Source organism: Trachypithecus francoisi, unplaced genomic scaffold (assembly GCF_009764315.1).
Source record: "Trachypithecus francoisi isolate TF-2019V2 unplaced genomic scaffold, Tfra_2.0 Lachesis_group8, whole genome shotgun sequence".
NCBI lineage: Eukaryota > Metazoa > Chordata > Mammalia > Primates > Cercopithecidae > Trachypithecus > Trachypithecus francoisi.
The window spans coordinates 14,797,276-14,869,364 of NW_022681473.1; the positions used below are offsets into that span (position 1 = coordinate 14,797,276).

Below are 72,089 nucleotides of genomic sequence, written 5' to 3' on the forward strand. Positions count from 1 at the left end.
ATTTATAGCCAGTCAAAAGTGTGAGTGATCTGGGGTGACCTGAAGTGCCTCTGGCATCTGAAGTGAGGGCAGTGTTGTGGAGGATTGAGCCCTTAACTTGTGTTATCTGTGCTAACTCCAGATTGGATCTGCACTAACTCCAGGATTGAAGTACACCGGTTAGTGACAGAATATATGGCATCTTCAAGAAAAAATTAAGGACTGAAATTCTTTTCAGGTCTCTGCCCTACAGCTTTAAGTGTGTTTTTCATCCTGTGGTTCAAAATGGTTGCTCTTGCTCCAGCTATTAGATCAATGTTCCAAAATAAATTTTAAAATGAGTAACTTCTCCCTTTTGAAAATAATTTTTGAACCCAGAATTTAATAGGCTTTCTGAAGTCAGAGTGTTTGGAATTGGATTGTCATTAAGCTGTAAAAGTGTAAGAACACTTTTTAAGTTTACACCAGTAACTGCAAACTTTACAGAGATAAACTTTTGATTAGCTGACTTTCAGAACCACAGTCACTGCAATAAAGCTCTCATTTTTTGTCTGGATTTTAGAGTGGGGACTGTAACTGATGAGGTGTCCTTAGGAGATGTATTTTTCATTAATTGGGTTAGTGCACATTAGTGATTCTGTGTCCACATTCTCCATTCTGTTTAATTGTTCTATATACTTCTTGTGCCAATACACAATAATGTTTTTGCTTTGTAGAAAGTTTTGATATATGGTTGTATATGTCTTTCAGCCTTCTTTACTTTTTCAAAGTTATCTTGAGTATTTTTTCTTTATATTTTCATATAAATTTTAGAATCAATTTGTAAAATACATGTTAAGATTTGGATTGCACTGCATTGGTAGATTAATATTGGGAGAAAGGACTTTTTCTTTTTAAACTCACAATATTAGGTCTTTTGATCCATGAATATGGTATATCCTTCCATCTACCATAGCCTCTTTATTTTCTGTCAGTAATGTTTTGTAGCTTTTTTGTGCAGAAATCTTGTACAACTACATTTTTGAGATTTATTTATATATATTCGGTCATTTTGATGCCAGTGTGAGGTGCTGTTTATTTATTTTATTTTCTATTTGTTGTTGGTATATAGAAATATAATTATATTAGTATATTGATCCTGTAACCACTGGCCTTGTGAAATTCACGTATTAATATTAATATTTTGTCTTTAAATTATCTCAGAATGTAAACACTATGTTGACCTAAAAAAATAACTTGAAAAGTTTTCTTCTTTTTCTATTTTTTGCCAGGCCTTGGTAATTTTGGTATTATTTTTAAATGAAATGACTATGTTTCATCATTGAAAATATATGTGCCTTGGGGTATCTTTTTATCTTAGAGAGAAGGTTTAAAAAATTTTTATACTTAGGCCGGGTGCAGTGGCTGACGCCTGTAATCCCAGCACTTTGGGAGGCCAAGGCGGGTGGATCACGAGGTCAGGAGATCGAAACCATCCTGGCTAACACAGTGAAACCCGGTCTCTACTAAAAATACAAAAAAATTGGCCAGGCGTGGTGGCGGGCACCTATAGTCCCAGTTACTCAGGAGGCTAAAGCAGGAGAATGGCGTGAACCCCGGAGGCAGAGCTTGCAGTGAGCTGAGATCGCACCACTGCACTCCAGCCTGGGAGACAGAACAAGACTCCATCCCCCAAAAATAAATAAATAAATAAATAAATAAATCTATACTTAGATCTAAGTTTTCTATATAAATAGAAGACTGTTAAATTTTTTCTTGATTCTTGTGTTAGTTTTAGTAAGTTTTCTTCTAGGAATATAAATTTTATATACATTAAAAAATTAGTGGCTTTAATTCATAACAGTCTCAGATTAAATTTTTAATAATACTTTTTTCATTCCAGATATTGGTAATTTGTGCCTTTTCTATTTATTGATAAGTTTTGTTAGGGATTAATAAACTTAATTAGTATTTTAAAAATATCAAGTTTTGGCTTTGGTTTTTAGAAGTTATATGATTTTTATTATTTCATTAATATACAATTTAACTTTTCTTATTTTCTTCTATTACCTTTAGTTTAATTTTCTCTTCTTTTTTATCTTCTTGATCTGGATGCTGAAACAATTGATTTTCAGTCTTTATTTTTTTCTAGGAATTTCTCCCTAAGCATAACTTTAGATAATTTAACGGTGTTTTCATTTTGGACACTTATGAGTATTCAGTGAAAATTTTTAACTTATTTTTAATTGATTGACTAAATAATACATATTTATTGTGTACAACATAATTTTTTGAAATATATATACATTCTAGAATGGCTAAAGCTAGCTAATTAACATATGCATTACCTCAAAAAGTTATCATTTTGAGGGTGAGAACATTTAGACTATCCTTTTAACATTTTTCAAGAACAGAGTATCTTGTTTTTAAACATATGGATCATGTTGTACAGTAGGTTTTATGAATCTATTCCTCCTTTCTAACAGAAATTTTGTATCCTTTGATACAAAGCATGGCCATGCACAGAGGCAAAATCACTCTGGAGTCTGAAGTGTTGATGACATGAATGCCTTGGGTGTAGATGCCCCACTGCTGCCTTGATAACTCTGTGTGGGGCACACATGCTTGTGAAGCAGCTGAGAAGCTGGGGGCCAAAGTCCATGCATGTGCAGAGATACAGTAGCTCTAGGGTCCAGAGAGTAGGTTTACTCAAAGCTACAGTGGCTCTGGACTCTGGGCCTCAGGCTGGTCAATATTGTAGTGGACTTGGTGCATGCGGTGTGTATGCACACACAGCAACTGGGGCTCTAAGGTGTGGGGTGTGGCTAACCTATAACAGTAGTGGCTCCCGTGTTTGAGGGATGTGCAAAGTTGGAAAGAATGGTGGCTTTGGCCATGGGGCAACAAAACAGTTGCCCCTTCTGGAAGCATTGGTGCAGCAGTGTTTCATTTTCTGGGGGCTCCATGGTGGGGATGGCTGTTGATTATCTTGCTAGTGAAAGATGGCAGTGTTCTCTGTACAGCAGGTTGCTGGGAGCAATGGTGGCACTCATAACATGGTTGATAATGCTGGAACCTGCTTTTCTTTGTTCCTAGACATCTCTAGACATCTCAGGTATATACACATCTCCAACAGTCTTTTCTATGTGGTCATTCCTCTCCCACCTTTTTTTGTTTCACTATGTCGCTACAGGTTTTTAAATGGTCCCTTGAGTCCTACTAAGGCTATTATCATTCATGGATAATTATTGGTTGATTTTTTGTGTATAAGGGGAAGAGGATTATATCTCTTATTCTGCCATCTTGTTTATGTGTCACTCTGTTTATTTTGTTTGTCAAGGTTTCTTTGGTGGAGGATGCTGAAACAGAAATTGACAAGGAAGAAGTCTAGTTATGAAGAAAACATTCTGGCTTCTTTTAGATTCTGTTAACTTTCTTGAAACTTGGGTCCTTTACCACATATATTTCATTTTGTTTGGAATTGATCTTTTCCATACTGGTTCTTTGTCATTTTTAAACTTGGCTGAAATCTTAATTTTCCAGAGAAAACATTCTGACCAAAAAATATAAAGTAGATTTATTTTTTATCTCATTTTTATGTATAGTTATATGCTTATTCCATATGTACATATGTATTTATATATGGATATATGCATATTTATGCATGTTTCTTGGGGAGTTTATTTGCTTACTGTCTATCTTCTCCATTAAATTTAAACACCATGGGCATAAGAATGATGTTTATTTTGCATGGGTCTGTGTTCTTAAGTCTCATCACTATGGCTAAAATCCACTTGCAATAAATAAACAGTTGATGAATTAATATTTCTTCTCAATGGTTCAAACATTTAAGGCGAATGAAAAGAAACACTAATCCCTGAAGTCCACATCCCTTATTTAATGATAAAATTGTGTCTCTGTCTCTTAGTATTTGTCAAATCACAGTCTTGAAGGACATGCTGTGGCTTAATTTGTACATTACCCAAGAGAATAACTGAAAGTAGCATAAATACACTCATGATCTCCCACATCAAGCAGAGCTGGATCCCCACAGATTCTTTAATCACCTGATTTCCAGGTATGTGAGATAAAGTGTTTTGTATACCTCATAGAGTATGTGTCCCCTGAGAGCTCTGTGACCATATAATTACCTCCTGGTTCCCACTTTTCAACTGATCAAGTACCTATATGATTCCATTTGGCTTCATGTTAGAAGGAGCAGCCCCAGAACCACAGTCACTGTGACCATTTATTTATTCATCTGATTGTCAACAGTCATCTAGTAGTAACTATGACCTTCTCCAAAACTGATACATAGCAAAGAGCCTGCAACAATGTTTATTAAAAAACCCCAGTAATAATTATGTTAATTGAGGTTATGATTATCACCTCTTACTAAGTATAAGAAATTATAGGTTTCCTATTCTTTTCTTACCATAGCAGCAGTTTTCAGGCTGGATGTTGTTGGGGCTATCTTTTATTATTTTCTTTCTTATAGATTCAGCCATTGATATACAAATGAATTAAGAGTCTTATGTACAAAGAAGGAGTAGTAAATACAGGAGTAGAGCTCTTGTTAGCTGATTCTAAAGCCAATAGCATTTTTCTTTTAATTTCCCCCTGCCTCTAAAGAGCTTTAAGCCTTTTGGCCAAACACTATAGAGGAGTCTTCAAAAAGTTGTTTTCCTTCTTTAAAGAACTTAATTTCTGATGTGACATTCACTTATATATGAAAGTGCTGGACCCGAATTTTGCATTTCTCAGGGAGAAAGGTAAGTCTCTGGATCAAATCTATTGTCTGCACAAAGTTGCAGGGGCAGAGGTAGCTAGAAAAATGCATCAAGGTACCCATTTCTCCTTTGGTTTAATCAGAGATTTGTCTCTAATATTTTGAATATTTCTTTTATCTGTTTCACACATCCAGAGGCTATATATGTTGAATATTCCTCATCTAAGATATTTGGGAACAGATGTGTTTTGGATTTTGGATTTTTTTGAATTTTGGAGTATTTGCATGTTTATAATGAGATATATTGGGGATAAAACCCAAATTTAAACCCAAAATTCATTTATGTTTTATATACACATTATATCCATAGCCTAAGTAATTTTATGTAATATTTTAAATAATTTTGGTGCATGAAACAAAGTTTGTGCTACATACTTATGTGTGGAATTTCCCATTTGTAGCATCATGTTGGTGCTCAAATAGTTTTGGATTTGGAAGCATTTTAGACTTTGAATTTTTGGATTAGGGATTCTCAACTTGTATTTCTAAGCACTAATGAGTTTCTATTAGAATATGTATACTTACCATGTGACATAAAGAAAAAGCACAAGAAGGCCTCAAGTCCCTGCTTTACAAAGAATAAGGTTATATTACTTTGAACAAATTGTTTAAACTATTTATTTCTCAATTTTCTTTTTCAGGAAATATGATAATATTAGTTCTCCTAATTCTAGAGTTGTTGAGATAATGAAATGGAATGTCAACATAAAATTTTAGGGGGACGGAGCAAGATGGCCGAATAGGAACAGCTGCAGTCTCCAACTCCCAGCGCGAGTGACACAGAAGACCGGTGATTTCTGCATTTTCAACTGAGGTACTGGGGTCATCTCACTAGGGAGTGCCGGACAATTGGTGCTGGTCAGCTGCTGCAGCCCGACCAGCGACAGCTGAAGCAGGGCGAGGCATCGCCTCACCTGGGAAGCGCAAGGGGGAAGGGAATCCCTTTTCCTAGCCAGGGGAACTGAGACACACAACACCTGGAAAATCGGATAACTCCCACCCCAATATTGGGCTTTAAGCAAACGGGCACACCAGGAGAATATATCCCACACCTGGCCGGGAGGTTCCCACGCCCACGGAGCCTCCCTCATTGCTAACACAGCAGTCGGCGATCTAACCGCAAGGCAGCAGCAAGGCTGGGGGAGGGGCGCCCGCCATTGCTGAGGCTTAAGTAGGTAAACAAAGCCGCTGGGAAGCTCGAACTGGGTGGAGCTCACAGCAGCTCAAGGAAACCTGCCTGTCTCTGTAGACTCCACCTCTGGGGACAGGGCACAGCTAAAACAACAACAACAACAACAACAACAACAAGGCAGCAGAACCTCTGCAGACGCAAACATCTCTGTCTGACGGCTTTGAAGAGAGCAGTGGATCTCCCAACACGGAGGTTGAGATCTGAGAACGGACAGACTGCCTGCTCAAGTGGGTCCCTGACCCCTGAGTAGCCTAACTGGGAGACATCCCCCACTAGCGGCAGTCTGACACCCCACACCTCACAGGGTGGAGTACACCCCTGAGAGGAAGCTTCCAAAATAAGAATCAGACAGGTACACTCGCTGTTCAGCAATATTCTATCTTCTGCAACCTCTGCTGCTGATACCCAGGCAAACAGGGTCTGGAGTGGACCTCAAGCAATCTCCAACAGACCTACAGCTGAGGGTCCTGACTGTCAGAAGGAAAACTATCAAACAGGAAGGACACCTATACCAAAACCCCATCAGCACGTCACCATCATCAAAGACCAGAGACAGATAAAACCACAAAGATGGGGAAAAAGCAGGGTAGAAAAGCTGGAAATTCAAAAACTAAGAGCGCATCTCCCCCTACAAAGGAGTGCAGCCCATCACCAGCAACGGATCAAAGCTGGTCAGAGAATGACTTTGACGAGATGAGGGAAGAAGGCTTCAGTCCATCAAACTTCTCAGAGCTAAAGGAGGAATTACGTACCCAGCGCAAAGAAACTAAAAATCTTGAAAAAAGAGTGGAAGAATTGACAGCTAGACTAATTAATGCAGAGAAGGTCATAAACGAAATGACAGAGATGAAAACCATGACACGAGAAATACGTGACAAATGCACAAGCTTCAGTAACCGACTCGATCATCTGGAAGAAAGAGTATCAGCGATTGAGGATCAAATGAATGAAATGAAGCGAGAAGAGAAACCAAAAGAAAAAAGAAGAAAAAGAAATGAACAAAGCCTGCAAGAAGTATGGGATTATGTAAAAAGACCAAATCTACGTCTGATTGGGGTGCCTGAAAGTGAGGGGGAAAATGGAACCAAGTTGGAAAACACTCTTCAGGATATCATCCAGGAGAACTTCCCCAACCTAGTAGGGCAGGCCAACATTCAAATTCAGGAAATACAGAGAACGCCACAAAGATACTCCTCCAGAAGAGCAACTCCAAGACACATAATTGCCAGATTCACCAAAGTTGAAATGAAGGAAAAAATCTTAAGGGCAGCCAGAGAGAAAGGTCGGGTTACACACAAAGGGAAGCCCATCAGACTAACAGCAGATCTCTCAGCAGAAACTCTCCAAGCCAGAAGAGAGTGGGGGCCAATATTCAACGTTCTTAAAGAAAAGAATTTTAAACCAGAATTTCATATCCAGCCAAACTAAGTTTCATAAGTGAAGGAGAAATAAAATCCTTTACAGATAAGCAAATGCTTAGAGATTTTGTCACCACCAGGCCTGCCTTACAAGAGACCCTGAAGGAAGCCCTAAACATGGAAAGGAACAACCGGTACCAGCCATTGCAAAAACATGCCAAAATGTAAAGACCATCGAGGCTAGGAAGAAACTGCATCAACTAACGAGCAAAATAACCAGTTAATATCATAATGGCAGGATCAAGTTCACACATAACAATATTAACCTTAAATGTAAATGGACTAAATGCTCCAATTAAAAGACACAGACTGGCAAACTGGATAAAGAGTCAAGACCCATCAGTCTGCTGTATTCAGGAGACCCATCTCACATGCAGAGACATACATAGGCTCAAAATAAAGGGATGGAGGAAGATCTACCAAGCAAATGGAGAACAAAAAAAAGCAGGGCTTGCAATCCTAGTCTCTGATAAAACAGACTTTAAACCATCAAAGATCAAAAGAGACAAAGAAGGCCATTACATAATGGTAAAGGGATCAATTCAACAGGAAGAGCTAACTATCCTAAATATATATGCACCCAATACAGGAGCAGCCAGATTCATAAAGCAAGTCCTTAGAGACTTACAAAGAGACTTAGACTCCCATACAATAATAATGGGAGACTTCAACACTCCACTGTCAACATTAGACAGATCAACCAGACAGAAAGTTAACAAGGATATCCAGGAATTGAACTCATCTCTGCACCAAGCAGACCTAATAGACATCTATAGAACTCTCCACCCCAAATCAACAGAATATACATTCTTCTCAGCACCACATCGCACTTATTCCAAAATTGACCACATAATTGGAAGTAAAGCACTCCTTAGCAAATGTAAAAGAACAGAAATTATAACAAACTGTCTCTCAGACCACAGTGCAATCAAACTAGAACTCAGGACTAAGAAACTCAATCAAAACCACTCAACTACATGGAAACTGAACAACCTGCTCCTGAATGACTACTGGGTACATAACGAAATGAAGGCAGAAATAAAGATGTTCTTTGAAACCAATGAGAACAAAGATACAACATACCAGAATCTCTGGGACACATTTAAAGCAGTGTGTAGAGGGAAATGTATAGCACTCAATGCCCACAAGAGAAAGCTGGAAAGATCTAAAATTGACACTCTAACATCACAATTAAAAGAACTGGAGAAGCAAGAGCAAACACATTCAAAAGCTAGCAGAAGGCAAGAAATAACTAAGATCAGAGTAGAACTGTAGGAGATAGAGACACAAAAAACCCTCCAAAAAATCAGTGAATCCAGGAGTTGGTTTTTTGAAAAAATCAACAAAATTGACAGACCACTAGCAAGACTAATAAAGAAGAAAAGAGAGAAGAATCAAATAGATGCAATAAAAATGATAAAGGGGATATCACCACGGACCCCACAGAAATACAAACTACCATCAGAGAATACTATAAACACCTCTACGCAAATCAACTAGAAAATCTAGAAGAAATGGATAATTTCCTGGACACTTACACTCTTCCAAGACTAAACCAGGAAGAAGTTGAATCCCTGAATAGACCAATAGCAGGCTCTGAAATTGAGGCAATAATTAATAGCCTACCAACCAAAAAAAGTCCAGGACCAGATGGATTCACAGCTGAATTCTACCAGAGCTACAAGGAGGAGCTGGTACCATTCCTTCTGAAACTATTCCAATCAATTGAAAAAGAGGGAATCCTCCCTAACTCATTTTATGAGGCCAACATCATCCTGATACCAAAACCTGGCAGAGACACAACAAAAAAGAGAATTTTAGACCATATCCCTGATGAACATCGATGCAAAAATCCTCAACAAAATACTGGCAAACCGGATCCAGCAGCACATCAAAAAGCTTATCCACCATGATCAAGTGGGCTTCATCCCTGGGATGCAAGGCTGGTTCAACATTCACAAATCAATAAACATAATCCAGCATATAAACAGAACCAAAGACAAGAACCACATGATTATCTCAATAGATGCAGAAAACGCTTTTGATAAAATTCAACAGCCCTTCATGCTAAAAACACTCAATAAATTCGGTATTGATGGAACGTACCTCAAAATAATAAGAGCTATTTATGACAAACCCACAGCTAATATCATACTGAATGGGCAAAAACTGGAAAAATTCCCTTTGAAAACTGGAACAAGACAGGGATGCCCTCTCTCACCACTCCTATTCAACATAGTGTTGGAAGTTCTGGCCAGGGCAATCAGGCAAGGGAAAGAAATAAAGGGTATCCAGTTAGGAAAAGCAGAAGTCAAATTGTCCCTGTTTGCAGATGACATGATTGTATATTTAGAAAACCCCATCGTCTCAGCCCAAAATCTCCTTAAGCTGATAAGCAACTTCAGCAAAGTCTCAGGATACAAAATTAATGTGCAAAAATCACAAGCATTCTTATACACCAGTAACAGACAAACAGAGAGCCAAATCATGAATGAACTTCCATTCACAATTGCTTCAAAGAGAATAAAATACCTAGGAATCCAACTTACAAGGGATGTAAAGGACCTCTTCAAGGAGAACTACAAACCACTGCTCAGTGAAATAAAAGAGGACACAAACAAATGGAAGAACATTCCATGCTCATGGATAGGAAGAATCAATATCGTGAAAATGGCCATACTGCCCAAGGTTATTTATAGATTCAATGCCATCCCCATCAAGCTACCAATGAGTGTCTTCACAGAACTGGAAAAAACGGCTTTAAAGTTCATATGGAACCAAAAAAGAGCCCACATTGCCAAGACAATCCTAAGTCATAAGAACAAAGCTGGATGCATCACGCTACCTGACTTCAAACTATGCTACAAGGCTACAGTAACCAAAACAGCATGGTACTGGTACCAAAACAGAGATATAGACCAATGGAACAGAACAGAGTCCTCAGAAATAATACCACACATCTACAGCCATCTGATCTTTGACTAACCTGAGAGAAACAAGAAATGGGGAAAGGATTCCCTATTTAATAAATGGTGCTGGGAAAATTGGCTAGCCATAAGTAGAAAGCTGAAACTGGATCCTTTCCTTACTCCTTATACGAAAATTAATTCAAGATGGATTAGAGACTTAAATGTTAGACCTAATACCATAAAAACCCTAGAAGAAAACCTAGGTAGTACCATTCAGGACATAGGCATGGGCAAGGACTTCATGTCTAAAACACCAAAAGCAACGGCAACAAAAGCCAAAAACGACAAATGGGATCTAATAAAACTAAAGAGCTTCTGCACAGCAAAAGAAACTACCATCAGAGTGAACAGGCAACTTACAGAATAGGAGAAAATTTTTGCAATCTACTCATCTGACAAAAGGCTAATATCCAGAATCTACAAAGAACTCAAACAAATTTACAAGAAAAAACAACAACCCCATCAAAAAGTGGGCAAAGCATATAAACAGACATTTCTCCAAAGAAGACATTCATACAGCCTACAGACACATGAAAAAATGCTCATCATCACTGGCCATCAGAGAGATGCAAATCAAAACCACAATGAGATACCATCTCACACCAGTTAGAATGGCAATCATTAAAAAGTCAGGAAACAACAGGTGCTGGAGAGGATGTGGAGAAATAGGAACACTTTTACACTGTTGGTGGGATTATAAACTAATTCAACCATTATGGAAAACAGTATGGCGATTCTTCAAGGATCTAGAACTAGATGTACCATATGACCCAGCCATCCCACTACTGGGTATATACCCAAAGGATTATAAATCATGCTGCTATAAAGACACATGCACACGCATGTTTATTGCGGCACTATTCACAATAGCAAAGACTTGGAATCAACCCAAATGTCCATCTGTGACAGACTGGATTAAGAAAATGTGGCACATATACACCATGGAATAGTATGCAGCCATAAAAAAGGATGAGTTTGAGTCCTTTGTAGGGACATGGATGCAGCTGGAAACCATCATTCTTAGCAAACTATCACAAGAAGAGAAAACCAAACACCGCATGTTCTCACTCATAGGTGGGAACTGAACAATGACATCACTTGGACTCAGGAAGGGAAACATCACACGTGGGGCCTATCATGGGGAGGGGGGAGGAGGGAGGGATTGCATTGGGAGTTATACCTGATATAAATGACGAATTGATGGGTGCTGACGAGTTGATGGGTGCAGCACACCAACATGGCACAAGTATACATATGTAACAAACCTGCACGTTATGCACATATACCCTAGAATTTAAAGTATAATAAAAAAAAAACAAAAAACAAAAAACAAAAAAAAGAAACAAAAACAAAAAGAAAATGTATCCAGGTGTATTGGTGCATGCCTGTGGCCCCAGCTACTTGGGAGGGTGAGGCAGGAGGATCATTTAGAGCCAAGAGGTGGAGACTGTAGTGAGCCATGATTACACCACTGTACTACAGCATGGGTGACAGAGTAAGACTTTGTCTCAAAAAGAAAGAAGGAAGAAAAGAAAGGAAGGAAGGAAGGAACGAAGGAAGGAAGGAAGAGAAGAGAAGAAGGGACAGAGGAGGGAGGGAGGGAGGGAAGGAGGGGGAGAGGGAGGGAGGGAGGAAGGAAGGAAAGAAATCCACTGATTTTTTTTTCCTCTTTTGTCAAATATTGTTAAAGCCCTCTGGTAAATTTTTATTTTACTCATTGTAATTTTCAGCTCCAGAAATTCTGTTTTTTTAAAAGTAATTTGTATTTTTAATTGATATTTACTATGTATTGAAACACTGTTGTCCTAGTTTTCTTTAGTTCCTTGTCAATTTTTCCCCTTAATCCCTTTGAGCCCGTTTAAGGCAATTGATTTAAGATTTTTGTCTTCTAGGTATCACGCTTATGCTTCCTCAGGACAATTTTGGTTTTCTTGTAAATTGGAAATGGTTTCTTGATCCTTCATATGTCTCTTATTTTCAGTTGAAAGTTTGACATTTTTAATATTATAGTATGGTAATTCTGGAAGTCAAATTATCTCCCCTCCTACCCCCAGTTTCATTTGTTTTTGCTTGCTCTGAGTACAGTTGTTGATTCAGTGAGTTTTATTAAAATATTTGAAAGAATGTATTTATTGTCTTATGTGGCCTCTGATGTCTTTGTTTCTTTACTTGTGGTCACATAGCAGTTTAACAGATACTTCCTAAAAATGTCATGTGAGGTCACCTTTTTCTTGAATCATCCTTCTCTTTGTTTCTGTAGATCCTTGACTATTTTCCAGAGTTCAAAGTTGATTGTGCCAGTTTTTGCTTGCTTTTTTGTGTTTCTGTGGAGTAACAGGCCCTTAAAATATTCTAATCTATCATTTTTCCTGCCCCCATCTTAGAAGGAACTGGTAACTGCATTTATAGCCCACTGAATAATTTAGATTAATCTCCATCTCACTATCCTTAATTTGATCATAACTGCAAAGCAATTGTCATATAAGGTATAATTTACCAATTCCAAGTATTAGAATCTGCTATTTTGGAAGATAAATATTCAGCATCCTACAGATTTATTTCTTACTTATGCTACTACATGTCTGTCACACAGGTTGTCTGGCTAAGTGAAAAGCTGTATGTGGTCACTCAAAGACACCTGCTGATGAAGGTATCATCATCTGTTTCTGCACCTGCTGGAACATTAAGCCTTTTGATTATCATAGCAGGAGATGAGATAACTGGAGAGTAGTATGTATGTTTCAACCAACATTACAATTTTTTCTATAGTTCATTATCTAGAACTATTATATGTCCTGCCTAGCTGGAATGGGGCATACACATGTAGAAAAGTAGGTGGATTGTTTGTGTACCACTATTTTTGTGACCTATCTATGGAAAATATTATAAATAATAAATATTAATATTTAACCTATTGAACACCTGATATGTGGTAGAAAGTGTATTGTGCTCTATAATATGTCATGTGATTATCTTTTTGAAAATCTTTCGTGAATGACAAGGTAATATTTTCTTCTTCCTTACAGAAGGAAGCTGAAATTGGAAAGGCTACATTTCTTACTCAAATTTGAGGTGAAGCAACCATGGTGCACAGAACAAATGTTTAACCATGATGCTCACTTGTACTAAGAGAGATGTGATAAGTCTGCTTGGGAGTGTACTGTGGGCTCAGAAGCAACAGTGCAAACGATGAATCCGTGCAAAAGGATGAATCTGTCTCCTTTGTTGGAAAAAAAAAAGCATCCCCAGGCCAGAACTGTGGTGATAAGGTAGGTAAGTGTTAAGAAAATTCTTAAGGAGATGTCTTAGAGAAAAACAAAAAGAAGTAAAAAAAAATTAAATTACAAAATTTTTAAATATAAAATGCTGATACAGAGGTGAGACAATTTGAATGGACTGCTAGTGGGAATTCAAAATAATAGAGTATCTTCAGAAAAGATGTTGACAGTTTCTTATTCAGATAAACATGTGCCTACCATACAACAGTTCAGTCTGACTCATCAATATTTATTCAAATGAAATGAAAATCTATGTTCACCTCAGAAATCTTTTTTTTTTTTGAGACAGACTCTCACTCTGTCACCCAGGCTGTCATACAGAGGCACAATCTTGGCTCACTGCAGCCTCCGCCTCTGCCTCCCAGGTTCAAGCAATTCTCCTGCCTCAGCCTCCTGAGGAGCTGGGATTACAGGTGTCTACCACCCTGCCTGGCTAATTTTTGTATTTTTAGTAGAGACTGAGCTTCACCATGTTGACCAGGCTGGTCTTAAACTTCTTACCTCAAGTCATCCACCCACCTCAGCCTCTTAAAGTGCCAGGATTACAGGCATGAGCTACAGTGCCTCGTCCAGAAATCTTTAATGAAATGCTTAAATCAGCTTTATTTCTACTCACCAAACTCTAAAACCTGTACAAATGTTCCTCAGTTGCAGAATGAGAAAAACAATCTATAATGTCCACATAATGCAATATTCTTCTACAATAAAAAAGATTTAACTCTGACATAGGCAACAATATATATGGGTTTCAATTGCTAAGTGAAAGTGAAAGATGCCAGACTCAAAGACTACATATTCTAGGATTATATTTAAAGACATTCTAGCAAAAGCAAAATTATTTGGACAAAAACAATGTACTTGTTGCCAGGATAGTGGGTGGGGGAAAAGAGGTTACCAAAAAGTCAGCTTAGAAAATGTTTTTAATGTAATTGTTGTAGTCTTATGTGACCATATATTTGACAAAATTCTTAGTACTATACAGTAAAGTGTGTATTAATACTGGGTATTACTGTATGTAAATTATGCATTCATTAGAGAATGAAAAAAGAAATAACAAATTTAATATGCACACAAATTATGTGTGTATATTAAAAATAATAAGCTTGATCCCCACTGGCAGCTTTAATTGCTTCTGCGCCTGGAAAGTAGAATGAGGAGCTGTAGATCCTCTCACAGGGAACATCTCCAGAGATGTCTATGCCCTTATAATTCTCCTCATATCTCCATATATTAGCATATGAAATCCCAACATGACTCCCAACATGATGTAGTTTTAGAGAGACCACACTGTGTACAAAGCTCCACGGATCATCATTTATTCATCTAAAGGATAATTGTTTTTAGTTCATGCATGCCTTCTGACCTGAGGCTTTGCTATGAACCTTCAACCCTGCTCAGGGAAAACATCCCAAGTGAAAAATTACGTTGACTGACTTTCGCACGATGATCCCTTAGCAAGATGTTTTACAGCCCTCACTTACTTGTTATTTACAGATGCAATTCTGTGAATTAGGTGAGAGAGGTAATCTTAACATGTTTATTTTCTCGAGAAAGGGGAAGATAAGTAACTCCTTTAAGTTCCCAGAAAGAATTAATAGGAGATTCAGGACTTGTTCCATCTTAATGCTCTTCCCTTTATTTTTCCATGCCTGGAGACCATGAAACCTGTTGACCAGTACCTGAGAGCAAGCTTCTCCAAACATATTAATGCAATATTCCATGGCTGATTTTCTGATTACAGACAAACTATTCTGTATTGACTGTTTCTGCTCATCCAGCTGTAAGGTAAGCTTCTATATCTAAGAAACATTTCAGAGAAAAGTGTAACTCATGCAAAAGCAGTGGGGCAGCTACACCTACTATAAGTTATTTGAGAGCAGAAATAGGTGTTTTCAACATTTTTTTCTAAAATACTGAGGTGGGCGTAGGGCATAAATGTTCCATTATAGGAAATTTAGTGGTTCTTAACGAAACATGCTTCTTCCTCCAAAGATATGGACAAAAGATAAGATAGATGATATTCTGACTAGGTGGTAATTTTATCTGTTCGTTATGTATTGGCTTTTCATAAGTGGTAAAAAAACAAAAACAAACAAAAAAGAGTGAAATGTTCATTCTTTAAACTACAAAAGGGTGTTAAATGAATTAACAAGCTATGACCTGTGTTTTAACTTTTTTTAATAATCTCATTCTTACTATTATTAGCACATCTACATATGTTGACAGTGATGTGGCTGAAAGTTTTGACTTTTGATTAGATTGAAGATGGATTTAACTCTTGAATCTTGACTCTCAAACTAGCCATATAATTTTGGAGCATCACATCACTTCTCAAATTCTCAATGTTCTTAATGATAAAGTAATAATAACAATAATAATACCTCTCTCTCTCTCTCTCACACACACACACATACACATATACACACACACACACACACACACACACATCATTTATATATAAAGTTTTTATTATTGGTAGAACATAGTGTATGCTAAAAGCAGTCATGTATGTTAAAGTTAGCAACATAACATCTTCATACCTCAGGCTTGGGAAGTGAAGTTGCCAAGTGTTTCAGAGAAAGACAGTAGGAAACAGTAGTTAGTATTGGTTGGATACCCTTCTAAAGACCCCAATCCAAATACAAAGATTTAAAGTATTGTTCCTGATTTCATTCTTATTTTCATGGCTGTGTAATATTCCATGGCATATACATACCACAACTTCTTTATCCAGTCTACCACTGATGGGCACCAGGGTTGATACTATACATTTGTTGTTGTGAATAGTGTGCTGATAATCTTACAGGTACATGTGTCTTTTTAAAAAAAATGTCCAACTTTAAAGTTCAGGGGTACACATGCAGGATATGCAGGTTTGTTACATAGCTAAAGATGTGCCATGGCAATTAGCTGTACAGATCATCCCGTCACCTAGGTATTAAGCCCAGCATCCATTAGCTCTTCTTCCTGATGCTCTCCCTCCTCCTACCCACCACCCTTTGACAGACCCCAGTGTGTGTTGTTCTCTACCATGTGTCCATGTCTTTTCATCATTCAGCTCCCACTTAAAAGTGAGAGCATGCAGTATTTGGTTTTCTGTGTCTGCATTAGTTTGCTGAGGATAATGGCTTCCAGATCCATCTTTGTCCCTGCAAAGGAGATGATCTCGTTCTTTATTATGGCTGCATAATATTCTGTGGTGTATATGTACCACATTTCTTTATCCAATCTGTCATTGAAGGGCATTTAGGTTGACCATACGTATTTGTCTTTTTAGTAAATGACTTATTACCTTTTGGGTATATACTGGGTCAAATAGTAGCTCTGTTTTAAGTTTTTGAAGAAATCTGTACACCAGATTTTTGGAATACTACATAGCCATAAAAAATGAAATCACATCCTTTGCAGCAATGTGGATGAATCTGGAGGCCATAATCTTAAGCAAAGTAACACAATAACAGAAAACCAAATACCTCATATCCTCACTAATAAGTGAGGGCTAAATGATGAGAACACATGGACCTAAATATGGGAACAATAGACACTGTGGACTAATGGAGAAAGAGAGGGTGGGCTTAAGAACTACCTATCAGATGGTATGCTCACCACCAGGGTGACAGGATCCATACTCCAAACCTCAACATTATGCAATATTCCCACGTAACAAATCCGTACATGTAACCCTTGTATCTAAAATGAGCATTGAAATTTAAAAACAACATAAATAAATAAATAATAAAATATTGTTCCTAATCAAGAATAGATTCAAAAAACATATTTTATCACATGGAACTTGCCACCAAATCAGATCTGTGAGTTAAATAAAGATAGTCCATAAAGTAGGAAATTTTAACCCTTAATCTTTAACTATGGAATAACAGTAATAAGAGAAAGAATGACTTTAGGAAAAAGAAACTTTTTTACCCACACTAAAATATGGATTTCAAGGGAGAAATTAAGAAAAAGAGAGGCTCGCGTGAATTTTCCAGGGCAGACAATCATTTGCTTGGAGGAAGAGCAACCTGAAAGAAACACAGAAAATCTCAGTGGTCCTAGTATGGAGGAAAATAAAATTGGAGATGGGAGCTTCAATATTTCAAAACTCACCCTTGCCTGCAGCCCTGCTTGTCACCATCCACTTTTATAAAACCAACAAAAAGATTATCACCCATCCTAATAGTATTTAATATTATAACTAGCACTCATTAGGCTATGCTTAACATCTAGCATTTTTAATGGATTATCTTATTTAATTCTCACAATACTACCTCAAAGTAGGTCACATTACTGTTTTAGTTTTACAGAAGAAAATGTGATGTTTAAGGGAATTAGATTAGAACCAGTGGTTCCCAGGTGGTAAGTGGTGGACTGACATGCCTCTCTTCCAAGAACTCAAGCTCTGTATCTGCCATATCTGATGATAGGCTTCTCTCAGAATTGTTTCTGCTAGTTGAACATGCCCCTAACAACCCAGTTATCCCACCACTTTCACTATGCATATATTACTCGCTTACTTCATTGTGAAACCCAAAACACTAAGTTTGTACCAAAGGAGACAATAAGTGATTGTAAATTAAGTTGTATTCCATTTGATTTAAATTCAGTTTCGACCATTAGACTTAGGAACCATTCAGCATGGGTTCAAAAGTTGGTATGGATCCAAAGCATGGCTTGCCATTTAATACTTGTATAAACATGAATATGTTACTCAACCTCCTGTGCTTCATAATTTAAATGAATGCAACAACTAATCAAATACATAATATCGTTGCAAGGAAATAATGAATATATATCTAAAATGTCTAGACAAGTTCTTGGCAAATTAGCAACATGCGTCAGCTTTTACCGTGCTCAGGAAAGGTGAATTGACAGACAGATGCACCTAGACGAGTCATCTTGATCAGGTTAGTAAATTTTCTACATATGAGTTTACAAATTTATAATATGTAAAAATTGTGCAAATAATCTATTAAGATTCTTCAGTTTCAACAGTACGTATTCTGTATAATCAATGCACTACCTTTGGTTGTCAAGGCCACACTTTTTCTAGGGAATCTTGAAGTACAAGTTATTGCTACAATGAAGGAATACATATTGTACTTATACTTTTCAATTTTAATTCAATTTATTTACCACATTGTTCCTTTTTGTATTGCTACAAGCATCCTGTGAGTCCCCCAGAGCAATGATGGAAAATAAGACAGAAGTAACACAGTTCATTCTTCTAGGACTAACCAATGACTCAGAACTGCAGGTTCCCCTCTTTATAATGTTCCTCTTCATCTATATTATCACTCTGGTTGGAAACCTGGGAATTATTGTAGTGATATTCTGGGATTCCTGTCTCCACAATCCCATGTACTTTTTTCTCAGTAACTTGTCTCTAGTGGACTTTTGCTACTCTTCAGCTGTCACTCCCACCGTCATGGCTGGATTCCTTATAGAAGAGAAGGTCATCACCTACAATGCATGTGCTGCTCAAATGTATATTTTTGTAGCTTTTGCCACTGTGGAAAATTACCTCTTGGCCTCAATGGCCTATGACCACTATGCGGCAGTGTGCAAACCCCTGCATTATACCACAACCATGACAACAAGTGTATGTGCTCGTCTGACCATAGGCTCCTACCTCTGTGATTTCCTGAATGCCTCCATCCACACTGGGGACACATTTAGTCTCTCTTTCTGTAAGTCCAATGAAGTTCATCACTTTTTCTGTGATATTCCAGCTGTCATGGTTCTCTCTTGCTCTGATAGACATGTTAGCGAGCTTGTTCTTGTTTATGTTGTGAGCTTCAATATCTTTTTAGCTCTCCTGGTTATCTTGATATCCTACATATTCATTTTTATCACCATTCTAAAGATGCACTCAGCTTCGGGATACCAGAAGGCTTTGTCCACCTGTGCCTCTCACTTCATTGCAGTCACCATCTTCTATGGGATTATTATCTTCATGTACTTACAACCCAGCTCCAGTCACTCCATGGACACAGACAAAATGGCATCTGTGTTCTATACAATGGTCATCCCCATGCTGAACCCCCTGGTCTATAGTCTGAGGAACAAGGAAGTGAAGAGTGCATTCAAGAAAGTTGTTGAGAAGGCAAAATTGTCTCTAGGATGGTCAGTTTAACATTGTAGGATGCACCATAACCTAGTTTCATTTCTCTCGGATCTTCTCCATGTTCTGAATCACATTTAAAGTCCACAATCAAGTTAAATTCCTGAGGTGATTGCCATGCCTGTTTAAAAGTCTATTGTCTAAGTAAAAAGAAACATTATGTCCAGAAACATAACACCTGGACAAGAATGGCTAAGACATCTTGGGGCTTCTTTTCCAAAAACCTTAAAGATATTAATGTATTCATTTATTCCACATGCATTTTTTTCTACCACATGTCAATGCAAATATACATAAAACTAGAGCAAAAACAAGTCCATTAATAAAAGTACATGAAGGTTTCCCATGAAGTGGGGAATATTCCATAGGTGTGGAAAATGTGCCCAGATTAAATGTAATGTGACAAATTCTGATGGTTAATTTTATGGGTCAGTTTAACTGGATTAAGGGATGCCCAGATAGCTGCTTAAACATTGTTCTGAATATGTCTGTGAAAGTGTTTCCAGAAGAGATTAATATTTGAATCAGGAGACTGAGTAAGGAAGATCTGCCCTCCCCAGTGTGGGTGGCCATCATTCAGTCTACTGAGGGCTCACCTGAAAAGAACAAAAAGGTGGAGGAAGGATGAATTGTGTCTCTTCTTGAGCTGGGACATTCATCTTCTCTTGTTCTTAGACATTTGAGTTACTGGTTTCTCGGGCCTTTGGCCTCCAGGCCTTATACAAGTTCCACAACCCTGTCCTGACCTTTCTCAGATCTTCAAACTCCAAATTACTCTACTGGCCTTCCTGGTTCTCCAATTTGCAGACAGTATATTGTGAGACTTCTCAACCTCCATATTCACATGAGCCAGTTCCCATAATCAATCTCCTTCTCTCTCTCTCTCTCTCTCTCTCTCTCGGTTCTGTTTCTCTGTAGAACCCTGAATAATACACTAATATTTAACAAAAATAATTTAAATACTTAATTTAGGGAGTAGAATATAAAGTTGAGCCTAATGTTTTTGAATTTATTTTGGTGAATACTGTTCCAGGAGTCCTCATTTTGTTTAAAAGAAAACATATGATTAAATGAAAGTATATGCTTTTCCTTGGCACATTGTATCAAGAATATGTACATATAGCATCTCATATGAATTCATATTTGTGTCATTACTGAGTTAGAGAAGCAACATGTTCATGTTTTAAAGTTTAAAAGGAGAAAACAACTAGAGCACCAGAAAAACTGAGTAAAAATAAAAGCATTTCTTTGCATATTGCTACCAGCTTTTACAGTGTTTAAAAAATGTACTGAGAAACAAAAAAAAAAGTACATTTTTCTTCCTGCAAATACTTTGAAATGGTTAATTCTGCTCCTTCATTCTTATTTTAGTTGACATACATCACCTTTTGCTGCTTCACCTGTGTTTTACTCCATTTCGTCCAGGCTGCTCTCCTTGCTGTTTTTCACAACTCCAAGCCTGCTCCAACCTCAGGGCCTGTGCACTTGCTACTCTCTATGCATAATATTTCCTCACTCCATTCAGGTCTTTCCTTAAATGTGACCCAGTCATAGAGTCCTTCGTTCACCACCTTTATAAAATAATCCCTCTCCCCACCCCACGTACACTGCCCCTCATCTCGTGTTATTCTTCCTCGTTTTTACTCACATTCTCCTGTATATTTATTCACTTGTTCACTATATATCCTCCTATCCAACTAGAAGACAAACTTCATTAGAGCAGTGAATTTTTTGTTTTCTTTGTAAGATCTTTAGTACCTAAATGAGTGTGTTTCATAGGAGATTCTCAATAAGTATTTGTTAAATGAATGGATAAAATAATGAAGCTTTGAGTCTAATTGTATCAATATGTTGAAACTTTGAACCATCCATGATTATAGCAAACTATCTATTATATAAGCCTACTATTCAGACATATAGTTCATTTCAAAAGACACAGATAATTTCTTTGCTGAAACATTTTTACCTATATTCTAAGGACTTTTTCTCCAACTTTTAGACACAATCGTTTCCTGAAAATTCTATCATCAAGTAGCTCATTTGAAGCCATCTCATAATTTTTACTTAGATGTGATATCTCAATAAGTAGAAAATAACATATCAAATAAGTACTACTTAGTAAATCATAAAAATACATTAAATGTGAAATTATTTAAGGTTTAACATCTGATTATGTTTGAAAATTACTTCATACACATAAATTATAGAATTAACTGAAATGATTCTAAACATCCATGTAGAATATAAACATGACAATATCTGTTAGTAGCAAACATGATATAAATTCAACAGGCTGTTATAATGTACAATCTTTATGCATCCTGATTCCTGGAACCTTTCGATGTCACCTTATATTGCCTAAAAGGACTATGTAGAGATGATTAAGATGGAGATAGTATTATGGATTATCTGTGTGAGCCCTAAAGGCCCACATATGTCACTATCAGAAGAAGACAGAGAGATGTGATGACAGACAAAAGAGAAGTCGGCAAAGTGACCATGAAAGTAGAGACTAAAGTGATGTGACCCCAAGGCTTGGAATGCCTGCAGCCACCATCAAATGGAAGAGGCAAGAAATAAAATTCTCACTTACAATTTATGAAGCAAGCAGGCCTTGCTAATGTGCTGATTTCAGTCCAGGGTCACTGATTTGGCACTTCTGGCTTCCAAACTGTGAAAGAATAAATACCTGTTGTTTAAAGCTTCCTGGTATGTAACGTTTTGTAACAGCAACTGTACAAATCTAAAACAAACACTTGCCTGACTTCTCCTATGTCATAAACTTATATTATGATGGTACATTTGTCAAAACTACAAAAAAAAGATGGACACACTATTACTTTCTACACTTCAGAACTTATTCTGATCTCATGCATTTTTCCACTCTTTTCCTCTTCTTGCATTTAGTTGTCAGGTTTCCTTAATCTCTTCTAGTTATGACAGATTGTCCATCTTTCCGTGTGTTTTGAGGGAGTACTGGTGAGACATTTCATAGAATGTCTGAAACGGAAATTATGTTTTTCTGAGGTTTTCTCATTATTTCCCTGGGGCTGTACTGTTTTTCAAGTAACATCAGTGATAAAATTTCTCTTCTAGCACGTCATATCATGGACACATGACTTATCAGTGATGAGTTTAACATGATCACAGATGTTAGGTAAAGTTTGCTTAATTATCTCTCATAGAGTTACTTTTTGTTCCCCCTTTCTCTGCTCTATTCTTTAGAAACAAATAATTAATTCCAGCTCACATTGCTGGTATGTGGGAACCTCTGGCTGAGATCAGTGTTTAAACAACTTATTTGGAGTTTTTCTGTGAGCAAGATTTGTCTCCTTTCTCATTTATTTATTTATAATCATTTATATTAGCATGTTCTGGTTTGTTTACTTTATACTGGATTATAAGGCAATACTAGGTTTTTGTTTTATTTTTTTGGTCTAAATGTTTCCACTTCCATCCTTTGAAGCTCTTTCAGAAGGCCCTTATGTTCCTTTGACATTGTTCATCCTTTGTGTTTTGTTTTTATTTTATTTAGAATATGTCCTTACTTTAGGGCATTACATGATGCTCTAAGCTCATCTTGTATTTTTCCTACTGCTGTCACAGAGTCAACTACTTCTACAAAGAGGCTTCTTTATTTTGATAGAGAGTGATGTTTACAAGCCAACATCTGGACACAGGGTGTGCTTGCTGTTACTGCTGTTTCACTTCTTCTAGGCTCTTTTATCAAAAGAACTAAGTATATATTTCTGTACCCTGTATACAGAGAAAACCATATTTATTTCTAAATTTATTCATTATATTAAACTAAATATGAGTTCATACTGATGTCTCTGTTGGGGCTTAGAAAATGACACCCCAAAGTATGGCACTTTGTCATGACGAGTACTTTGAACAAAAGGACATTGGAAGGCCTCAGAAGAAGGCTCAGAACCAAAGTCTTTCTGACCTTCCCCTGTCCTCCTGTCTCTTTCCCCTCTTTCTTCCCCAAAGTAGGTCAGAAACCAGAATTACTCTTCTCCATCATGGACCATAGAAACTAGAACTCCTTTTCCCCAGAGCAAGCCATAAAACCTAGAAATATTACTCTTTCTCCCACCTTTCTATCTAGGATCTTGTCATAAAAAAATGGGCTCATATGCTTGTTGGCCACATGTATGTCTTCTTTTGAAAAGGTGTCTGTTAATGTCCTTTGGGCCCTCTTTAATGGGGTTGTTTGCTTCTTGTAAATTTGCTTAAGTTCCTTATGGAAGCGGGATAGTAGACGTTTCTCAGATGCATAGTTTGCAAATATTTTCTCCCATTCTGTAGGTTGTCTTATTATGTTGATAGTTTCTTCTGCTGTGCGGAAACTCTTGGTTTAATTAGATCCCATTTGTCAATTTTTGCTTTTGTTGCAATTGCTTTCTTTTTCCTTGTTATGAAATCTTTGCCAGTTCCTGTGTTCAGAAAGCTATTGCCTAGGTTGTCTTCCAGGGTTTTTATAGCTTAGGGTTTTACATTGAAGTCTTTAATCCAACTTGAGTAGATTTTTGTATATGGTTCAAGGAAGAGGTCCAGTTTCAATCTTCTGTGTATGGCTAACCTGTTACCCAGCACCTTTTATTGAATAGGGAGTCCAAAAACCACATGATCTCACTTAAATAGGTGGGAACTAAATGACAGGAACTCATGGATGCAAAGAAGGGAACAAAAGACACTGGGGCCTACTTAAGGGTGGAGGGTGGAAGGAGGGAGAGGATCAGAAAAAAATAACTATTGGAGATAAATAACTAGCCTTAGCATATGGATGATGAATTAATGTGAACAACAAACTCCCGTGACACAAGTTAACCTATATACAAACTTGCCCACATACCCCCAAACCTAAAAGAAAAGTTACAAAAATAATTGACTCTCATTCCAGAGAGGTCCTGCCCGATACCTGGAAGGAAGAAATGCTGCAACAGAGAGGCCAAGAAGAATCTGAACAGACAGGCCTTGCTGGGTTTTCTCACTATTACTATTAGGTCATATACCTTATCCAATCACATTTCCACATGCAGTCACACTTCCATGAACCTAAGCATAAAAACAAACAATTTTCCCTGGATCTTTGAGTCTTCATTACTGAAGGCTCCCATGTCACATAGAATTTTGATTAAATTAATCTGTCATGCTTTTCCCCTGTTAGTCTGTCTTTGTCAGTTTTATCTCAGACCTAGCCAGGAACCCTAGAAGGGTTGAGGAAGCTTTTCCTCCCCTATGTCTGTCACTCTAATTCAGTTTATTCCATCTCCAGCATAGGAGTAAAGCAGTTCCACAATTGTTAATCCATACCTCCATGAGAAACAACTTTAGCAACTAAAGCACAGTATTTTTGTAAAATTTATTTTTAGCTTTAGGGCTTCTGGTTAGCACATTGTTTTTCCAATCTTACTTAGCTTGGCTTTTTTTTCCCCCCTCATCTCCTTTCAATGAAGTAAAGTCATACATTTATAATAAAATTAGATTTTTTTTTCACAGTCTGTTTAATTCTGGAATTCCCCTGTACTCTTGGTTGATCATTTTTAATTTGTATGCGGTGCATTCACTCTTTGCTACGTGTAGTTCTATGAGTTTGGACAAATGCAGGCATGTGTTCACCAGCAGAGCACCACAGAAAATATCTGATTCATCCTAAAATTTCCCTTTGCATGCTTTTTATAGACAACCACTTCCAACTCCCCCAACCCTTGGAAATCATTGATGTTTTTACATTTCTATGTTGCATGAATGGAATGACAATATGTAACCTTTGGATTTTCCTTCTTTCATTGTTAAAAACCACTGTCCCACTGCTAGCTGCTGCCACCAGGGCCAAATCACAAGCCATTGGCAGTGATCCTGCACCCTGGTCACCTCAAAGCAGGGCCTCTGTGCATAGTAACCCATGGTCGCCACCTGGGGCTAAAGCACATGCTGCCCAACCGAACTGAAAACAACCCAGCAAGACTGCTGAGCAACCGCTGCCACACACACGCAAGCATTCCACTGGGGGCCTGAGGATTACCCTGCCCCTGCCTACCACAGCCAGCACCACATGCACCACCAAGGCCCTGAGAACAGGCCCATCCAGCTCAGCTTCACCCCTCTGAGCTCTGGAGCTCTTGGTCTGAGGCCCTGTGGATCACCCTGCTCTATCCTCCATCACTGGTGGCACCTGAGCACTCCTCCTGGGAGCCTGAAGATGAGCATACCCAACAGGCTGCAACCACCTCAGCTGGAACTCACTCACAGGCACTAACCTGCAAGCCTGGGGACTGGCCCACTCAGTCTGTCACAACTATGGCCAACACCAGTGCAGACCACTCGGGAGCCAGAGGGGTGTCCCATCACTGACACTGTCATTGTCCATACCACATCCACTTCCCAGGGGCTTGAACTTACCCACCTGCCCTGCCCAGCCCACTGCTGGCACCAGAGCAAGCAACCTGGAGGTCCAAAGTCCAAAAGTCAATCTGCCTAGACAGGCTAACATGGGAGCCAGTGTTCACTGACCCAGGACCCAAGAACAAGCATGCTTGGCATGCTGCTGCCACCTCTGGGGCCCAAGGACTGGTTCACCTGACATCCTGCCCCCAACAAAACCTTACCACAGCCTCCACATTCTAAGCCACTGAGAAAATCACAGATATCACTGACTCTGTTTACAAGTCAAGAAATCATACAGATACTACACTATTGCGCACATCAAGAGACAAAGACAAAGTACCTTATCCGGCCAACACCATATATGCATTTTGAGGATAAAGTTCCCTATGGAAGCACATCTAAAAAAAAAAGTGGAAGAAGTGACTGTAACACCAGATGCAGAAATATCAATGTAAGAACACAAGAAACATGAAAAAGCAGGGACATATAACACCTCCTAAGGAACACAATAATTCTTCAGCTACAGATTCCAATGAAAAAGAAATTTATGGAATACTCAAAAAATAATTTGAATGATATTAAAGAAGCTCAGTGAGATAGAAGAGAACACTGATTAAAAAATCATGAGCATAATTCAGGATATGAATGAGAAATTTACTGAAGAGATAGATATCATATATAAGAATCCAAACAGAAATTTGGAAACTGAAGAATTCATTAAATGAAATAAAAAACTGCATTCAAAAAACTTCAACTAGATCAAGCAGAAGAAAGAATTTCAGAACTTGAAGACAGATCTTCTGAAAGAACGCAGACAGATAAAAAGTTTTTTAAAAAGAATAAAAAATAATGAACAAAGCCTACATAACATATGGAACACCACAAAGCAACCAAATATTTAAATTTTTGATGTCCCAGGAGACAAAGAGAAAACAAAGGGGGAAAGAAAACATATTTAACAAAATAATAGCTGAAAGTTTCCAAAGTCTAGCAAGAGATTTAGATATCCAGATATCAGAGCCTGGTAGGTCCTCAAACAGATACAACCCAAAAAGGTCCTCTCGGTGGCACATTGTAGTCAAACTACCAAAAGTCAAAAACAAAGAGAAAGTTCTAAAAACAGCAAGAGAAAAGCAGCTAGTTACTTATAAGGAAACTCTCATCAGACTAACACTGGATTTCTCAGCAAATGCTCTCTTTTGCCACTTCTGTTTAACAAAGTACTAGCAAAAGCAAACAAGAAAAAGAAATAAAAGACATTTAAATTGGAAAGGGGATAGTAAAATTACTCCTATCAGATGACATTTTGAGTTGATTTTTGTGAAGAGTGTAAGTTATCTATGTTTGGATTCTTCTTCTTCTTCTTTCTTCTTCTTCTTCTTCTTCTTTTTTTTTTTTGCATTAGAGGTCCAGCTGTTCTATCACTATTTGTTGAAAAGATAGTCCCACCCCACCTCATAATAGTGCATTTGTTCTTGTGCCAAAGATTTAGTGTACCTTATATCTGGAAGAATAAATAAAGTAATTTGGACAATGCATTGGCCACTCTTATTATATGAGAGGAATGAGGAAATTAACTTCTTTTCAAAAATAATTGCAACCAGATGTATATGTTTATGTGTTTGATCTCAATGAGCAATTCGTGGAAGGAAGGGGCTTCATGGTCACTAGGATATTATGGCACATTCTGAACATTTTCACAGTGATCAAATAACATTTTATTTTATTATATTACTTATCACTATATGATGTGGCATTCACATTCTTTATCCACGAAAAAGTAAATATTTATTCACTTTGTGAAAAATCAAAGTAGCTAACACAGTTCCTGGAACACAGTTGGGATTCAATATACTTTGGTTAAGTGAGTAGATTAAATCAAGGTGATTCGGGCTATGCTTTAGGTTTTAGAGCTAGGCAAACTTTATTTTCTAATTCTGGGCACATATATGGAACAAATTTATTATAAGTTGATCATTACTTTTAAAGCTGGTGTATCTGCAAAGTCATCCAGGAGGAAAATAAGAGGGGGCCAACAAGCTGAATATGTTTCTTATGTCACACATTGTGTTAACTGGGTCCCATAAATGTTTAAACTTAATCTTTATAGCTCTGTGTCATAACTACTCTGGAAAGTATATGAACTGGGTTTTCACAGACTATGAAACAGATCCAACTGGTGGATATAATGTTCTTAAGACTACATTCATCTAAATAGTTTCTATCTAAAATGCTAATCAGTTACACTTATCTGTCTAATCTGGGCAAGTTACTGGACAAACATGCTCTTACAATGACCTTGGTGAAAATAATCTTCTGGAAGTCTTCTTTTTAATGGCTATGTTACATCTGTATTCTGACACATTTGCCTTCTGATTCTGCTCTTAAATTTCAATCCTTTCTCTCCCTCCCTTTCTCGTTCTCTCTTGCATTCTGTTGCTTTCTCTCTCACTCTTGCTCTCACATTCCTACATTTGCTTCTTGGCTGAGTATTTTTATTGTGCCTATTTTACTTATCAGCATTAGATTATATTTTTCGGTTAGTATCATTTTATTTGTCACTTCATACCTTTATCAATATGAGGCCACTGTCTGCTATGATAGTATTAACAAACAGGTATTCAGTAGTGCTAGTAGTAGTGGATATTAATGAATACTCACTATACAGAAAATATTACACTAAGTATTCTAAATGACATAATTTATTACATTAGTATAGTTAAATAGAGAAAATGTTATGCCAATTGTATAGATAAGGACAGTGACACATAGAAAAGTTAGTTAACTTGGCATACAATTTTTTGGAGAATGATTAAGATTATGGCTCTTCTACCATTTTTCATGTGTTCTAATTCCACTTAAGTACTGGAAATAAATGAAAGAAAAATAGTGGTTATTAATGCACAACAAGAAATATAAAAAAATGAGAACACTGAAAATAAAATATAAGTTCTAGTGTCTGTAGCACTGTAAGTTGCTTATGGTTAACAACAAATTATTATGTATTTTCAAATAGCTAGAAGAGAGAATTTTTAATGTTCCCAATGCAGAGAAATGATAAATATCTGAGGTGATAGATTTGCAAATTACCCTGATTTTATTGTTATACAACAATGTACCCCATAAATATGTACAATTAGTATGTGTCAAGTAAAAATAATAAAGATGGAAAAATACATAAATAATTTTATAAAATTCTTTAGTGGATGGGATAAATGTTAGATGAGTCAAAATTGAATTCAGATCTAGAAAATAAAAGTTGGAAAATAAAATACTAAACATATAACTTTGAGACTAAAGAGATAGAAAACAAAACGTCAATATAAGAGATAGTCAACAAATTGGTAAATTCCAACATATTGTTGTATGAACCCCATAAAAAGGAATAGCAAAAACAGAAGAAAGATATTTAAATGTAAAATGGCTGAGAATTTGCCAAATTGAAGACATTTAAGTCCTTTGAATAATCACACTAATTTTCGAGTAATACAATTAAAATTTTTGTTGAACCATATTGTGAAAGTGTAAATACAAGGAGAAGCAGAAACTTTAGATGTCAGAGAGAGAAACATACAAATGATAATTAGCCTGAAATCAATCTTCTTATATGAAAAAAAGAGTAGAAGTCAGCAGACAGTAGACTGATTTCTTCAAAAGTCTCGAGGAAAATAAATATCAATTCAGATTTCTATACCCAGATGAACTACCATCTGAATAAGAAGGCAAATCAAGACATTATCAAATTTACAAAAAAATAAAGTTTACAATTCACAGGTGCAGAAGTACAGTGACATTGTTTCAGTAAGAGGAAAGAGATGCAATATATTACATTGGGGAATTTAGAAGAAAAATAGAACATGTTTTGGAACTTTGCTTTTCTGTTTTTTGGTCCTCCTTATCTACAGCAAGATTGCTGTCTCTTCTTCTGTCCTGCGTGTTGATATGGATAATGAGATAGGGCCTGCCTGTACAAAGGCACAAAGGGGAGATGTACAATCCTGGGATACATATTAAATAAGATACCCTAAAAGCTGACCCAGAGTCAGTGGTTTAAATCCAAGTAGTTTATTTGAGAGTTAATAGCAGAAAGCACTGGTAAGGTATCAGGAAAGAGAAAAGGAGGAAAAGTCAGCACAGGGTTTCACTTGTGCATAGGTAACATCTGTGGACAACTGAGGTTCCATTGTACTAAGAACTATGTACAAAGAATCCTCAGATAACATCTGAAACGTAAGGAATCTGGAGAATTTTTGCCTATACTTCCTCTGACATTTACTGATGACTGCTGCCAGAGGAATGAAATGACTTACACGTGGGCTGATCATATTTGTACTGCAAAATAAGCCCTCAGTTCAAGAATTACAGACTATTAATAATTTTTGATAATAGCATTGACCATCACAGAGGCAATGAATACCAGGGGAGAGTGGGTAAAGTACCAACAGTGTTTGCTGCAGGAAAGTAATTCCAAGAATAAAAGAGCCCCCTGCTTAAAGATCTGAAAAAATTTTGAAATGACTTACCAGGATTAAGGCAGATTTTAATCTTCTGCATTATACAACTGTGTTATATTTGTCAATTCATCATAAAAAGGAAAGAAAAAAGATACTATTTATCAATCTCCTAAAATTTCTAGTAGCCTAATATTTAGTTGTAACACCTAAAAGAATGGAAAGGTGAAAAACAAAATAAAAACATGGTAGACAGAATATAAAATAAAATTTTAGAAATAGATTTCAAATATCAATCATCATAACAAATAATTAAACAAGCCACTCTTTTTTGTTTGTAAATGAGACCTTAATGAAAATGAGGGGAAAAAAAGAAATCACAGTAGACACTCCAAATGTACACATGTGCTAAATAACATACTTCACTATGTCCCTGCCTGCAATTTAATTGCTTGTTCCTTGATAAGGGGGATGAGGAGAAGCGATTGCCCTCATAGGAACCCTGCTCCCCAGAGAACTCCATGCCCGTATAATTTTCTCCTGATTCTCCTTCATTAGGCTCTGGAAATTTCATTGGGAGCACACATGACATTATTTTGAAGAGACAAAACTCTGAGTAGAGCCTCCAGTCAACATTTATTGAAATGACGCTAAGCTAATTCTTCTACTACACAGCAGCCTCTCTCCAAACTGAGCATTTGCAGAAGTGGGTCTGCAACCACAGGCAGGAAAAAGACCCCAAGAAACATATTATGTTGCTTAGTGTTGAAAGTATTAAAGTACTTCACATACTCATCTTTATTTGCTATTTGGCAGACACAATTTTGTAAAGTATGTGGAATTTTTAATTTTATTATTTTTATTCCACAAATAAGGAAACTGAGCTGAATAGAAGATAAATAACTCTTTTGTGTACACAGATAAATCCACAGTATATATAAGACTTAAAGCCAGGCTTTCTAGTTTCATGTTAAGGATCTTGTCTCTATTTCTCTGTGCTTCAGGAATCTTGGAACCATTTAAGCAGTAAATGAGAGAAGTTTCTCCGATATTATTTATGTGTTCTTCCAGGGATAAATTTCTGATTGCAGACTCACAATTCAGGAATGCCTTTTCCTTCTTTTCAAGAAGCAAGATAGTTTTTATAATCAATACACAGTAGTCCCTCCTCAACCACTGTTTTACTTTCTGAAGTTTTGGTTACCTGAGGTCAGCTGCAGTCCAAATATATTAAATTTTCTTCTGGAAATTGAATCATCCCTTTGTCCAACCTATCCAGATATGCTACCTGCATGTAGTGTAGTCATTCTCTTGGTTATCAGACTGACTGTCACAGTATCAAGGGCTTGTAGTAGTAATGTTTTGTGTGGAGTAATTTTTATTTTACTTAAAAATGGCCACAAAGTGCAAGAATATTGATGCTGGCAATTCAGATTTTCCAAAGCAAAGTCATAAAGTGCTTCCTTTACTTAAAAAGGTGAAAGTTCTTGACTTAACAGAGAAAAATTACAAATTGTATGCTGAAGCTTCTAAGATCTACAGTAAAAATGAAGCTTCTGTGAAACTGTGAAGAAAGAAAAATGAATTCATGCTAGTTTTGCTGCCACATCTCACACTACAAAAGTTACAGCCATAGTGTGTTGTATGTGCTAGTTAAGATTTTAAAAAGGCATTAAATTTTGGGATGTAAGACATGGATAGAAACATGTTTCTACTGATGATAATTGGATTTTGTACTATCCAGTTTCAGTCATCCACTGGGGGTGTTGGAAAATATCCCCTGCAGAAAAGAGGGAACTACCCCAAGAAGTAGAATTCATGGAGAAACAGTGGGCAGCTACATCTTCTGTGAGTTTTTGAGCTCAGATCTGGCTAAAACATTTTTCTTAAACCTTGACATGGGGTCTAGGATTCAAACGCAAAAGCATTTTGTTCAGGAGATAGTACAGTGATATTTATGAAATGACATGCTACTTTTCTTAACAAGATAAGCAAAAACTTAAGATAGATGATGGTTTCTTTGAATAGGTGGTAAATTCGTCCTGTTTATACGTGCCAGCCTGTCATGGAAAGGATAGCTCACCCAAACAGAGTGAAATGACAAATATTTACATTTCAGAGGAATCATCATGAAACGACCAAGATTCTCACTCATTTTCACTTATATTTCCACAGTCTCATACTTTCCTCTTATTTGTTCATCCAGAACATCTAGCATGCAGCAATTAAAGACACAGTCCGTGGGATCAGTTAAATGTGGGTTTGTAGCACGAATATTTTGTACTAGGTGTGGAATTTCAGGAAGACATCTAACCTTTGAATCCTCCATTTCCTTAAGTGCAAATGAGGTTATATAAATATATGTCTGTATGGGTGCATACACTACCTTCCTCCCCTTCAGTTATCTGTATCTATCTTCTTAGTATATAATTATCCCTCTATCTATGAGACAAACTACACATAAGCAGTACATTTAACCTGCTACTAATCTTGGTTGATCTGCTTTGGGAGACGGATCCATTCCAGGTATGTGAACTTTGATAAGTTAATACCTCTTCCTGCACCTCTGTTACAGATATACAATTAGAAAATTGGCCATGTGATCTGAGCAGATGTCTCAGTCAACAATCTCTAACTCTATGGATAATTTACCTACTATATATTGTTTTTATGTCTACTGTGGCAGCCTGAATAATGGCCAACAAAGAATCTTCATTGTAATCCATGGAACCTATGAATATGTTGCCTTACATTGTAAAAGAGACTGCACACAGGTGATTAAGAGGATATTGAGATGGTGAGATTATCCTGGATTATCCAGGTGGGCCCAATGAGAATATATGTACATATAAAATTATTTGGGTGAGGTATTGACAAACACAAATAATTTAAGATCTGAACATATAAAATAATGTGTTCCTGTGTTTAGGGGGCAGGAGGAAAATAATAGAGAATAGTGGTTACCAAAGAATAGATGCTTCCCAAGGATTTAAATACAAATACAGTAAAAATACTTAAAATACCTTGAATGTGCTCATGAACTGATCTGAAGATTAAGGTCATGCCCCGACCATGGATTTTCAACCTTCAGTAACTATGATTGAGCTAAGTGTTGACAATGACAGTAAGACTGAATCCAAGATTGAAGGGGAGCCTTTCATCACAAACTAAAATGTGGACCACAGGGAAGATATTAGGCAAAAGAGGTCTTGAAGATCCCTGGGATCTCACTAAAAATGGTTGGCACAGTCACTCATGTGGGAGATGAAGAACAGAGTGGGAAATACTGGAGAAAACCAAAGAGACCTTAGACACAGTGTGTAGGGAAAGGCAAATCATAGAGTAAGGCTACCAGACATTAAAACCCACCCACCTGCATGTTACCACCTACCTTTCCTAAACCAGTATAAACAGTGACATTTTATCCTAATAATCGTATAGGAGCTCACACCCATTAGTATTATGCTTAATACCCACTTTGTGCTTTTTTTCATGCATTATCTCATTTAGTTCTTATAATAATCCCTTGAGCATGTCCCAACACCACATTCATTTGATTGATGGATAAAATGAAGCTCAGAGAACTTCATTTAGGAGCAATGTCTCCCAGGCAGTGAATAGTAGGACTTAAATGTGAGTGCAAATAAGCCTATTTTCATAGTCCAAACTTTTATGCCCAATGGTATAATTTTCTTTAGAATCGGCTGTCAGGGTTATACATGGCTCTAATACTGTATTTATCCCATTGCATCTACTGTGTATTTGTGATTTGCTCTACTATGCAGCCTCATGCATTAAGCTTGCTATAATGGAGATAAGTAAATGTAAACTAAATAAAATTAAAATCAATCCTATTTTATTTACAGCATTTGGGTTGGAAACCACGCTGGGTATGAAGTTTGAATTTTTAAATCAATAAATGTGTAACCTTGAATAAATTACTCAGTATCTTTGTTGCCAAATTACCAGGTAGTGTAATAACTGCTCAGTCTAATGGAAGTGATGGGAGGATTAAATCACTATATACATATAAATCACCTAGACTACAGAAGTGAAAAGCTGTTGGAAGGCTCAAAAGACCTGATTTGGGAGATGGATTTATTTCAGGCACGTGACCTTGGACAACTCATTAACTCTTCTGTAACTCAGTTTTAAAAAGTTGGGAAGGTGATTCAGGAAGATCGTTTCTCTTCCAAAGTCTACTGCTGTTTAGATAAGTTATCCACTAATTGCATTGCCATTTCTATGTTTCAGATATGAGGAATATTGGAGAACAAATAATTGCTGTCATAACATAAGACTACACATTTCCATTTCTGTGCAAGTCTTTGTTGTTTACCACTCCATTCCATCATCTCTCTTTCCTATGGAGCACCCCATGAGTATCAAACCACATCTACAGATGATAATACAGAGGTGAATAAATTCATTTGACTAGGACTAACTAAAGCCCTAGAACGACAGGTCCCCCTCTTTGTCTTGTTCAACTTCATCTCCCTCTTCACTCTGAGTGGGAACCTGGGGATGATGCTGTTGATCCTACTGGACTCTCATCTCCACGCTCCCATGTACTTTTTCCTCAGTAACCTTTTGCTACTCGGCAACTGTCACTCCAAAGGTGATGGATGGGTTGCTGATAACTGACAAGGTCATCTACAATGTACATGCTGCTCAGATGTTCTTTCTTGCAGTCTTTGCTATTGTGGAAAGTTACTTCTTGATTTCAGTGGCCTATGATCGCTACATGGTAATATGTAAACCCCCACATCACACCACCACCATGACAACAAATGTGTATGCTTCTGTGGCCATTACATGTATGTCTTAGGTTTACTGACTGCTGCTGTTGACATTTGAGACATTGTAAGTCCAGTGAGATCCATCACTTTTTCTGTGATATTCTGGCAGTCATGACTCTGACATGCTCTAATAAACATATTAATGAGTTGATCCTTGCTCCGACTTCAAGCTTTAATATATTTTTTACTCTCCTCGTTATCTTGCTTTCCTGCTTGTTTGTATTTGTATTTCTCATCATTTTAAAGATGTTCTCTTTAAGAATACAAGAAAGTTTTATCTACCTGTGGTTCTCACCTCACTGGAGTTTCTTTATTTTATGGGACTGTCCTCATCACATATGTCCTCATCACATATGCAGCCAAGTTTTATTCATTTCATGAACACAGAAAAATTGTATCTAGGTTTTATATTATGGTTATCCCCATGCTAATCCCTGTGTTTTATAGCCTGAGAAACAATGAGGTCAAGAGTGCATTCAAGAATGTTGTTGAGGAGACAAAATATTTTCTGTGTTTAGTCTCTTAATAATGTAAAATCCATAAAACATCATTTTATCCCTCTTAGATCCACTTTATGCAATAGCTTTCTGTTATATTATTATATTACTAATTTCTTTAGTTGAGAAACAGTTCTAAGCATGCAAAATAGAGAGAAATATGACACTGGTTTTAATAGAGTATAGTTTTTTTATTGGCACATTTTATCTAAATATAAATAATTACAGTATCTCAATATTAATGTTTCAGTCATTATGCAGTGATTTGGTGAGAGAAAGCATATTCATATGACAACCTTGAAAAGATAAATAGTCAAATTAGAATAAAAGCAGAGAAAATATTGTCATCTTTTTACCTTACTCATATGACTACCAACTTCACATTTTGTTTTTTAAAATAGCATTGATTTTGATTTGCATTTCTCTGATGGCCAGTGATGATGAGCATTTTTTCATGTGTCTGTTGGCTGTATGAATGTCTTCTTTTGAGAAATGTCTGTTCATATCCTTTGCCCACTTTTTGATGGGGTTGTTTGTTTTTTTCTTGTAAATTTGTTTGAGTTCTTTGTAGGTTCTGGATATTAGCCCTTTGTCAGATGAGTAGATTGCAAAAATGTTCTCCCATTCTGTAAGTTGCCTGTTCACTCTGATGGTAGTTTCTTTTGCTGTGCAGGAGCTCTTTAGTTTAATTAGATCCCATTTGTCAATTTTGGCTTTTGCTGCCGTTGCTTTTGGTGTTTTAGACATGAAGTCCTTGCCCATGCCTATGTCCTGAATGGTACTACCTAGGTTTTCTTCTAGGGTTTTTATGGTATTAGGTCTAACATTTAAGTCTCTAATCCATCTTGAATTAATTTTCGTATAAGGAGTAAGGAAAGGATCCAGTTTCAGCTTTCTACTTATAGCTAGCCAATTTTCCCAGCACCATTTATTAAATAGGGAATCCTTTCCCCATTTCTTGTTTTTGTCAGGTTTGTCAAAGATCAGATGGCTGTAGATGTGTGGTATTATTTCTGAGGACTCTGTTCTGTTCCATTGGTCTATATCTCTGTTTTGGTACCGGTACCATGCTGTTTTGGTTACTGTAGCCTTGTAGTATAGTTTGAAGTCAGGTAGCATGATGCCTCCAGCTTTGTTCTTTTGACTTAGTAGCAAAGACTTGGAATCAACCCAAATGTCCATCAGTGACAGACTGGATTAAGAAAATGTGGCACATATACACCATGGAATACTATGCAGCCACAAAAAAGGATGAGTTTGTGTCCTTTGTAGGGACATGGATGCTGCTGGAAACCATCATTCTCAGCAAACTATCGCAAGAACAGAAAACCAAACACCACATGTTCTCACTCATAGGTGGGAACTGAACAATGAGATCACTTGGACTCGGGAAGGGGAACATCACACACCGGGGCCTATCATGGGGAGGGGGGAGGGGGAAGGGATTGCATTGGGAGTTATACCTGATGTAAATGACGAGTTGATGGGTGCTGACGAGTTGATGGGTGCAGCACACCAACATGGCACAAGTATACATATGTAACAAACCTGCACGTTATGCACATGTACCTTAGAACTTAAAGTATAATAAAAATAAAAAATAAAAAATAACTTAGAAAATAAAATAAAATAGCATTGATATTAATAATAATGCTATTCTCTTTTTTGGCAGTAAATGTTTTGAAATTGTTGTGCCACCATCATTGCTTTGGTTGAGCTATATTACATCTTAGCACTCTCAAACCCATTCACGCCACCACCTTCACACTAGTTCTTACTACTCTTGGACATCTCTAGACATGCTCCTGTCTTAGGAGCTCTTTATTTGCTGTTTCCTTTGCTCAGAAAATTTCCACATTCATTTCAGATTGTTGCTTAAATGTTACCTCACCCAGGCAGGTCATGCCTTTCCTGAACTACTTCATAAAATAGCCTCTCCCCTCCCATGGACCTTCTTTCCTCAGCCTACTTCATTCTTTATATTCATTATCAACATTAAACTCTGGTATTATTTGTTCACTTGTTTATCTGTATCTTCAGCTTGAATGGAAATTCCCTATGAGTGATCACCTAACCTAGTTATTTTATTGTAACAAAGCTATGAGGCTTGAATTTAAAATTCTTGTATGGCACACATATACCTCTGTAACAAACCCACATGTTCTGCACATGTATCCCAAAACTTAAAGTACAATTTAAAAATTTTTTAAAAAGAAATTCTCAAAACCATTTGCTTTTCACCTTGTAGCCAACTAAGGGCTGACAAATGTACCTGAAGACCAATTATTGTTTCTACATCTTCCAAAAGTCACATCTTAATCAGATGGTTAAGTATTCCATTTTACTCAGTGAACTTACTGGCCCTTCTAATACACTTGAAATCCTGCTGAAGTAAAAATAATAGAAGATGGTTTCCTTGCTGCAAGTGTATTAATAAACTGCCTTTGTTTGTTTTGTGCTAGACAGGATTTTGTGTTCAATACACTTCAGAAATGGTAAGGAAGAATAATGGATAAGAAGACAAACACTGAAGAGATTACACCAGCAGCCAAGGAAAACAATGGAAAATGGAGTTTTGCCCAGATAAAAAAAATCAGGGTCTCATAAAGAAATATATATCATTACTGGGATGAGGGACTTTCATAATGCCAATTCTACAAGATTTTAAAACCAACCAGTATGTCTCCCATTACTGTCTTGTATACATGGGGTTGAGTTGTGTGTGTGTGTGTGTGTGTGTGTGTGTTCTGCTAATTATCTTTACTCTGTTATGACTTTATATATTGAATGTGAATGTGGAAAGAGTTACGTTTTCTTTTTGGTTCATAAATTGCTGAACCACATGGAGCCACATCCTGGTTATATGGAGAAGACCATTTAACCATTTAACCTGAGCTTGAGCTTGTGTGGTGATTAGTTAGGATTTAGGTGGTCTCTTTGGTGAAGGTAAATAATATGTTCTTTCTGTGGGAGGAAGTATAAAGTGGATATTGGATGACCATAAGTATTACAATGGAAAAAACTGGCAGTTGTTTTCCAAACTATTTTATTTTCACTGTACTCATAGCTGGGCTGTTTCTCAGCCTTTATGCGGTACATTGTGGCTATGTGATTGTATTTTTGACAGTCCAATTTGCGAAGTCATATATGCCATTTCAACTCTGGCCCATGATACTCCTCATGTAGTCCTCTGTGTTCTCTCTTTGTCACCATCTGGAGAGACAAAATTCAGACTACAGGGGATAATGGAATCACTTAGTGAAAAGACCTGGGTCATTGAATCTCTGTGTGAATTCCTATAGAACAATTAATTGAATAACCTGTGGGCAAGAAAATCTTCTGTGATCATGCCACTGCAATTTCCGAGTTTGCTTGTATGGCAGCTAGCATTATTTATCCTAACTAATACAGAGAGACTTTCATAATACAATCTGGATACTGTTTGTAGGTAATGGGGTTGGATAGCCTATAATGGAAAAAGTGTCAAATTTCTGCATCACAATTTAATTCCACAGTTGTTTATTTTTGAATCTGTATCCATTCTCCAAGTCATGACTAAAATGACAAGCGCAAATAAAAGTAACACAAATTTGAAACACAGAATAAAGCTACATATGAATTCCATTTCAACAAAGCTTTGTGACAAGTGTCAAGTTAATTACATGTCCTGAGATTCTACTGGTGAAAATACTACCTACTCATAGAATTATTTTGAATGGGTACCGAATGAGCCAGAACACAGCACAGTGCCTGAAATGGAATAGCTGCTCAAAATATGTTAGTAATTACTTCTCTCTATTCCTTTTCTTATTCTTATGTCATTTCATCACCTAATTTGTCACCTTTCTCTATAGAACTTTTGAAACATTAATTATATAGATTCATTTTTATAAGTTTAGCTGCACTACTGTCATTATTCTCAGATGTTAGTCTGATGTTGATTACAACAGAAGGACTCAAGAGTGTCTAATAAAATGGCAATTCAGTAAAGGGACAAATTTACATATTAAATGTTAAATAGGCCTACACAATTTTATCTCTATTATCTATTCCTTCATAATATGATCACAATGCAAATTTATCTATTTATCTTTGTGTGTGTTTACTTAAATTTGTTTTTCCACAAGCATAAAAGCTTGATGCATACAGGAACAATTTCTGACGTGTTCACTAACAATGATTCATGCTTGGAACGGAGTTGGGGCTCAGTAAAATATTTTAGTGAATGAGTAAATGAATAATAAGGAGAACTAACAGGAAAAAACTCATCACAGAAGGCAGGTGATAAAAGATGCTAGGTTTTACTGAAGTAACACATTAAAGTGAAAACCCAATGGTTTAACACAACAAATATTTTGTATTAGTTCACTTTGGTTGTGACAAATTACCATATGCTTAGGGAAGTAAAACAACATGTTTTTCTTCTTACAGTTCTGGAGGTCAGAGGTCCAAAATCAGCTTCACTAGGATGAAATGAAGGTATCAGTCTCCAGAGTCTCTAGGAAATAAACAGTTTCATGCATATTTCATCTTCAGGTGACTGCCGGCATTCCTTGACTTTTGTCTCCTTCAGTCTGATTTCTCCCTTCACAGTCACATTCTTTTCTCCATTTTATGCCTGTGCAATTTTTCCCTGACTCCACCTTTTTAATTTATATGAAATGTCCATGATATAAAATTTATTATTTAAAAGTATATAATTCATTCGTATTTAGTACCTTCATAAAGTTGTGAAATCATCACATATATCTAATTTCAAAAGATTTTATTTCCTCACAAGGAAGATTCCATATCCATTAAGCAGTGTCCCTTATTCCCACAGCCCCCTGGTCCTGGGGACCAATAATCTTATTTCAATCTCTACGGATTTACCAATTCTGTATAGATCACATAAATGTAATCTCCTAATATGTGACCTTTTATGTATGACTTATTTTACTTTGCAGAATGTTTTCAAGGCTCATTTATATTGTAACAAGGATTAATATTTTATGGCTGAGTAATATTTCATTGTATATAAGTATTACATTTTGTTCTTCCGTTCTCAATTGATGAACATTGGCGTGTTTTCATCTTTGAGCAATTGTTAATATTTTAATAACGATGCTATGAAAATTTATGTGAAAATATTATTTGAAGACCTGTTTTTGTTCTTTAAGTAGATAACAAGAAGTAGGATGGCTTATGCATGTGGTAATCTGAGTTTAACTTTTGAAGACTAACGAATTGTTTTTCATAGCAGCTCTACAATTTTACATTTCCACCAGCAATTTATAAGGGCTCCAATTTCTCTACATCCACGCCAATATTTGTTAATTTCCATTTCTTTTACAATAGCCATTCTAATGGATTATAAAATAGTGTCTCTCTGTTGTTTTTATTTACATTTCTCCTGATAAAGAATGATATTGAGGAATTTTTTTTATTACACTTTAAGTTCTAGGGTACATGTGCATAACGTGCAGGTTTGTTACATATGTATACATGTGCCATGTTGGTGTGCTGTACCCATTAACTCATCATTTACATTAGGTATATCTCCTAATGCTTTCCCTCCCCTCTCCCCCATCCCCACAATAGGACCCGGTGTGTGATGTTCCCCTTCCCGTGTCCAGGTGATCTCATTGTTCAATTCCCACCTATGAGTGAGAACACGCAGTGTTCGGTTTTCTGTTCTCGCGATAGTTTGCTGAGAATGATGGTTTCCAGCTACATCCATGTCTCTACAAAGGACATGAACTCATCCTTTTTTATGGGTGCATAGTATTCCATGGTGTATATGTGCCACATTTTCTTAATCCAGTCTGTCACTGATGGACATTTGGGTTGATTCCAAGTCTTTGCTATTGTGAATAGTGCCGCAATAAACACACGTGTGCATGTGTCTTTATAGCAGCATGGTTTATAATCCTTTGGGTATATACTCAGTAATGGGATGGCTGGGTCAAATGGTATTTCTAGTTCTAGATCCTTGAGGAATCGCCACACTGTCTTTCACAATAGTTGAACTAGTTTACACTCCCACCAACAGTGTAAAAGTGTTCCTATTTCTCCACATCCTCTCCAGCACCTGGTGTTTCCTGACTTTTTAATGATCGCCATTCTGACTGGTGTGAGATGGTATCTCATTGTGGTTTTGATTTGCATTTCTCTGATGGCTAGTGATGATGAACGTTTTTTCATGTGTCTGTTGGTTGCATAAATGTCTTCTTTTGAGAAATGTCTGTTCATATCCTTTGCCCACTTTTTGATGGGGCTTTTCTTTATTGTAAATTTGTTTGAATTCTTTGTAGGTTCTGGATATTAACCCTTTGTCAGATGAGTAAATTGCAAAAAATTTCTCCCATTCTGTAGGTTGCCTGTTCACTCTGATGGTAGTTTCTTTTGCTGTGCAGAAACTCTTTAGTTTAATTAGATCCCATTTGTCAATTTTGGCTTTTGTTGCCATTGTTTTTGGTGTTTTAGACATGAAGTCCTTGCCCATGCCTATGTCCTGAATGGTATTGCCTAGGTTTTCTTCTAGGGTTTTTATGGTTTTAGGTCCGACATTTAAGTCTCTAATCCATTTTGAATTAATTTTTGTATAAGGTGTAAGGAAGGGATCAGTTTCAGCTTTCTACTTATGGCTAGCCAGTTTTACCAAATAAATAATGGTAATTTATTATTAAATAAATAACCATTTATTAAATAGGGAATCCTTTCCCTATTTCTTGTTTTTGTCAGGTTTGTCAAAGACCAGATGGTTGTAGATGTGTGGTATTATTTCTGAGGGCTCTGTTCTGTTCCATTGGTCTATATCTCTGTTTTGGTACCAGTACCACGCTGTTTTGGTTACTGTAGCCTTGTAGTATAGTTTGAAGTCAGGTAGCACGATGCCTCCAGCTTTATTCTTTTGGCTTAGGATGGTCTTGACAATGCAGGTTCTTTTTTGGTTCTATATAAACTTTAAAGTAGTTTTTTCCAATTCTGTGAAGAAAGTCCTTGGTAGCTTAATGGGGATGGCATAAATCTTGAATGGTAAATCTTCCTCATACTAGCTGTAGAATTGTACACATCACATAACTTCACAAATTACCAATTGCCTTGGTGATAACTAAGAACAGGCATGCAAACACAAACACAGTCACACACATGGCTGTGTATAAAGCTCTTATCCTATATTTTGGAACATAGTATATGCTAAAAGTGGGATGTGTGTTAAGATGGACAAACATAAAACTCTCCTAGGCTAGGGTTGTACATTGAAGTTGTAAAGGAATGGGAGGACAATAACAGGGAATAGAATTTAGCAAAGGATAGAAATGCTTCCAAAAGCTTTAAATTAAAATAAAAAAGACTTAAAATACTCTTCATACACTAGAACAGCTTCAAATAAAAACACTTTAAACATAAACTTTCCACTAAAACACAACTGCAGGCTAAACATAATCCACAAACTGTGAACTTTCAGCCATCGATATATGTGATTCAACTATAAGGATGACGGTAATGAGAAAAAGAGAAATTTTCAACTAAAGAAAATTGTGGATTTCAAGAAAAAAATATTAAACAAAAGAATGGCTCACATGGAATGAACAGAGCAGCCAATCACATGGGCAGAGCATGAACTAAGTGTAAATCACTGAGGGCGGGAGCACATAAAATCTCATGAACCTGATGTGTGGGGAAAAAAAGCAAAATAAAGTGGAATACTTAAGACTTCAAGGATTATCCATACTTGAAGCTCTACATGTTGCCACTTAGCTTCTCAAACCACATAAAGGCCATCATTTCATTCCAATAATAGAGGCACAACTAGCACTCATCAGGCTGTGCTAAACAATCAGCATTTTACTCATCGACTTTTTTTAATGCACTCTCTCATTTAATTCTCCAAGTAATACCCTGGGGTAGATCTCATTACCACCTTCTTTATGTAGATGAAGAGATTCTTGTTCAGGTAGTTAGGTTAGGATCAGTGATTCCTAGGTTGTACATGTAGAAATGGCATGCACCTCTTCCTAGAGCCCAAGCTCCATACATAGTGCTATTCCTTCCAGCCTCTCAGCAACACCTCTGCAGTTTACACATTCGTCTACTGCCCCAGTTATCTCACCACATCTACTATGCACATATCTTTCAGTTAATTCACTGTGAAACCACAAACACTGAGTTTGAAATTATAGCGAAAATGAATAATTCTAAATTGAGTTAAATTCAGTTTTATTTAAATTAATTTAGTCAATCAAATTTGGTAACAATTCTGTCTGGAGTCAAAGCTTTGCCTGCCAATGAATAATTCTGTAAACATGAATAAAATACTTAACCTCTGGTGCCTCACAATCTAAATGAAAGTAACAACTACTCAATTTTGTAAATTTATTGAGAGGTATCAAGGAATATAGAAGTAAAAGTATCTAGCTGTGGACACATTAGCAACATAGAAGTCTATGAAGTTATTAGACTAGGAAAAGTTGAACTGACGGAGTCATTAATTTCAGAATTATCATGTTGGATAATTCACAAATTTTTCCAAATCTCAGTTTGCATATATATAAAAATTAAAAACTGGAGAGATGACCTGTGTGGATCCTTCAGTCAATAGTCTAGGGCTGTATTGATAATTAATCCACTAAATCTTGTTGTTAACTTCATGCTTTCATTATGGAAAATCATGAAACACATATTATTGCTATAATGAAATAGTACATAAAGTATAGAAACATTTTAATTTTTCTGCAACCTCTACTGCCTTTAATGTTCTGTTCCTTTATTTCTCATTCATATAGGGTGTCTCCTGCTTCCAAATAACACTGATGTAGAACAGTACAGAAGTGTCACAGTTCATCTTCTTAGGACTAAGCAATGTCCCAGAACTGTAGGTCCCCTTCTTTATCACGTTTGTTCTCATCTATCTCATCGATGTAGTTGGAAACTTGGGGATGATCATTTCAATTCTCTGGTACTCTCGACTCCATAATCAAACATACTTCTTCCTCAGTAATCTGTCTCTGGTAGACTTTTTTTACTCTTCAGTTGTCACTCCAAAGGTCATATCTGGGCTCCTTAGAGAAGACGAAATCATTTCCTATTCTGTGTGGGCTGCTCAGACATTCCTTTCTGATTCCTTTGCCAGTGTGGTACATTTACTATTGGACTTAATTACCTCTGACCACTATGCAAACACCTGCATTACACCACCACCATGATGACAAGTGTGTGTACATGCCTGGCCATAGGTTGATACATGGGTGGTTCCCTGAATGCCTCCATTCACACTGGGGAAACATTCAGTCTCTTTCTGTATGTCCAATGAAGTCCGTCACTTTTTCTGTGAGGTTCCAGCAGCCATGGCTCTGTCTTGCTCTGACAGACATGTGAATGAAGTGGTTCTTGTTTATGTAACCAGCTTCAATATCCTCTTTGCCCTTCTAGTTATCTTTATATCCTACTTATTTATATTTATCACCATCCTAAAGATGCACTCAACTGCAGGATACCAGAAGGCTTTGGCCACTTGTGCCTCCTACGTCACTGCAGTTGCCATCTTCTATGGTACTAGTATCTTCATGTATATACAGCCCAGCTCCAGACATTCCATTGACACAGACAAAATTGCAGTGTGTTTTATACTATGGTCTTCCCCATGCTGAACCCTGTGGTCTAAAGCCTGAAGAACAAGGAGGTGAAGAGTACGTTCAAGAAAATTGTTGAGAAGGCAAAATTGTCTCTAGGATTGTGAGTTTAACATTTCAGGATAATGATATCCTGATATCCTGTATAATACCTAGTTTCATTCCTTTCTGAAATTCTCCAGGCACCTCATGACATTTTAAGGCCCACACTTCAGTTAATTTCTGGAAATTATATCCTTACCTCTTCAAAAGTCTGTTGTCTAGAAAAGGGAAATATAACGATTAGAAATGTAATACCTGAATAAAAATGGCATAAGGAAAGCATAAAGTAATGTAGTTCAAAAAATGCATTAGGAAGATGTAATTTACTCACTCTTCATATGCATTTTCTCTATCATATGACACAAGTAACATACATGTAAAAACTGGTGGAAAACAAACCCATGAACAGAAATGCATACATGTGACTCCTGTGGGCACATACACATGGGAGTGAAAAATTAGCCAGAGGTAAAGGGAATGTGGCTAGGGTTTTAACAAAAATAATTTAGTTAATTCAGGTATTCAAATATAACTTTTTGACTACTGTTACTTTTTTCTTAAGTTGAATATTCTAAGCATTATTGTTTGAGATGAAAGTGCTATGGCTTTCAATGAAAGTATTGGCTCATATTGTTAGCATATTTTATTGGGAGATACATAGCTAAAGTACTTTTTTTTTTTTTGAGATGGAATCTCGCTCTGTCGCCCAGGCTGGAGTGCAGTGACCGGATCTCAGCTCACTGCGAGCTCCGCCTCCCGGGTTTACGCCATTCTCCTGCCTCAGCCTCCCGAGTAGCTGGGACTACAGGCGCCCGCCACTTCGCCCGGCTAGTTTTTTGTATTTTTTAGTAGAGACGGGGTTTCACCGTGTTAGCCAGGATGGTCTCGATCTCCTGACCTCGCGATCCGCCCGTCTCTGCCTCCCAAAGTACTGGGATTACAGGCTTAAGCCACCGCGCCCGGCCGCTAAAGTACTTTAAATGATTAATATTTCTGTCTTTAAATCATTTCGTAGAACATACTTTTTTTTTTTTTTTTGAGACGGAGTCTAGCTCTGTCGCCCAGGCTGGAGTGCAGTGGCCGGATCTCGGCTCACTGCAAGCTCCACCTCCCGGGTTTACGCCATTCTCCTGCCTCAGCCTCCCAAGTAGCTGGGACTACAGGCGCCGGCCATCTCGCCCGGCTAGTTTTTTGTATTTTTTAGTAGAGACGGGGTTTCACCGTGTAGACCAGGATGGTCTCGATCTCCTGACCTCGTGATCCACCCGTCTCGGCCTCCCAAAGTGCTGGGATTACAGGCTTGAGCCACCGCGCCCGGCCAGAACATACGTTTTTATATTACATTTTCTTTACATAAAAGACAAAAAGTTTTATTTTTTTTCAACTTTTATTTAAGATTCAGGGAGTACATGTACAAGTTTGTTAAATGAGTATATTTTGTGATGTTGAGGTTTGGAGTACAGAAGATCCTGCCACTCAGGTACTGAGCATAGTACCCAACAGTTAGTTTGTCAGTCCTCGTGTGCCTTCCTCTAGTAGTCTTCGGTATCTATTGTTGCCATGTTTATGTCCATGAGTACCCATCGTTCAGCTCGCACTTATAAGTGAGAATGTGTAGTATTTGGTTTTATAATCCTGCATTAATGTACTTAAGATAATGGCCTCCAGCCACATCTATGTTGCCGCAAAGTATATGATTTTCACTATTTGTTATTGCTGTGTAGTATTCCATGGTGTTTATGTACCACATTTTCTTTGTCCAGTCTACCATTGATGGACACCTTGGTTGATTCCATCTCTTTATTATTGTGAATAGTGCTGCAATGAACATATGAGTGTATATATGTCTTTTTGGTGTAACAATTTGCTTTCTTTTGGTTATATTCCCGGTAATGGGACTGCTGGGTTGAATGACAGCTCTGTTTAAGTTGTTTGAAAAATTTCCAAACTGCTTTTCATGGTGGCTACACTAATTTATATTCTCACCAACAATGTATAATTGTCCCCTTTGCTCCACAACCTCACCAACATCTGTTCTTTTTTCATTTCTTAATAATAGCCATTCTACCTGATGTGAGAAAGTGTCTCACTGTGGTTTTGATTTGCATTTCTCTGATGATTAATGATGTTAAGTATTTTTTCATGTTTGTTGGTAGCTTGTATATCTTCTTTTGAAAAGTGTCTTTTTCTCATTTTTAAATGGGATTATTTATTTTTTACTTGTTTAATTGTTTAAGTTGCTTATACATTCTGGATATTCAACCTTTGTCAGATGCAAAATTAGCAAATATTTCCCTCCATTCTATAGACTGTCTGTTTACTCTGTTGATAGTTTCTTTTGCTCTGTAAATGCTCTTTAGTTTGATAGTCTCTTTTGCTGTACAAAGGTTCTTTGATTTAATTAGGTCCCACTTGCCAAATTTTGGTTTTGTTGTAATTGTTTTTGAAGTTTTAGTCATAAATTCTTTTTCAAGACCAATGCGCAGAATGACGTTTTCTTCCAGGACTCTTATAGTTTGAGGTCTTACATTTAAGTCTTTAATCCATTTTTAGTTAAATTTTGCACATAGTAAAATTAGGGGTACAATTTCATTCTTCCCGTTTCATTATGGTTAGCCAGGTATTCCAGCACCATTTATTGAATACAGAGTCCTTTCTTCATTGCTTAGTTTTGTTGATTTTGTTGAAGATAAGATGGCTGTAGGTGAGTAGCTTTCTTTCTGGGTTTCCTATTGTGTTCCATTGGTCTATGTGTCTGTTTCTGTACCATGCTGTTTTGGTTATTGTAGCCTTTAAAGCTGGGAAATATGATGCCGCTGGCTTTGTTGTTTTTGTTTTGGGTTGCTTTGGCTATTCTTTTTTTTTTTTTTTTTTTGAGACGGAGTCTTGCTCTGTCGCCCAGGCTGGAGTGCAGTGGCCGGATCTCAGATCACTGCAAACTCCGCCTCCCGGGTTCACGCCATTCTCCTGCCTCAGCCTCCGGAGTAGCTGGGACTACAGGCGCCCGCCACCTCGCCCGGCTAGTTTTTTGTATTTTTAGTAGAGACGGGGTTTCACCGTGTTAGCCAGGATGGTCTCGATCTCCTGACCTCGTGATCCACCCGTCTCGGCCTCCCAAAGTGCTGGGATTACAGGCTTGAGCCACCGCGCCCGGCCTTGCTTTGGCTATTCAAGCTCTTTTTTGATTGCAGTGAATTTAAGAATAGTTTTTTCTAGTTCTGTGAAAAATGATGTTGGCAGTTTGATAGGAATAGCACTGAATCTGCAGATTGCTTTGGGCAATATGGCCATTTTGACAATATTGATTCTTCTAATCCATGAGCATGGAATTTTTTCCACTTGTTTCCCTGATGAATATGGACACAAAAATCCTTAACAAAATACTATCAAACTGAATCCAACAGTTCATCAAAAAATTAATTCACCATAATAAAGTAGGCTTTACTCCTGGAATGCAAGATTGTTTCAATATATGCAAGTCAATAAGTGTGATTCACTGCAAAAGCAGAATTAAAAGCAAAAACCATATGATTAATTTAGTAGATAGCAAAAAAATATTTTTATAAAATCCAACATCCCTTAGTGATAAAAATCCTCAACAAACTAGGCATTGAATGAATGTACCTGAAAATAATAAAAGACATCTATGACATACCCAGAGTCAACATTATACTGAACAAGCAAAAACATGAAGCATTTCCCTTGATAACTGGAACAAGAAAAGGATGCCCACTGCCACCACTCTTACTGAGTATAGTGTTGGAAGTTATAGCCAGAGCAATCAGGCAAGAGAAAGGAATAAAAGACATCCAAATAGAACAGGAAGTCAGTAAACTATCTTTTTTCCAAGTTGATATGATTCTGTATCTATAAAACCCTAAAGATTCCAACAAAGGGTCCTGCAACTGATTAATGACTTCAGTAAAGTTTCTGGATACAAAAATCAATCTAGAAAAATCAGTAGTATTTCTATACACTAATAATATTCAAGCTGAGAGCCAAATCAAGAATACATCCCATTTACAATAACAAAAACAAAAGATACCTAGTAATATATCTAACCAAGGAAGTGAAAGGTCTCTACAAGGAGAACTACAAAGCACTGCTCAAAGAAATCATAAATGATATATTACACTTTTCAAAAGGATAAAATGGCCAGAGGATAATAAAAATTAAGAGAAAATAAAGGCATTTTCAATTTATCCATACATGACCACCAACATTCACTCTATTTATAGCCTGAGATAATAATTTTCTACATATTTTCTCTCTGTAAGGGCTTTGAAATAGTTAATGTTGCTCATTAATTTTTAGTTTAGTTGAGCTACATCATCTCTTGTCACTTCTCCAGCGTTTTGTCTCTATCGATTCACTTCACTCTCCTTGATATTTCTTCACATCTCCAAATATGCTGCTGCCTCAGGACATTTGCACTAGCTGTTCCCTCTGTGTGGAAACTTTTCTTCCTCCACTCAGGCCTTTACTCAAATAAGTGTTAACAAATCACGAAAGTCTTCTCTGACCACCTTTATATAAGTCCCTCTCCCCTCGCCATGTGTACTGTCCTGTCGCCCTGCATTATTCTTCACAGTCCTTATCAGCACTCCCTACTGTATGTTTATTTGATCACTTTTCATTTATCACCCCCAAATCAGAACTTAAACTTCTTAAGAGCGTGACTTTTGTTTTGTTTGCCTGATCCTGCTCAGTACCTAAATAGATATCTGTTTCATTGTAGATTCTCACTAATTATTTGTTAAGTGAATGATTAAAATAATTAAGCTGCGCCCAATTGTATCAATATATTGAATATTTGAGCCATAATATAAACCTTCTTCAGAGGCATGTAGCATATTTCAACAATTGCAGCTTATTTTCTGCTTTGCTGAAATTTTTAAATCTATATTCTCAGTGCTTATATGCCCCACCTTTGGACCTGGTGATTTCCTGGGAATCTCATCACTAAATGAATCATCTCATAATTTTTAGTTTGAAATAATATGTCATTAAGTGACAAGTCACACATCAAATAAATGCTATTTGGTAAATCACAAAAAGAAATTAAATCTGATTATATAAAAGTGTAATGTATGATTATATTTGTAAAATTACTTCATACATGCAAATCACACAACTAACTGAAATGTTTTTAAATGTACAGATAGAATATAAACATGAAAATTTCTATCAGTGAAAAAGATAGCATAAATTCAATATGCTAATATAATGTACAATTTTTTATGCTTTTTCTTTTGATCCTCAAGGAGCTCTATACTATATAAAAACTACTCCCAGGAGTGTGCACCTATATCTTCTTTTTTGTCTCTGTACAATTAGATGCTTGAACATATCAGTGTTCGTAAGATTGCACTTGTATGTGCTAAGATGCTGGTGTTTGTGTGGCATTATAGTACGACACAGATATTTATTTCTGTCTTATGAAGAGGCAATAAATGGATCGTCCCTTAGAGCCTCCTATGGGAACATATCACTGCCAACAATTAATTTGGCCCAGTGAAACTGTTTTTGAACTTCTAAAGTTCAGAGTTGTGAAATGAATATGTGTTAAGTTTCTAAATTTGTGATAATTTGTCACAGCAGTCATGAGAATTGAATATAAACCCTCCTCTGTTTTCCCCTACATTATAATCTCATATTATGGTATTTGTCAAGGCTAAGAAACCAAGATTACTACAATGTTATATTTTAAATTTCAGGCTTTATTCAGATTTCATTAGTTTTCCACTAATATGCTTTTGCTTTTCTTACATTTAGTTGTCACGTGTCTTTAATCTCTAATTCTCTGTGACAAGTTCTCAGTCTTTCTCTGTTTTTGATGATCTTGACAATTTCACGGAGTGCTAACCAGGAATTTCACAGAATGCTTACCATTTGACATTTTCTGAAGTTTTTTTTTTAATGATTTGACTGGTGTAATGGGTTTGGGGAGAAATACCTCTGAGATAAAATTCTGTTCTTATGACATCACATCAAGAGTATATTCTATTAACATGACTTGATCACTAATGGTAACATGATCATATGTGCTAGAAAAAATTTACTAAGTTTTTCCATCATAGATTAGTTTTTAAAATTTTCTATACTCTATTCTTTTTTTTTTTTTTTTTTTTTTTTGAGACGGAGTCTCGCTCTGTCGCCCGGGCTGGAGTGCAGTGGCCGGATCTCAGCTCACTGCAAGCTCCGCCTCCCGGGTTCACGCCATTCTCCAGCCTCAGCCTCCCGAGTAGCTGGGACTACAGGCGCCCGCCACCTCGCCCGGCTAGTTTTCTGTATTTTTAGTAAAGACAGGGTTTCACCGTGTTAGCCAGGATGGTCTCGATCTCCTGACCTCGTGATCCGCCCGTCTCGGCCTCCCAAAGTGCTGGGATTACAGGCTTGAGCCACCGCGCCCGGCCCTATACTCTATTCTTTAGAAAGAAGTCACTAAGTCCAGCTCACACTCCAGGTGTTGTGAAACTAAGATACATCTAGTTCTTTTGTAGCAAAATTTGTCTCTTCCATTCATTTATTGGCTCAATCAACAACACACTGCAGGGTGTGTCTGCAGCTCTTGGCATTTAATTTCTTCTAGGTCCTCTTTGAGATAGAGCTAGTATATATAGAATACATACATATTAATATAAGCACACAACTATACTTATTTTTATATCTAGAAAGTATATATGTGTTTATATCTGTATCTGATTGCTATTAAGCTAAACATGGCTTCCTATCAATATTTCTGACTCCAATCCAGTTCATTTAATCTTCCCCCTTTCTTATCTATGACTTCCCTTTCTGACAGTTAGAAACTTAGCTCTTGACAGCCCCTATTTGTAGACTTATTTTTTGACTCCAATACACAAGTAAGGCAGTTCCATAATTGTTCATCATAATGAGAAGCAATTTTAGCAACAACGGAACTATATTTATGTATAATTCCTTTTACTTTTAGACAAAGCATTTGGTCAACACACTGTTTTCCAATGTTACTTAGATCAACGTTTTTTTCTCATCTACCTTCAATGAGATTATGTCATACATTTGTAATAAAATTAAATTACTTCATCATCATCTGCTTAAAGGTTAAGCAATTATTATTCTCAATAAAGATTTTTACAAACACTTTTAAAGAGGTTTATGGGAACATACAGTTTCAGTGTATACTCTACATTTAGTTTCTTTTTTGGCATATGGACAAACAACTGTTGTGGCAGAGTTTGTTGAGAGAACATACTTTGTCTGTTCATTTGTGCTGGCTGCTATAATCAAATAGCACAGACTGGATAATTAATTTATAATGAACAGAAATGTATTGGTTCGCTGTTCTAGAGGCTGGGAACTCTAAGATCCAAGGGGCTGGCATTTGGTGAGGGGCTTCTTGCTGCATCATTTCATGATGGGAAAGCAAAGAGAAGGCAAGAGAGAGCAAGAGGGGGCAAGCTCACCCCTGCAATAATGAACCCATTCTAGTGATATTGGCATTAATTTATTGATAGGGTACAGCCTTCATGACTTAAATATCTCTGAAAGATGCCACCTTTCAATACTATCACAATGGCAATTACATTTCAACCTGGGTTCTGGAGGAACAAATGCTCAAAACATAGCATATTTTCTCCATTGGTCTGTCTTTCCATCTTTCACAAAATTCAATTTACTATCTACCTGTGGATCAATTTCTGTATCCTGTAATCAATTCCATTGATTTATGTGTCTACCTTTTGCCCAATACCATATTGTCTTGACTTCTATTATAATGGTAAGACATGAAACCAGGTCATGTACATGCTGCAGCTTTGTTCTTTTATAATTATTTTGTCTATTCTGCTAGGTTTGCTGTTATGCATAAAGCTATAACCAGTTTGTCAGTATTTACCCCCAAAAAAGCTCATCTGAGTTTCAGTTGAGATCATATAAAGTCTGGAAAATAGTCATCTTGAAGTCTGCCAATCCATGAATATAATATATCTTTATGCTCATTTAGATGTATTATTTTTAACTGGTGTTCTGTACTTTTTGGAATTTTTAAGACAAATATCTTAAATCTGCTCATAGAGCTAAAGGAAATCTTGAACAAAGAACTAAATGAAACCAAGAAAACAACATGTCAAAAAGTGTTTAAAAATTAATAAAGGGAGAGTAATTATAAAATATTACCATAATAGAAATTGTGGAACAGTAACCTGTAAGAGATTAAGTACACCATGAAAAGTAATAGCTCAGATTGCCTGATTTAAAAATATTAATATCTTTTATGCTATCAAACTACTGTCATTTTCATTGCAACATGAGAGTAGGAGCATATCCTATGAGGAGGGGTAGAAGGTATCTCATTTTGTGAATTAAGAAGATATGACCATGGCAAATCTATATCTGGCTCTTTACAAACAGTGCTAGGATTATAATTGATCTTGTGTTTTATAGTACAATTTTATCCACATGCCTGCATATCTGAATTTCTAGATGAAAAAGAGTCATTTCATGTTGCTTTATACCTACAAGTATATATGAGAGTGGGCAGTGCATTGGCTTCTTGGTATTTTAGTGGAACACAGAAATTAATTATTTTTTCAAAAATAACTTTAATTAGATGAACATTTTATATGTTTTGTCTCACTGTGGCAACTCACAGAAGAAAAAAAATTCATGTAGGGTGCTCTGGCACATTCTGAACATTTTCGTGGTGATTTCATAACACATTATAGAGATTTTAATGATATTACTTATTACTATTTGGGTGCTTATTTACAGAGCTTATTGACTCCACCCCTACAGTAAGTAATCATGTTATTCACTTTTTAATAACAGTGATTAACACAGAAACTATTATAAAGTCAGAATTCAGTTCTCATGAAGTGAATTAGGTCAAAGAGATTCAAGCTATGCCTTTGTGTTAGAGCTAGGGAACTTTATATTTTAATTCTGAGCACATGGTAGAACATATTTATTATAAAGTGATCACAAGTTCTAAAGCTCTGCATACGTGCAAAGCTATCTAAGAGGAGAATGAGTACTTAGTCTGAAGCAAACATTACACTACGTATTCTATATAATCTATTTTATCTTATTCATCTATTATAAAGGGAGAAAAATATTATTTTTTTCAGTTGTACAGATGAGGAAAGTAATACATAGAAAAGTTAATTAATGTGACACAGAATTTTGGAAAGATGGTTAAGACTGTGCATTTTAGATGGATTCTAATCTCATTTAAGAGTCAGAAACAAATGAAACAAAAAATAGTAATGTGAAATATGAAAAGAAAACCAATAAGATAACAGAAAAAAATATGCATTCACAACAATATTACAAAATTTTTGATTGAGGGGATAAATATTGAACTAGACAAAGTTAAATTGAGAAATATCGAAGAATTTTAAAATATTCAAAATACAGTTCAGAGAGCAAAGAGATAGAAAATACAAAAAAGAATGTAAGAGTCAGGATATAGAGATGCCAGCAAGATGGCAGAGTAGACAGGCCCAGCTTTGTCTTCCACAGGAACACCCGTTTAGCAATGATGTGTGGATCAAAATAACTTTATGAGAAGTGCAGAATCTAGTTAAATAGTTGCAGTACCCCCAGACAAGTATGAAACTAAGAACAGTCACATTGAAACATGTAAAAAGAGCAATTTCACTTTACTGTATCAGCTCTTTTCTCAAGTTGTCACAGCTCAGCACCAACTGAGAGATTGCCTCAGTCTAAACATTTTCTCTTGGAGGGAGGAGAAAGTGGAGCATATATTCAGTCTTCTAGTCTTTCAGCATGCTGCCAAAGCCAGTTTGTAAAGACTGGAAAAGGGGGCTTTTTATTCAAACACAGACACCAAGGCAAAGCTACAAGAAACACAAAGAATCAGGAAACCATGATACAATCAAAGAAATGAAATACATGTCCAGTAATGAAATGTAATATAAGACTATCCTTTATTGCCTCAGTGGCTCCAAAGCAGCTGCATTGTCTCTGCTTGTTTTAAACTTTTACCTAGTCATTATCCACTACCAAGCACTCACCTCTCAACATATGTGGCCAGACAAGAAGTCATATGATGACCTTTCCATGTTATGCCTTCCTTTCCCTGTTTTGACCTAGTTACATTTAAATTAACCAATGAAAATACTTCCTTCATGCTATGGCTGCACCACCTATGACTACCCCCAATAAAAGTGCTCACCCATGAGTTGTCTTCTCTGTCTGTTTTCCTGACAACCAAGCTCAACCCACAGTTTTTGGTGAATTATGTGACCCTCTGGTAATACTGTGCCTCTTCTTTAAGACCTGTGAGTATAATAACATTTTAAGTTTTTATGTCTCTCAGAGTGTTTTTAATCTGTGTATAAGTGATCCTTGAAGGACCCCAAGGAGGGAACTTAGCTCTCTTTAAACAATACTGACCCTAATGTAATGTAGATCTATAACTTTCTTGTGAAAGAATTAAAAATAATGATCTTAGAGGAGCTAAGTGAATTATAAGAGAACATAGACGATAAAAGAAAATCAGGGAAATAATACAGGAACAAAATAAGAATATAACAAAAAGTAATGATAAAGATGAAACACATAGAAATTCTAAACGTGAAGAAAAAAATAACTGAACTGAAAAATTTATTAGAGGGATTAAACAGAAGACTTCATCAAGCAGAAGAAAGAATCAGGAAACTTACAGACAACTCACTTGACATTATACAGTCAGAGGAAAAAACAAGGAGCAAAAAAGTGAAGGAAGGCTAAGGGACTTAGGATGCAAAATCAATTGAAATGATATACATGTTATGGGAGTTTCAGGGAGTCAAAAGATAGAGAAAAGAGCAAAAGACTTATTTAAATATGTTATGGCCCCAAATTCTCAAATCTGGGGAAGAAAATGAATATCCCACATTTATGAAGCCCAAAGCACCTCAAATAGGATTACCCAAAGACATATTATAATCAAATTGTCAAAAGCCAAGGACAAAGAGAATTTTGAAAGCAGCAAGACAAAAATAATTAGTGAAGTACAAGTGAGCTTCCATTAGACTACCAACGGGTTTTTCAGAAGAAATGTTGCAGGTCAGAGGAAGGGGATACAATCTCCAAAGTGCTAAAAGAAATAGAAACTACCAATTAAAAATACGATACCTAGAAAAACTGTCTTTCAAAAATGAAGAAGAGCTAAAAACCTTTTCAGAATGCAAAAGCTGACAGAGTTCATCATCACAAGACCAGCCTTACAATAAATGCTACAGGAGGTACTTCAAATTAAAATGAAAAGACATGGCGGGGTGTGATGGCTCAGCACTTTGGGAGGCCAAGGTGGGTGTATCATCTGATGTCAGGAGTTTGACACCAGACTGGCCAACATGGTGAAATCCTGTCTCTACTAAAAATACAAAAATTTAGCTGGGTGTGGTGGTAAGCACCTGTAATCCCAGCTACTCAGGAGGCTGAAGCAGGAGAATCACTTGAACCTGGGAGGCGGAGGTTGCAGGAAGCTGAGATCATGCCATTGCACTCCAGCCTGGGTGCGACAGAGGGAGACTCCATCTCAAAGAAAAAAAAAAGAAAAGAAAAGATACTAAAAGCAATATGAAAGCATATGAAAGTATAAAATAAAGGTAAGTCCATAGATAAATACAGAATACCATAATACTGTAGTGGCAGTGTGTTAATCAATTTTAATTCTAATATAAAAGTTAAAACACAAAAGTATTAAGAATAACTATAATTAAAGAATATTAATATGTTAATGGATATACAATAATGAATTGTGACATCAAATATGGAGTGTGGACAAAAATAAAAATCTAGAGTTCTATGTGGTGGAAGCTATTATCAATTTGAAACAGATTGTTATATGATGTTGTATGTAAGCCTCATAATAACCACAAGAAAGATAACTGTGGAATATAAACAAAAGATAGAAATTCAGAAATGAAAGCATACTGCTATAGAAAATCATCTAATTGCAAAGGAAAGCAGCAAGAGAGAAGAAAGAAAGGATTTACAAAACAACCAAAATAAATTAATAAAGTGTCAGTAAAAGTTATTACCTATTAATTGCCTTGAATGTAAATGGACTAAATTCTCCAGTCAAAAGATATAGAGTAGCTGGAAGGATTTTTTAAAAGATACAGTTAAATTGTGCTGACAAGAGACTCAAGAGATTCACTTTGCCTTTAAGGACACACATAGATTGAAAGTAAAGAGATGGAAAAAGATTTTCTATGGAAATGGAAATGAAAAGAAAGCAAGAATAGCTATATACATATATGTATATATATGTGTGTGTGTATATATATGTGTGTGTGTATATATGTGTGTGTGTGTATATATATGTGTGTGTGTATATATGTGTGTGTGTATATATATGTGTGTGTGTATACATATATGTATATGTATATATATCAGATAAAATAAATTTTAAGTTAAAAAGCTATAAAAAGAGACAAAAAGGTCATTATATAATGACAAAGAGGTAAGTCCATCAAGAGGATAAAACAATTGTAAATATACATATATGAACACCCTATATTGGAGTACCTAATATATAAAGCAAATATTAATAGATATGAAGAAAGGGATAGCCTGCAATATAATAATAATAGAAGGCTTTGTTATCTCTTTTTCAACAATAAACAAATCATTCAGACAACAAATCAGTAAAACAAAACATTGGACTTGAACTACATTTTCAACCAACTGGACCTAACAAATATAAACAACATTTCATCCAACAGTAGCAGAATACACATTATTCTCAAGCACATACAGAACATTCTCCAGGGGTAGATCATATCTTAGGTTACAAAAAAAGTATTAATAAATGTAAGAAAGTTGAAATTATAGCAGCTATATTTCCAACCACAATGGTATGAAACTAGAAATCAATTCTGGGCAGAACTTCAGAAAGTTCACAAATACATGGAAATTAAACAGCATGCTGCTCAACAACTAATTAGTCAAAGAATAAATTTTAAAATATCTTGAGACAAATAAAAATGGAAAAACAATTTTACAAAACTTATGGCATATAGCAAATGCAGTTCTAAGAGGAAAGTTCATAGCAACAAATATTTCATTTCATCCAAAAGAGAAGAAATAACTTAAGCAAATAATATAATTTTACAGCTCAAGAAATTAGGGGAAAAAAGAATACTATAAGCCCAAAATTAGTAAAAGCAAGGAAATTATAAAGATGAGAGCAATGATAAATAATTTAGAGACTAGAAAATACAATAGAAATGATCAATAAAAGTAATAATTGATTTCTTGAAAAGATTAAGAAGATTGACAAACCTTTATCTAGACTAATTAAGACAAAAATAAAGAAGACTAAAATTTAGAGATAAGAGACATCAGAACTAATACCAAAGAAATGCAAAGGATCATCAGTGACTACTGTAAACAATTATATGCCAACAAATTGGATAACCTAAAAGAAAGAATAAATTCCTAGACACATATAGTCTACCAAGATTGAATCATGAAGAAGTAGAAAATCTGAACAGACCAATAACAGGTAGAGATATTGAATAAATAATAAAAATTCTCACATCAAAGAGCAACTCAGAAACTGTTGGCTTCACTATTGAAATCTACCAAACATTTAAAGAACTAATATGCGTCTTTCTCAAATTATTGCAAATATTGAAGAATAAAGAATGTTTTCAAATTCATTTTATGAGGCCAGCATTACCTGGATACTAAAACCAAACAACGACACTACAAGTAAAGAAAATTACAGATGAATATTCCTGATTAACATAGATAAAAAATCTATTCAAACCAAAATACTAGCAAACCAGATTCATCAGCATCTTAAAAGGATCATTCACCATGATCAAGTGAGATTTATCCCTAGAATGCAAAGATGGTTCAACATACAAAAATCAATTCTGTAAACATACCACATTAACATAATAAAGGATAAAAATTATATGATCATTTGAATCATTGCAGAAAAGGCACATGATAAAATTCAACATCCTTTCATGATAAAAAAAAAAACAACAAAAACCACTATGGAAACTAAGTATAGAAGGAATGTACCTCAACACAGTACAGACTGTGTGAAAACCCCCAGCTAACATCAAACTCATCATAATGTTATACTTACTTGTAGTAATTTGTCTGAAAGGACAAACATATAATTTAGACTACAAATAGGAATGAAGATCACCAAGATTCAGGAGAAAGTTGAAATCCAATTCAAGGGATCTAAATAATATGATAAAGTGACACAGAAACTGAAATTCAAGTTTGCCATGTTTTTTTTTAAAAACAACCAAACTGATTTGATAGAGCTGAAACATTCACTTCAAGAATTTCACAGTACAATCACAAGTATTAACAGCGGAATAAACCGACTTGAGGAAAGAATCCCAGGGCTTAAAGACTGGTTCTCTAAATTAACTCATCTGGAAAAAAATAAAGAAGAAAAAACATAACCTCTGAGAAATATGGAATTATATAAAGAGACCAAATCTAAGACTATTGGCATCCCTAAAACAGAGGGTGAGAAAGAAAGAAACAGGGAATACATATTTGAAGACATTAGCCATGAAAAGTTTTCCAACCCCACTAATGAGACCAACATTCAAACTCAGGAACTGCATAGAACCCCTGTGAAATACGACACTCTACAAAATGACCATCCTTAAGACATGTAAGTGTCAGATTCTCCAAGCTCAACATGAAAAAAATAACACGAAAGGCAGCTAGACAGAAGGAGCGGGCGCCTAGGAAGGAAATCCCATCAGGTTAACAGTAAAGAAAAGAAACCCCAACCAAGCATTTTATATCCAGTCAAACTAAGCATCATAAGTGAGGGAGACAAAGATCCTTTTCAGACAAGCAAGTGACCTGCCTTATAAGTGGTCCTTAAGGGAGTGCTAAATAGGGAAGTGAAATACTGTTTCTAGCCACCACAAACACACTCTTAAGTACATAGACCATTGACACTATAAAGCAACTAAAAATCAGGTCTACTTAATAATCAGCTGACATCATGACAGGATCCAATCCATGCATATCAATATTAACCTTGAAAGTAAATGGGCTAAATGCCCCCAATTAAAAAGCACAGAGTGGCAAGTTGAATAAAGAAGCAAGACCCAATGGTACGCTGTCTGCAAGAGATCCACCTCACTTGCAACCACAATTATAGACTCAAAATAAAGAGGTGGAGAAAAAGATACCAAGCAAGCAAACAAACAAACAAATAAAAAGAGGTTGTAATTCTGATTTTAGACAAGACAGACTTCAAATCAATAACAATAAAAAAGACAAAAAAGGCATTACAATAGTAAAAGATTTAATTCAACAAGACTTAACTATCCTAAATATATATGCACCCAAAACAAGAGCCCACAAATTCACAAACCAAGCTCTCAGAGACCTACAAAGGAACTTAGACAATCACACAAAAATAGTAGGAGACATCAACACCACAGTGACAGTGTTAGGTCACTGAAGCAGAAAACTAACAAAGATATCTCAGACCTGGCTGGATGCAGTGGTTCACATCTGTAATCCCAGCACTTTGGGAGGCTGAGGTGGGCTGATTGCTTGAGTCCAAGAGTTCAAGACAAGCCTGGGCAACATGGCAAAACCCCATCTCTGCAAAAAACAAAACAAAACAAAACAAAAACCCTCAACTCAACACTTGACAAAATGAATTGAACAGACATCTAAAGAGCTCTTCACCCAAAAGCAACAGAGTATACATTTTTGTCATCTGCACATGGCACATATTCTATAACTGACCACAGAATTAGCTATAAAATCATCCTCAGCAAATTTTTTTTTTTAAAATATGATACAGAACACATTATCAGATCAGATAGCACAATAAAAATAGAAATCAACACTAAGAAGATTGCTCAAAACCATACAATTACATGGAAATTAAACCCCATGCTCCTGAATAACTTCTGGGTAAATAACGAAATTAAGACAGAAATCAAGAAATTATTTGAAACCTGTGAGAACAAAGATGTAACACCAGAATCTCTGGGACAGAAATAAAGCAGTGTTAAGAGGGAAATTTATAGCACTAAATGCCCACATAAAAAAAAATTAGAGATATTTCAAATTAACAACCTAACATCATACCTGAGAAGTGAGAAAAACAAGAGCAAACAAATCCTAGAGCTAGCAGAAGGCAAATCATAACCAAAATGAGCAAGGAAATTGAGACATGAAAAAACATAAAAAGATCAACAGAACAAAAGATTTGTTTTTTGAAAGAATAAATAAGAATGAAAGACAGCTAGACTAATGTAAAAAGACAGAAGATACAAATAAAGAAAATCAGTAATGACAAAGATGGAAATCACCAACCCAACAGAAATATTGCAATCTACTCATCAGACAAAGGGCTAATATCCAGAACCTACAAAGAACTCAAACAAATTTACAAGAAAAAAAGAAACAACCCCATCAAAAAGTGGGCAAAGGATATGAACAGACATTTCATGTGCCAACAGACACATGAAAAAATGCTCATCATCACTGGCCATCAGAGAAATGCAAATCAAAACCACAATGAGATACCATCTCACACCAGTTAGAATGGCAATCATTAAAAAGACAGGAAACAACAAGTGCTGGAGAGGATGTGGAGAAACAGGAACACTTTTACACTGTTGGTGGGATTGTAAACTAGTTCAACCATTATGGAAAACAGTATGGCGATTCCTCAAGGATCTAGAAGTAGAAGTCTCATATGACCCAGCCATCCCACTACTGGGTATATACCCAAAGGATTATAAATCATGCTGCTATAAAGACACATGCACATGTATGTTTATTGCGGCACTATTCACAATAGTAAAGACTTGGAATCAACCCAAATGTCCATCAGTGACAGACTGGATTAAGAAAATGTGGCACATATACACCATGGAATAGTATGCAGCCATAAAAAAGGATGAGTTTGTGTCCTTTGTAGGGACATGGATGCAGCTGGAAACCATCATTCTTGGCAAACTATCACAAGAACAGAAAACCAAACACTGCATGTTCTCACTCATAGGTGGAAACTGAACAATGAGATCACTTGGACTCGGGAAGGGGACCATCACACACCGGGGCCTATCACGGGGAGGGGGGAGGGGGGAGGGATTGCATTGGGAGTTATACCTGATGTAAATGACGAGTTGATGGGTGCTGACGAGTTAATGGGTAGAGCACACCAACATGGCACAAGTATACATATGTAACAAACCTGCACGTTATGCACATGTACCCTCGAACTTAAAGTATAATAAAAAATAAAAATAAAAATAAAAAATAAAAATAAATAAAAATAAAAAAAATAAATAAATAAAAATCTTCTCATGCTATTATAAACACTTCTATGCATACAAAACAGAAAACGTACAAGAAATGGAGAAATTCCTGGAAGCAAACAACCTTCCAGGACTGAAACAGGAAGAAATTAAAACCCTAAACAAACCAGTAACAAGGCCCCAAATTGAATCAGTAATAAAAGTCTACCAACCAGAAAAAGCCCAGTACCAGAAAAATTCACTGCTGAATTATCCTAGATGTATAAAGAAGACATTATACCATGCCTACTGAAACTATTCTAAAAAATTGAAGAGAAGAGACTTCTTCTTAATTCATTTTATAACACCAGCATCATTTGGATATCAAAACCTAGCAGAGACACAACAATTAAAAAAAAGAAAGCTTCAAGCTGACAAGTGTGATAAATGTAGATGCAAAATACTAGCAAACCAAATTCAAGAGCACATCACAAAGCTAATCTACAATTATAAAGTACGTTTTATCCCTGGGATGTAAGGTTGGTTCAACATATGCAAATCAATAAATATGATTCATCACATATAGAGAACTAAAAACAAAACCTCATAATCCTCTCAAGTGTTGTAGAAAAAGGTTTTGATAAAATTAAACACTTCATGTTAAAAACTCTCAAAAACGGGCATTAAAAGAACATGCTTCAAAATAATAAGAGCCATTTATGACATACCCACAGCTAACATCATACTGTATTGGCAAAAGTTGGAAGCATTTCCCTTGAGAACTGGAGCAAGACAAGGATGTTCACTCTCACTACTCCTATTCAACATAGTACTGAAAGTCCTAGCCACAGCAACTAGACAAGAGAAAGAAAGAAAAGGCATTCAAATAGAAAGAGAGGTGGTCAAACTATCCCTGTTGGCAGACAATATGATTCTATACTGAGAAGACCCCATGGTATCTGTTCAAAAGCTCCTAGATCTGATAAATAATTTTAGAAAATTTTTAGGATACAAAAATCAATGTAAAAAATTAGGACCATTCCTACATATCAACAATGTCCAAGCTGAGAGTGAAATCAAGAATGCAATCACATTTGCAATAGCCACAAAAAGAATAAAGCAGCTAGGAATACAGCTAGCCAGGGAGGGGAGAGATCTCTGCAATGAGAGTTAAAAGACACTGCTAGAAGATGTTATTGATAACAAACAAATCAAAAAACATTCCCTGCTCATGGATACAAAAAATCAATATTGTTAAAATGGCCATACTCCCCAAAGCAATTTATAGATTTAATGCTATTTCTATCAATCAATTAATGAAATACTTCACAAAATTAGGAAAAACTGTTCACAATTCATATGGAACTCCCCAAAAAGCCCGAATAGCCAAAGCAATCCCAAGAAGAAAGAATAAAGATGGAGGCATTATATTACCCAATTTCAAACTATCCTACTAGGCTGTGGTAATCAAGACAGCATGGTATTGGAACAAAAAAAAAAAGACACAGACAACAATGAAACAGAGTAGAGAGCCCAGAAGAAAAGTCACACACGAACAACTGTCTGATCTTTGACCAAGGTGACAAAAACAAGAAATGGGAAAGGACTCCCTACTCAATAAATAGTGCAGGAATAATTGACTAGCTATATGCAGAAGATTGAAACTGGACCCCTTCCTTACCCCATATACAAAAATCAATTAAAGATGTAAATGTAATACCTAAAAAGAAAACCTAGGAAATACCATTATGGACATAGGCCTTAACTAATATTTCATGATGAAGATGCCAAACACAACTGCAACAAAAACAAAAATTTTAAAATAAGACCTAATTAAACTAAAGAGCTTCTGCACAGGAAAAGAAACTATCAACAGAGCAAGAAGACAACTCACAGAACGGAAGAAAATTCTTGCAAACTATGCATCCATCAAAGTTTTAATATCTGGAATCTATAAGAAATTTAACAAATTGGCCGGGCGCTGTGGCTCAAGCCTGTAATCCCAGCACTTTGGGAGGCCGAGACGGGCGGATCACGAGGTCAGGAGATCGAGACCACCCTGGCTAACACTGTGAAACCCCGTCTCTACTAAAAAAATACAAAAAATTAGCCGGGCGAGATGGCGGGCGCCTGTAGTCCCAGCTACTCGGGAGGCTGAGGCGAGAGAATGGCGTAAACCGGGAGGCGGAGCTTGCAGTGAGCTGAGATCCGGCCACTGCACTCCAGCCTGGGCGACAGAGCGAGACTCCGTCTCAAAAAAAAAAAAAAAAAAAAAAATGCCACTTCTATTTTAATATCAAAATTATAATCCTAGATAGTATAGAATTTAACACTACATCACACTATTAGTGTAAAGTGCTTTGCAGGTAAACCTCATAGGTGTATAATACCAGAATGATATTCTCAATTCCTAGAATTCAAAACAACCCCATGATTCTTGTACACAGCAAGGAGTCATTGTTCTTAGAAATTAGTGCAGCTGTGAATCACCGTGAGAGATTATCAAAAGACAGAATCCTAGGATCTAACCCAGATAATCTCATTTAGGACATCTGTGGTGAATCCCGAAGTCCATAGTAGTATCTTCCACTATCCACATCTGTCTGGATCCTGAGCTTAAAAATTGCAAGAGTTCCAGTGGTGAATTTGGATAATTAGGAATACTGTATAATCTAAATGTATTTAGTTCCTGAATTTCAAAGATCAAAAACAGAGTTCAGAGGGCAAGAATCAGTCCAAAAACGTATTTGTATCTCTTTCTTATCTGAATTCTAGACAGAAGGTTAACCATGTCTAACACTTGGACAGCAACATTTCCTGTCATATATGCTTCTGTAAATTTTTAATAAAAATAAAAATTGAATTTATGAAACTGGAAATTAATGTGTGGATTATTTCTGTGAATGGAAGCATTGAGAAGAGAAAAATGAACTCATGCTATTCTCCAAACTATTAACTGTGACTTTGACATCTAACAAGACACTGAACTCAAGATCAACAGTGAGGGGACATCTTTTCAGGGGGGTTACAGGGAAATGAAATGACATCATTGGTCACCAAGAGGGGTTCAGTCAGGCACAGTCAAAATCACAGCCAAGATGGAGTCATCTGTAAGTTAAAAAATGATCTCTAGAACTGGCAACTAGAGGGAGTTGTGCACTCCTGAGGACTGGCATCAACTAATATATCACCTTCTAATTCTTCACCAAGCTTAGTTTTTTATGCTATCGAAGTCATTAAATGCCCATTCAATGAAAAAATAAAATAAATTGAAATGATTAAATAATTATATAAATGAATGAGGGAATATATGAGTGGATGATAATATGGGTGAGTAAATGAATGAGTATGTGAGTGAGAGGAAGTGGAACTGCAATGGAAAAGAGTGAGTCAGCAGCAAACTGGATCCCTAATGGCTAATCACAGAATTCAAGAGCTACTTGTTCTATGTGGCCAGAAAGAGGACACCTCTCAGATCACAAATACGTTCAAGTTGTAGGAATCTTTCTGTGCTTCCGTCACCCTGTCAGTAAAATGTGCATTGCAATAGTACTTACTTGATAGGATTGGGGTGATATTTAATGAGATAGTATGTTTTAGTCGCTTTATTGGAAATAAATAAATGCAACATATTTTTATTATACTTTTAGCAAAAGCAATAGAGAGAACCGGATCATCCCACCTCTCTGTTCCTCTCCCATTACAGAACTGCCTCACTTTTTTCTCTATTTCTTTGGGTTCTTAACCTGTGCTCATATTCAACCTCCACCTAGAGACATTCTCCTGAAGCCAAGGACCTTACAGATAAACCATGACAAGGACAGATCTCCCTGTCTGGCTTTGTTTAATCTGATCAGTAAAACAATGTTTAACATTGTGACCTCTGCTGCAGATTCCTCTTATTCTTCTCTGTTTAAGTTGTCCAGGAAATGTGTTAAATATGGAAGTCTTTCACGCCCTTCTCAACAGAGGCACTAAAATGCAAATGACAATAAAAAAAAAACTTCAGGCCAGGTGCAGTGGCTCACGCCTGTAATCCCAGCAGTTTGAGAGGCTGAGGTGGGCAGATCACGAGGTCAGAAGATTGAGACCATCCTGGCCAACATGATGAAATCCCGTCTCTATTAAAAATACAAAAATTAGCTGGGCATGGTTGTCCATGCCTGTAATCCCAGCTACTTGGGAGGCTGGGGCAGGAGAATCACTTGAACCTGGGAAGCAGAGGTTGCAGTGAGCGAAGATCAAGCCACTGCACTCCAGCCTGGTGACAGAGCAAGACTCTGTCTCAAAAAAAAAAAAAAAAAAAAAAAATTCAAATAATGAGATTCATTATATTCTTGGGACATCTGTCCCCAAAACGCATGCACATACCATATAGCCTCTTTACCTCTTTAGTCCTTTCTAATGTTCTAGGAGTCAGATTTACTTTGCAATAACATATGTACATTTTGTTAGTAGCTTTCTCAAGACAGTGTTATTTGTTAAGAAAGTGAGGGAAGGGTAAAAGCAGAGGAAGCATAGAGTAACAAAGATATTGAGTACATGTGGGTATAAGAGAATATCATAAAGTCATATCATAAGTGGATTTGCTTCTTTTATAATACAAAATCCATTTCCATAAAGTTGTTGATGACTCCATCAAGTAAAGTTTATTCCGATTTCAAATTCAATCATGAGTGTATGTGTCAGCATCATTATACAGGCAAACACTCCTGAACTTATTGATTGGGTTAAACTTTATTGATGGGAAGGTTAGAACATTTTAAACCCAATAAAGGTAATCTGCTGTGTAATATGCCAATATTTTCTATAAGGGCCAAATTAAATTTCATCAGTAAGTGGCCCATTAAGCAAATGAAAAGAAAGTAAGGGAAAAATGTCTTCTTCCACTACTCTAAATACATGGGAATTATCTACCATGTATTTAAAAATAAATACTTTGGCTCAACACTATATATACAAATATCTGTAGTCCAGAAAGCACAGGAATCCTCAATGATGAGTGAGATATGAGCCTGTAATCTACTGAGCTCTGGGAATGCAACAAAATGTTGAGCCCTTGATAGAAACATCCCTGAGGAATAATGGACAAACATGTTCAGTAAGTGTCAGTAATAGACTACCTTCAAAAAATAGGAAATCTATATGTGATTCCTTCCTGTAACTGGAAGCTAGGTTAAATCTCTTAATACCAACTTGGTTTATCTCCATAACCAGTCCTCATGCCTTCCTCATTTGCTTGATGAACAACAGGATCAAACCATCACTGCCAAAACTCTGATACACTAATATAAGATCTGTGAATATTAGGAATTTTGGCCATTGAAACTACAAAACCAATTGACACACAGAGAGAGAGTGCTTATTCAATAAAGAGAAAACAAAGTACACCAAAAAAAAAAAGAGATCTTAAATAAATAGGGGTATATTAAATGTAGGGGAATCTAAATCTCAATAATAAAACACAGTCAAGAAACTCAATAAACATAAATAAGATCCACAAAAAAATAAATATTGGTACGAAGGGAAAATAAATCATAGTGCAAGACATAAACTTTAAAATAAGCATACTTAAAATACCCACAAGTTATTAACTCAGTACATCCAGAAAATCAGAGCAAGAAACAAATAAAACAAAAAATAAGTGGCTACCAATCAGCATAGGAAATATGAAGAGGAAACACATAAGAAGACTTGAAAATAAAATTTATTTTATCAAAAATGTTGCAAAATTCTTCAGTGAATGGCACATATATAAACGTAGGCAAAACTGAATTCAGAAGTAGCATATAGATGTTAGAACTTTAAAAATATTCAAAATACCACTTAGAAAGGAAAAAGATGAAAAATATTAGAGTTGGTTTAAGAGATACACAGGCTACATTGAGAAACTGTAAACTCTCTTCCCTCTCATTTTCCCTTCCCCAGCTTGGGACCCTCAGTGGATATCAGCTATGAATGGAGAAAATTGCAGGTATCTGACTGGAGCTACACTCTGGTTGAACAAAATGATGTCCATGTGGCTACATCTAATAAAATATGTTATACCAATATCTACTAGGAATTTCAGAAAGAAACAACAAATTAAACAGGAGAAAATAAACATCAAAATATAAAATTAAGAAGTTGGTAAATTGAAGAAATTTATAAGTCACACCAATTTCTGAAAGGGATACATTTTTAAAATCTTTATTTGATCATATTGTTGTGCAATTGGAAAATCAAGAAGAAAACATTTTTAGACGCCAGGGAGATAAACATACAAAGCAATAATAATCAGACTGAAAACAGACTTCTCAGAAAAACCATAAAAGCCAGCAGACAGTGGATTAATATTTTTCAAGGGTTGAGTAAAATTTAATATCACTCCAGATTTTTATACTCAGATAAAGTATAATTCCTGTGTGATGACAAAATGAGGATATCTTCAGATGTACGAAGATTGAAAGTCACTTTACTATTCACAGGTGCTGAAGTATAAAGAGGGTATTTTAGCAAGGGTGAAGAGAGGCAATTTATCTGATTGTGGATTTGGGAAGAAAGAATGAAGCCTTCCTTGTTCATGTGTTTCTGTCTCTTTTTGCTGTCCCTATCTCAGCAAGGGAATCTTCTTGATATGGTTTGGCTATGTTCTCATACAAATTTAACCTTGAATTGTGGCTCCCATTATCCCCACATATCACGGGAGGGACCAGGTGGAAGGTAATTGAATCATGGGGGTGGGAAATTTTTTTGTGTTCTTCTTATGATAGTGAATAAATCTCACAAGATCTGATGCTTTTATAAATGTGAGTTCCCCTGCACATGCCCTCTTGCCTGCCACCATGTAAGATATGCCTTTGCTCCTCCTTCACCTTCTGCCATAATTGAAAGGCCTCCCCAGCCATGTGCAACTGTGAGTCCATTAAATCTCTTTTTCTTTATAAATTACCCAGTTTCTGGTATGTCTTTATTAGCAGAATGAGAATGTGAGAGGTAAAGCCAGCTGGACTTCTGGGTCAGGTGGGGACTTGGAGAACTTTTCTGTCTTACAAGAGGATTTTAAAATGCACCAATCAGCACTCTGTAGCTAGGATTGTCAAACGCACCAATCAGCGCTCTGTGGCTAGCTAGAGCTTTGTAAAATGTGTCAATCAGTGCTCTGTACAAACTCACCAATCAGCACTCTGTGGTTTGCTAGAGGTTTGCAAAATGGACCAATCAGCACTCTGTAAAATGGAACAATCAGCACTCTGTAAAATGGACCAATCAGTGCTCTGTAAAATGGACCAATCAGTGCTCTGTAAAATGGACCAATCAGCAGGATGTGGGAAGGGAAAAATAAGGGAATAAAAGCTAGTCATCCCAGCCAGCAGTGGTAACCTGCTTGGGTCCCCTTCTACACTGTGGAAGCTTTGTTCTTTCCCTCTTCACAATAAATCTTGGTGACACTCACTCTTTGGGTCAGTGCCAGCTTTAAGAGCTGTAACACCATGAAGGTCTGCTGCTTCATTCTTGAAGTCAGTGAGACCACGAACCCATCAGAAGGAACCTACTCCGGACACATGGTGACCATGAAGGGACTATCACCAAGCAGTGAGTACCATTGGACCCCTTCCGCTTGCTATTCTGTCCTGTTTTTCCTTAGAATTCAGGGGCTAAACACCAGGCAGCTGTTAGCCATTTAAAAGTGACTAGCGCAGCCCTTGGATTAAAGACACAGGTGTCAGGCTTTCTGGGAAAGGGCTCTCTAACAACCCTTGACTCTTTAGAGTTGGGAGCATTGGTTTGCTTGCAACTGGCTTCCTCTTTTCCGGTACTCCTGGGCTGAGCCGAGAGTCAACAGAGGAAAGCCATTCAGCTCCAGGGTCCTGACAAAACATTGGTTGACCCTGCAGCCATTAGCAGAACTCTCAAAGTCACGTCGCCCAAGCGAGACTTGCCCATCTATCCTATCTATCCTGACCATTGCCTCCTGGGTCCTAGCAGTTGTCAGACAAATTTCCTCCTGCCTTTCTTCTCTGAGGCTAGTCCCGCTTCTAAGAACCACTCACTGTCTCTGGTGCTCTTCTAGTTTCTCCTATTAAGAATTACTTCTAGTATAAATTTCAGGACTCTATTCCTTTCTTTAGGCACCCAGTCTCACCAATCAGAAAGACATAATTTTTGCCCAAAGCACCATTGGAGGGGGACACTATCTGGAATTTTAGGATCCCTCCTCAGCCTAGCAGGCCTAACAAAAGTTATTCCTGAAACTAGGATGTGGGGAGCCTCAGAAATGATATCCTTCCTATCCATATGATAAGAAGTGAGAACAAAAGCTGTCACTCTTCCAACCCTGGATATCCCTTCCCTCCCTCAAGGTATGGCCCTCCGCTCCATTTTGAAGCATATCATCTTTATAGAACAGGGGTAAGGTCCCAATACTAACAGGATAAAACACTTAGGACTCTAACAGATTTTCGAGAATGCATTGGTAAGGGCCACTAAATCCGATTTTTCTCAGTCCTCTTTGTGGTCTAAGAGGAAAGGCAAGGATGCAGGTTTTTGAGAATGCATCAGTAAGGGCCACTAAATCTGACCTTTCTCAGTCCTGTTTGTGGTCAAGGAGGAAAACTAGTGTTTCTGCTGCTGCATCAGTGAGCACAACCATTCCAATCCGCAGGGTCCAGGGACCTTGGGCAAGAGGGGGATCTGCTGCCACATCAGTGAGCACAACTGTTCTGATCAGCAGGATCCAGGGACCATTGCAGGTTCTTGGGCAGGGCAGGAAAAAACAAACCAAAACCACGGGTTTTTTTTTTCTTTCAGATGGGAAACATTCAGGCATAAACAGGCTTATCCTTGAAATGCATCCTAAGCCATTGGGACTAATGTGACCCGCAAACCGTGAAAAAGAGGCAGCTCATTTTTTTCTGCCCTACAGCCTGGTCCCAATATTCTGTCTCTGATGGGGAAAAACGGCCACCTGAGGGAAGTATAAATTACAATACTATCCTGCAGCTTGACCTTTTCTGTAAGAGGGAAGGCAAATGGAGTGAAATACCTTATGTCCAAGCTTTCTTTTTATTGAAGGATAATCCACAACTATGCAAAGCTTGCAATTTACATCCCACAGGAGAACCTCTCAACTTACCTCCACATCCTAGCCTCCTTACCGTTCCCCTTCCTATTGATAAGGCTCCTCTAATCCCCCCCACCCAGAAGGAAATAAGCAAAGAAATCTCCAAAGGACCACAAAAACCCCCGGGGCTATCAGTAGCATCCCCTTCAAGCTGTAGGGGGAGGGCAATTTGGTCCAACCTGGGTACATGTCCCCTTCTCCCTTTCTGAT

At 36.7% G+C, this 72,089-nt stretch overlaps 1 protein-coding gene, 2 long non-coding RNA genes and 1 pseudogene across 5 annotated transcripts; all 4 read left to right on the forward strand.

The window, feature by feature from the left end:
* Positions 1-12,539: 12,539 nt before the first annotated feature.
* LOC117080726 lies at positions 12,540-41,182 on the forward strand. Of its 3 annotated transcripts, none has more exons than XR_004435927.1 (5): positions 12,540-13,060; positions 13,353-13,595; positions 15,260-15,389; positions 38,328-39,642; positions 40,297-41,182. It is a non-coding gene; the product is annotated as an uncharacterized LOC117080726 (long non-coding RNA). The 3 variants fall into 3 exon arrangements; XR_004435929.1 differs by having other exon boundaries at positions 38,328-38,542; XR_004435928.1 differs by having other exon boundaries at positions 38,332-39,642.
* On the forward strand, positions 17,893-26,528 carry LOC117080727. The gene is made up of 2 exons (XR_004435930.1): positions 17,893-18,508; positions 24,632-26,528. It is a non-coding gene; the product is annotated as an uncharacterized LOC117080727 (long non-coding RNA).
* On the forward strand, positions 18,703-19,996 carry LOC117080725 (olfactory receptor 5B3). Its single transcript, XM_033205959.1, has one exon. The coding sequence runs from the start codon at positions 18,790-18,792 to the stop codon at positions 19,735-19,737; it is 948 nt and encodes a 315-aa protein (XP_033061850.1). The 5' UTR covers positions 18,703-18,789; the 3' UTR covers positions 19,738-19,996.
* A 3,478-nt stretch (positions 41,183-44,660) lies between the features above and the next one.
* Positions 44,661-45,586, forward strand: LOC117080719 (annotated as a pseudogene).
* Positions 45,587-72,089: the final 26,503 nt, after the last annotated feature.

Coding starts and splice junctions, on each gene's coding strand:
- LOC117080725 (XM_033205959.1), top strand. CDS start 18,790: ATGATGGAAAATAAGACAGAAGTAACACAGTTCATTCTTCTAGGACTA.